This window comes from Callospermophilus lateralis, chromosome 13, assembly GCF_048772815.1.
Source record: "Callospermophilus lateralis isolate mCalLat2 chromosome 13, mCalLat2.hap1, whole genome shotgun sequence".
NCBI classification, from domain to species: Eukaryota; Metazoa; Chordata; class Mammalia; order Rodentia; family Sciuridae; genus Callospermophilus; species Callospermophilus lateralis.
In genome coordinates, this window is record NC_135317.1 from 76,415,267 (window position 1) to 76,481,019 (window position 65,753).

At 45.7% G+C, this 65,753-nt stretch overlaps 2 protein-coding genes across 3 annotated transcripts; one reads left to right on the forward strand and one right to left on the reverse strand.

Moving 5' to 3' along the window:
* Positions 1 to 3,854: 3,854 nt before the first annotated feature.
* Elk4 (ETS transcription factor ELK4) lies at positions 3,855 to 26,128 on the forward strand. 2 transcript variants are annotated; one of them, XM_076872782.1, is made up of 5 exons: positions 3,855 to 4,073; positions 10,976 to 11,191; positions 12,493 to 13,368; positions 14,125 to 14,241; positions 17,631 to 26,128. In XM_076872782.1, exons 2-5 carry the CDS (start codon positions 10,985 to 10,987, stop codon positions 17,727 to 17,729), a joined length of 1,299 nt encoding a protein of 432 aa, XP_076728897.1. In that variant the 5' UTR covers positions 3,855 to 4,073; positions 10,976 to 10,984; the 3' UTR covers positions 17,730 to 26,128. The 2 variants fall into 2 exon arrangements, with proteins under 2 accessions (XP_076728897.1, XP_076728898.1); XM_076872783.1 differs by lacking the exon at positions 3,855 to 4,073 and adding an exon at positions 10,730 to 10,811.
* A 3,103-nt stretch (positions 26,129 to 29,231) lies between these two features.
* On the reverse strand, positions 29,232 to 59,404 carry Slc60a1 (solute carrier family 60 member 1). Its single transcript, XM_076873077.1, has 10 exons — positions 59,108 to 59,404; positions 48,327 to 48,525; positions 47,353 to 47,613; positions 44,717 to 44,885; positions 44,188 to 44,303; positions 42,809 to 42,982; positions 38,290 to 38,437; positions 33,827 to 33,897; positions 32,469 to 32,589; positions 29,232 to 31,248 (listed from the first exon to the last, which is right to left on the reverse strand). Exons 1-10 carry the CDS (start codon positions 59,335 to 59,337, stop codon positions 31,193 to 31,195), a joined length of 1,545 nt encoding a protein of 514 aa, XP_076729192.1. The 5' UTR covers positions 59,338 to 59,404; the 3' UTR covers positions 29,232 to 31,192.
* Between the last annotated feature and the right edge of the window lie 6,349 nt (positions 59,405 to 65,753).

Here is a 65,753-nt window from a genome sequence, read left to right on the forward strand (position 1 = left end):
CCAAGAATGATAGTTTTGGTGAATGATACTTATAAAACATCATTCTATTGGCTGTATTTGGCAAATTTTAGGGTCTTGGTTGATAATAGAGTTTGCAAATGCAACCAGATTCAATATACATCTAGTAATGTTTTATTTCCAAAGATGACTTTTCCTCTAGCTAAGATTTCAGGCCACACAAATACAATACCTATAGGCCCGCTTAACAACTCAAAAAGCGATCAATCACCTTTAAAAAAAAAAAATTCTACTCATTACAGACAAGAAGTGAAAAGTGAATCTCTTTTGAGAAATGTTGAATGTGAGGTCCAGAAAGCATATCATAAGGATTTTCTTAGGGGAAACAAACTTTGATTTCAGAGAGATCTAGAGACCAGAACTCGGAAACCCCTGATCTTTTTTTTTGTTTTTTTGTGTTTTTTTTTTAAGAGAGAGAGAGAGAATTTTAATATTTATTTTTTAGATCTGGGCGGACACAACATCTTTGTTTGTATGTGGTGCTGAGGATCAAACCTGGGCCGCACGCATGCCAGGCGAGCGTGCTACCGCTTGAGCCACATCCCCAGCCCCCTGATCTTTTTTAAAATATATATTTAGTTGTACATGGATACAATACCTTTATTTATTTCTTTTTATGTGGTGCTGACAATGGAACCCAGTGCGTCACACATTCCAGGCAAGTGCTCTACCACTGAGCCACAACCCCAGCCCCTCCCCAATCTTTATTCAGTCATGGTGTAATCTGCTTCACATCTGTCTGTCCCTGTCTGGGGTTGGTGCTCTCTCACTTAAAGAATCTCTTTTTATGTCATGCGCTGTAAGATACTGCCTGAAAGACATTAACAGGCAACTGGATGGCTCCATGCTTGCTTGGGCAGAATTCATGAGATATTTCTTTAGGAAAAGGGAATTCTAACTGTGGGTAATCAAGAGGCAGACAGTGAAACAGAAGAGAGGAAAGGGGAAGTTGCCATGTGAAAAAATGATCATAATTAGTGTTGCTAAGATAAGAAATTTAATTAAATTAGGGGGATATGGGTGGCAGGGCTGGGATAATTGTAATAGTTAAGGAACAGTCTAGGGAATATTAGGTAGAAAACATATATTTAAACATTTTAATAAAGCCTACAAATTTTATCTGGGATAGTCTTGAGTAGCTTGGGCAAAGATTGAGCACCCATTTACTGCATGGGCAAGATAACAAAAAAAAAAACAGTCATTTTGGTTGACCAACGTAATCACCATGGGGTTTGCAAAAACAGAACCATCTGTTGTATGAGGAACCATGGAGAGATTCTGTATTTATAGATTGCTGAGTGGGAAAACCAGGCACATTAATGAACTCCCCCAACCCTCAGTTCTCTAATTTGAAATCCACTTTTCTTCTAGTTTCTCAGCTGTCAACATGTACTGCATTGAGAGAGAGAGAGAGAGAGAGAGAGAGAGAGAGAGAAAGGGAGGGAGGAGAATATAAAAGCAGACCGACTTTCTATGACTACTTAAGAACTCCCAAAGCAGGCTCTTTTCCAAAAATACATAGCAATTGACAATACTGTAAGCTCAGTCTGAAGGGGATATAACACAATTCTTATCCCAAGGCTGAATCAGATATTTACTGCCAGTTTGGGCACAGCAGAGAAATCTGTAATCTCCACAACCCTTCAGTGTTCTTGTGTGGAGTTTTAAAATTAAACATTTCATAATGAATGTTTCCAATGAGTATATCTTTAACAGTCTACCTTAATAATTCCTTTTTTTTTCTTTTGGTTTCTAAGATGGAAGTTGGTTGTAGGGAAAAATTTGTATTAGGGTCAAGATTGCTAGTGCTTTTCAGATACTGCATATTCCTTTTATTTTATGTACTGGAGATTAAACCAAGGGACACTTTACTATTGTGCTACATCCCCAGCATTTTTTTATTTATTTTGACACAGGATCTTGCTAAGTTGCAGAGGCTGGCTTTAAACTTGTGTTCCCCCTGCCTCCTAAATAGCTGGGATTGCAGGCGTATGCCATGACACCTGGCTAAAACACATATTTCTTAATGAAAATGTTTATATCCTTTGGTAAAATTATTTTTGAAAAGCTTACATCTTTTTTTGGTAATTGCTTTTGCAGGAATAGCTACCTCTGTGCATTATAACTAGTCTCTTAGGGAGAAGGTTGGATGGCAGGCAAAGGAAGTAAAGGAAGTAATGAGTCTCTTCCAAAAAACTAGAGATTCCTTGGGATGTAGCTCAGTGACAGAGCTCTTGTCTAGCATTTTTTTTTATTTTAATATTTATTTATTTTTTTAGTTTTCTGTGGACACAACATCATTGTTTGTATGTGGTGCTGAGGATTGAACCCGGCCACACGCATGCTAGGCAAGCGCGCTACCGCTTGAGCCACATCCCCAGCCCCTCTTGCCTAGCATTTGAAGTCCTAGATTCTATCCTCAGCACTGGAAGGGGACGGAGGAAGAGCCTATAAAGGGATGATAGGATCACAGTTCATTCAATGACTTCAGTTAATTTTTACCATGAATTCAATTATGGGGGTGAGGGGACTGGCCAAGATAAAGTGATATCATCATTTACTGGGTAACTACTATGTGCCAGCTAATGTATTAAAAAAACACTTTGTCTTTTGTTTCATTTAATTCTCTCAGCAAACCCTAAACACTGTCATTTCTATTTTACAAGAACTAAATTTCAGAAAAGTTAAAACTCACTCCAGGTCACACAGCTAGCAAACTGCCAGGAACAATCAGTAATTCAGAGAGTGACTTGTCTTTAGTTTACCTGATAAATATGCTATTTTTTGAGAATTTTGTTCAGAAATCCAGATTTTAATGACTCTCCATTCCTTTTGCTAAGTAGTTCAAGTAGCTGCTTGTACCAAGTGTGACCTTGCTCCTTAATAATTTTAATAATGAGAACCCACGAATTTGAAACTCAGGCCATTTATTCGCCTTATCTCCTTCAACCATTACAGCTACTTTAGGAGGTTGGGTTCTCTCATTCCATTTTATAGATGATGAACTTAATGTTTTGGAGAGGTTAAGAAAATAGCTCATAGCCCCCGAATTAATGAAAGGTATTGCTACTACAGTACTCCAGGTCTTTACCTCCAAAACCAGAAGAAGCTTTACACACACCACCTGTGCTTGGAAACATTTTTTGGGTCTTAGCTACTGTCACTACTGTCATTGTCAAAGCACTGGCGAGAGCGCACGGTGCAGATATAGTATTTATCAAGTGTTGGTAGTGTCCTGGGATCTGATACTTTGATGAGAAAGCTGTCGCTCCATCAACTTCTGGACCCACGAAGGGATGGGTAAGTTGGACAGGCGACAGAGAGCCCCCCCCCCCCCCAACTTAAGCTCAGTTAGCAACTAGAAGCAGCCCCAACGACAAGGGCTAGGAGACCGCCCCCTTGCCTCGGACCGGGGAGAAAGCAAGGGCCCGGGCTACCCCGGGGAGGCCTCGCTTTTGGTTCTCCGAGTTCCTACAGGAGCCTCAGGGAACTGGAATCGACCGGACCAACAACAGAGGACAGTGACAACAGAAGAACTCCAGGGGGTGCCCCTCGCACGCCAGGTCCGCGGGCCCCAACAAGTCCGGGCTCTGGGGCTGCTGTGCCTAGCGGATCCCCTTGGGCTCGCGGCCCCGCCCTCCCTGCCCCCGGAAGTGACGCGCGGCGGCGTCTGGGAGGGGCCCTAGCGCAACCGGGGGGTTCAAGAGTGGCGGCGGCCGTGGAGCGCCTAGCAGGCCCGGCCGAGGCGAGGAACGCCCCGAGCGCGCGCCCGGCGGGTAGCGGCCTGACGACCCACGCCGCCGACACTGCCGCCACGTGCGGGGGCGGGAGGGCGGGACGCGAGGAGTCGCGGCGGCTTTGCGGCGGCGGGAGATGCGGGAGGCTGCGGACACCCGGCGGGCTCGGCTCGGCGGCCGCCGCTGCCTTCTCCGGCTCCGCCGCGGGGGTCGCAGCGGCTGCCGCGCCATCCTCAAGTTCCCAGCGTGAGGAGTTGGCCGCGGAGGGGAGCTTTGCATTCGAGACCGTGAGCGAAAGGGAGCCCCGCGCGTGGCCTGGTGAGCGGCTCGCCCGCCCCACATCAGGTCCAGCTGCGGCCCCTCGGACTGGGGGCGGGCGCGTGGGCCGAGGGGCTCGCAGCACAACAGGAAGTGCGGGCGCGGGGCGGGGCTGCGGCGCGCTCCCATGGGGACCCGCCCCCGGCCGCTGGTGCCCGCGTCCCCTGCTCCGCAGCGCGCAGGTGGACTCCGGATCGCGGTGCTCCACTCCTCACTCCCTAGTTGGGTTCCGCGAGGTCCTTTAGGCCAAAGGTGGCAGCGGGTTTTGTTGCATGGGTGGGGAGAAGGGGAGCAATTCTGACTTTCAGTAGTGTCAGGAAGTTGGAAAATGAAAGTACAGTAATTGAGTGGTTACGAAGACCCGTGAGGTTGTGCCTCTTCCTCGGACTTTGATCTTCTCTGGGGCGCACGGTCCCAGAGGTGTTTCTTCCTTTCCCCTCGCTCGCTATTCATCCGGTGTCAAGTTTCATTTCTTTTTCTACCTCTCTCCAGCACCCATCTCCCGCCTTTACTTTCTGCTTACTGTACAGCTGCAGCAAGGCTGGGCGCTTCTTCATTCTAGTAAGATAAATTGTAAACATCTTTTGGGGCATTGGTAGAAATAAGGGGTATTCTTGATTGAAGTGATCAAGAGATATACAGTTGGCTTTTCCCCAAACTATTAATGTTTGAAGTTTAGGACATTTAAATAAAGATTCCCAAATCTGTCCCTTTGGTTGCTGGATCAGATCCTCCCTCCCGTCCCACTCCGCGTGGAAAACTTGGTGCTTTGGTATTTAGGACTGACATTTTCGTTAAAATGTAGTATGCTTCAGTTTTTTTCCCCCTAAGGAATTCTCTCTTTGATTTTAATTTAAGTATTAAAACTTTTGTTAATGGAGTCTGTTACATCCTGAGGGAAATATTGTCTTCTAAGGTTTTTTTTTTTTTTTTTTTTTTTTGGTAATTTAACAGTATACATTTGGAACTGGGAATGTAGCTCTGAGAGTTTGTGCAAGACCCTGGATTTCATTCCCAGCGCGCGCAGACACACACACATACACACACACACACACACACACGAAGGAAGAAATATACATTTAATATTCTCTATTCTCTTTGTAGAAGATTCTGTGCAGTAGCTTAGCTATATCCGGTTACTTTTTGACAAGGATTATTTTGATTCAAAACTAATCTTAATACATTTAAGATTTTTCGTTTTTTAGGTAGCCATTGAAGAATTTGGAAACTTATTTTTTGGTCTTACCTACTGTCACTGAAAAATAGTTGGGTTATGGGTGGCCACAGCAACAGGATTATGTGTATTATAAACATGTTGAGGGTGGTAGCATTTCACTTCATAGAATCTTCTTTAATAAGCCATTTCAACATGGATACTTCTTTCTTTCTCATTCTTCTTTCTTCCTTAAGGCTGGGGCTGGAACACAGGGCCTGAAGCATGCTAGGCAGAGGTACCATACCCACTGAGCTACACCTCCAGCTGCCTCTTTTAAATTAGCACAGGGATTAGTCTTTCTTTGAAGTGTTGATAGCATCAATTGTTTTCAGTGTTTAATCCTTCAAAAATCAGACTCCTACCCTGATGAATGTGGTATGCCAGTTATCCTTGCTCCTGAGGAGGCTGAGGCAGGAGGATCCCAAATTTGAAACCAACTTGGACAATTTAGTGAAATCCTGTCTCAAAAAATAAAAAGGTCTGGGGGTGTAACTCAATAGTAGAGCACTGGTCTGTCATACTCAAGACCCTGGATATAATCACTAGTACCAGAAGGAAAAAAAAATCAGATTCCTTAAAATGGAGCAGGAAAATACAAGATTTTTTTTTTTAATTTTTAAAAAATTTATCATCATACAAAAGTCAGAATTTTTTGGTGGGGGAGGATACCAAGGATTGAACTTTGGGGCACTGGACCGCTGAACCACATCCCCAGCCCTGTTTTGTATTTTATTTAGAGACAGTGTCTTGCCGAATTGCTTAGTGCCTTGCTTTTTTCTGAGGCAGGCTTTGAGCTCATTTCTCCTGTCTCAGCCTCCCAAGCCATGTGCACTACCACACTGGGCAAAAGTTGAAAAAAAATTTTTTTTTCTTTTTTTTTGGTACTGGGGGGTGAATCCAGCCTTCTGAGCACATCCCCAGCCCTTTTTTCATATTTTATTTAGAGACAGGGTCTCACTGAGTTACTTAAGACCTCATTAAATTGCTGAGGCTGGCTTTGAATTCATGATCCTTTTGCCTCAGCCTCCTGAGATGCTGGGATTACAGGCATGCACTACCATGCCCATGTTGAAAAATTGGGATTTTGTGAAAAGGAAAATCAAGTATTTTCTCTCCTCCTTGGCTGTTTGTAACAAGAGAAAAAGGATTTATATTTTTAACTCTTAACCTTTGTAATTTTTAATTATTTTTTTTCCTCCTTTAGTTTTCCTTTATGACTGGAAATCATTGAAGTTCATAATTAATACCACACTTTTAAAAACTAAAGTGAAAAGAGTTTTATGGATATCCTCAGGAGTTTGCCAGTTTTTCAATTGAAAGAATAACCTGATATTAAAATTAGGGACTTTGAATTGGAGAGCTGGGCACAGTAGCACATGCCTGTAATCTCTGTGACTCAGAAAGCTAAGGCAGGAGCATCGCAAGTTCCATACCAGCTTCAGCAACTAAGGGAGGCCCTAAGCAACTTAGCCAAACTCTGACTCAGAAAAGGGCTGGGGATGTGGATCGGGGTAAAGCTCCAGTATCAAAAAAAATTTTTTTTTAAATTAAAAAAAAATTGAATTAGTGGCTGAGGGTGTAGCTCAGGAATAGAATGCTTATTTAATGTACGTGAGGCCCTGGGTTTGATTCCCAGCACCACACACACAAAAAGCATTCTTTTAAAAGTATCCATTGCAGTTGTCCATTTTATAACTCTTAGTTTTTCTCAAAAGAAAATTCATTTCTACTTTTCCCGTCCAAAACCATGATGCCCTTTTTCTTTTCCTCCTAATATAGCCTTCTAGCCTAGACATCTAATAATGTGCTAAAGAGGCATCAGCATTTCCTGTAGCAGGTAGGTTCTATACTGAAGTATCCAATAGCTTGTCACACTTGACTCCATGGATACTGAACCACTAGTAACCAAAGGGAAAGTGGACACAAACCTTCACCACCTTTGGGCACCTATCTTTGGGAACCTTCTCTTTGCTCAGGACAGTAATTGTATGCTCATTGTGAATATTTTAGTGACTGTTTCTGTTTTTCTAGCTGTGTAGCTTAGTTACTATAAGCATGTAGGGCTCAAATGTGATCTACATGATAGGTGTTAAGACTCCATGATTTGGGTTTTAGAATTTTTCCCAAAATAAGTGGGATTATAAGCAGCACTTTTATAGTAAAATAGAACTTCCTGTTCTCTGTCTTCCTTTCTTCTATTATTGTCTCTTTCGTGCATACATTTCTGCCTTTACCCGAAGCATTCTTGACACAAAGGTGGGGTTTGGAAATGTGGAAATAGATTTCTTTGTCTAAACTCATATTTACAAGGGAATAGTTTTTACAGGCTTACGCTAACAAATAATTGCTTAAGAAAACTGTGTAGTAAAAAAAAAGTAAATTTATCATGAACAAGCATCATGAGAAGAAAATGGCTATTTGGCAAACTCAGAAAAGTGACAAAGAACTTCCCTGTGCCCCACCATACTTAATGAACATGATAACCACTGTTTTAACTCAGGTCAAGACTGGGGAGCTGATTTCTAGAGGGCACAGTTGTTTAACATTAAGGAAGTTCTTCATTTGAGGATTATTATCTCTTAGTACCTAAATACAATGCTTCTTTACATTGAACTAGTGATATGAATGTTTTCACCGTCTAGAGAAGAGGATTCCCTAATGAATAGATGAGGATGTTGCTGTGGCGAAGGGAAGTTGGACCCAAGGTATCAGCTTCTTGACTGTGGCATCTCCCCTTTCTATTCTTTGTTATTTTCCCATCTTTATTTGCAGATGACAGTGTCTCTGTATGACCAGTTTCAAAGTGGTAAACGTGAGGATTACTGGAGAACATTTCAAGTGCCTCAGAAAAGTTTAAAAAAACCAAATATTTTTCACTACAGTTTCTTACTTTACCTCTTTTTTGCAGTGGAAGTAGTTGACCCTTAAGGATCTCATCTCTGTGAGCTATATGTTGTTAGAATTAGTCTCTTTAGGCCTAACTCTTGTAACATTTGTTTTGTTAGGTTTGTTTGTTTTAAACATCTTTATTGAGAAGTAGTTTATACCCAAGAATTCACTTACCTCTAGTGTACAGTTCAGTGGTTTTTAGTATATTCACAGAACTGTGCAACTACTACCACAATCTAAGTTTAGAATATGTTTAGCAGCCCAAAAAGAAACCCTCTACTCATTAGCTGTCATTTCTCTCCCTACTCTTCCTCTACCCCCAGCAACTGCTGATCTACTTTCTTTGGCTATAGATTGGCCTGTTCTGGACTTCTGATGTCAATGGAACCATGGACTGTGTCATCTTTTGTGGCTGACTTGTTTCCTTTGCATAGTAGTGTCTTCAAGGTTAATGCATGTTGTGACAGTAATTCATTTTTTTATGTTTGAATGATATTCCATTACCACATTTTATTTATCTGTTCATCAGTTAATGGATGTTTGAGTTGTTTCCACTTTTTAGCTATTATGAATAATTCTGCTCTGAACATTCTGACAAAAGTTTTTGTATGGACATACATTTTCATTTTTCCTGGGTATGTAGGAGTGGTTTATGTAGTAAACTTGTCTGAAGTGGCCATGAGATTTCCACTAGCAATGTCTGAGAGTTTCAATTTCTCCCTACTTGGTATTGTCCATCTTTTTGATTATAGCCATCTTTGTAGGTCTGACGTGGTTTCTTATGTGGTTTGGATTTTCATTTCCCTTATAACTAATAATGTTGAACATATTTTATGTTCTTATCGGCTATTTGCATGTCTTCTTTGGAGAAACGTGTTTTTTAATTGTTACTTTTTTGGTTTTGTTTTGTGATACTACGAATTGAACCTTGGGTTGTTGTGTCACTGAGCTATGTTGCTAACCCTTTGCAAAGGCTGATGATGAACTTGGAATCCTCCTGCCTCAGCCTTCCTAGTTGCTGGGATTTACAGACATGCAAATCCTTTGCTTTGTCTTAATTTTGTCCTTTTAAAGTTACTTTATAGATACTTTAGATACTAATTGTTTTTGAAATATGATTTGAAAATATTTTCTCCCATTTTCAGAATTGTCTTCTCATTTGATGGTATTGTTTGCAGCACAACATTTAAAAAAATTTTTTTATAGTTGTAGATGGACAGAAAGCCTTTATTTTATTTGTTTTTTTAATGTGATGCTAAGGATCGAACCAAGTGCCCCATGCTTGCTAGGCAAGTGCTCTACCGCTGAGCTACAGCCCCAGCCCCAGTTTTAAATTTTGATGTAGTCCAGTTTACCTATTTTTGTAATATTTTAATGGAATTGATTTAATTTATTTCAATCCTATTCTGCCCCACTGAGTTCTCATTCCTACAGAAAGGAAGGTTTCTTTGTTTTATGTGTGAATATGTTCAGTTACAGGTTTCTTAGGATGAGTTTATATATGTCTGGCCAGAGTTTTTGCCCTAAAGAATTCTTTCTCATGGACCACATATTTTAAAATTCTATGAGGAAGATGTCTTTGTGAGTGTATTTCCATTTTGCCCTGTTGCCCAAGCCAGCGATTATCAACCAGGATAATTTTGACCTCTCCTAGCAGAATATTGACTGTTTCTAGAGACTTTTTTTTTTTTTAATTTTGTTTTAGATGAACACAGTACCTTTATTTTGTTTATTTTTGTATGTGGTGCTGAGAATTGAACCCAGTGCCTCACATGTGCTAAGCAAGAGCTCTCTACCACTGAACTTCAACTCCAGCCCTGGAAATACTTTTAATGGTCTCAGTGGAACAGGGGATGCTATTGGCATTTAGTGGATAGAGACAAGAGATGCAGCTAAAATCTAGCACATGAGACAATACCCCAAAACAAAGAATGATCTGGCCCCAAATATCGGTAATGCTAAAATTGAGAAACTGGCCTCAAAACAGGTATTGGGGGATTTTTTTCTTTCAATTTGTCTTGTTAATTAAATAAAGGTTGCTAATCAAATAAAAGGATAATCTATGCAGATGGAATCTCTATAGATAGATAGAACTGTAACAGAACTTGTAAATTAGGGAACATTTTATTGAATTCTCAGTGCTGCCAATTATATGTAAATTACATTTATGATAATGGGTACTATTTGGAGGAGAAGTATCAGTTGGAGCAAAAGTAGATTATTACCTCTACCTCAACTCCCTGCCTGCCCTGGACACACAACTTGGTAAATAATCAAACTAGATAGAGGTTGAGATAGATGGTGGTCCTCTGAGAGACCAGGATAGTGAAACTGTAGGGAAAACTCTTTTTTTTTTTTTTTTTAATGGTGCTGGGGATTTGATCCCAGGGCCTTGTGCATATGAGGCAAGCACTCTACCAACTGAGCTATATCCCTAGCCCCAAATTCTTAATAACATATACTCTTATGGCTGGCAATCTTCAGTATGCTCCCAAAATTTACAGAACTAGCTTTATTCTCCTTACAAGTTGCTTCCGAAGCTGTATGGCATACTTTGGACTCTGGATTCAGATCATCTGGGCTTAAATCTCAACTTTGCCATTTGCTTTGTGACCTTGGACAGACTGGACAAGGTATTTAACCCTCTATTGATTCATTTTTCCATGTGTAAAATGAGAGTGCAGCCATATCTATCTAATAGGAATATTGTGGGTATGAAATGAGCTAGTACACTTAGAGCACTTAAAACAGGCCTGATATACAGTGTTAATTCTATCACATATCTGTATTCTTTCAGCCCACTGCTATGGACAGTGCCATTACCCTGTGGCAGTTCCTTCTTCAGCTCCTGCAGGAGCCTCAGAATGAGCACATGATCTGCTGGACCTCTAACAATGGGGAGTTCAAGCTTTTGCAGGCAGAAGAGGTTGCTCGTCTCTGGGGAATTCGCAAGAACAAGCCTAACATGAATTATGACAAACTCAGCCGAGCCCTCAGATACTATTATGTAAAGGTAACACACATCCTGATCTTGATGCTATACAGAGAACCTCAAGCCAAGAATTATTTCTTCTCTTGTTGAGGTTATAGGTACTAATGTCTTGTTTTATTTTAATACAATTTATTTTATAGCCTTAGCATTTAGAATTAGGACACAAGATATAAATGTTCTGGGTGTATTTCTGTAAACTCCCAGTAACCTACTCTCATTACATGTATTTTGTTCCCAACTACAGCTGTCTTTAAAAGAAAAAGTTCAGATTGGAATACAAAAAAGGAATTCTGAGATTCTTGAGGATAAATATTCTCTTGTGTGTCATAATTTACTTTAAAAATTGTCATGTATACTTTTTTTATAGCTTTACTTTTTTTTTTTTTTTCTTGGTATGAGGACTCCCAGAGGCTCTTTACCACTGAGCTTCATCCCAGTTCTTTTTATTTTCTAAGTTGCTTTGGTCTTACTAAGTTTTGAGGCTGACCTGGAACCTGCATCCTCCTGCCTCAGCTGGGATTATAGGTGTGTACCACCATGCCCACCTGCTTTGCTTAATTTTGTTTTCATTTCACTCAGGAAGTATAAGTTAATACCTTAAAGAATAGCTATTAATATAGTTGATTTCCTAGGTAAAATTGTTTGTTTAATTTCTTACTATTTTGAATACGTTCTTGGGCACTGAGGAAAAATAAATGGTCCAGAGACTTAGAATCTAAAAAACCAACTGTAACCCCAGCCCCCTGGGGGGGCTAAGGCAGGAATATGTTCCAGGCCAGCCTGGGCAACTTAGAGATGAGCTCTTACTTTCACCTTTAAGGAATTGATCTTTTCAGCTTTCCTGTACACAGATAAGAGGCAAGGATCAACTGGAATTTCTGAAGGAAGTAGGAACCTGCAATGTTCTGTATTCCTTTTTGCTTACTCAGGATGCCTATGGCTTATTCCTTTGGAATTATTTGAGATTGCAATTCAGTTAAGTTCTGACTTCATACAAATACTTGGTTGATAGAGGTAAACAATTGAAATCATTCAGGTTTTGTGTAACATACTAGTTCAGTTGTGATAAAACATTTGAGTGTTGTTGCCTTAACTTCTCCATCATAGTAGAAGCTGTGTTTGGTATAGCTAGATGAATGTATATGATTTTGAGGCTTCTGAGTAAACTGTGCCCACTTCTTATCATTAAGCTACCTTACTCATAAGCTGTGGGACATAAGTTTATAGGAAAGTGTAAGAATGCTTATCTTCTTTTTTGTAGTACTGGGGATGGAACTCGGGGCTTTGCACATGCTAACAATGCTTATTTTCTTTACCTACAGAATATCATCAAAAAAGTGAATGGTCAGAAGTTTGTGTACAAGTTTGTCTCTTACCCAGAGATTTTGAAAATGGATCCAATGACAGTGGGTAGGATTGAGGGAGACTATGAAACTTTAAACTCCAGTGAAGTCAGCAACAATTCCAAAGATGTGGAGAATGGAGGGAAAGAGAAACCACCTCAGCCTGGTGCCAAGACCTCTAGTCGCAATGATTACATACACTCTGGCTTGTATTCTTCATTTACTCTCAACTCTTTGAACACCTCCAATAAGAAGCTTTTCAAGTCAATAAAGATGGAGAATCCTGCTGAGAAACTGGCAGAGAAAAAATCTCCTCAGGAGCCAACACCATCTGTCATCAAATTTGTGACAACACCTTCTAAGAAGCCTCCCATTGAACCTGTTGCTGTCACCATTTCAACTGACTCAAGTATTTCCCCATCTTCTGATGAAACTATCCAAGCATTGGAGACATTGGTTTCCCCTAAACTGCCTTCCCTGGAATCCCCAACTTCTGCATCCAGCGTAGCTACCATTTTTACCCCTACACCTCCTGTTCCGTCCATTCCCCCTTCTTTGAAGGAGCTTCCTAGGACACTTTCTCCACCGCTGGGCTCCAACCCAGACATCGACACAGACATTGATTCAGTGGCTTCTCAGCCAATGGAACTTCCAGAGAACTTGTCACTGGATCCTAAAAATGAAGATTCAGCTTTGCCAGAAAAGGACAAAACAAATAATTCATCAAGATCCAAGAAACCCAAAGGGTTAGAACTGGCTCCTACCCTTGTGATTACAGGCAGTGACCCAAGCCCCCTGGGGATATTAAGCCCATCTCTCCCTACAGCTTCTCTTACACCAGCACTTTTTTCACAGGTAACTCTCTGTATTTTTAATGCCATTGTTTGTATTTACTCACTTCTTAAAACAAATCTAGAATTTCCACCTGCAAGTTTGTTTTCTGTTCTTATTCGTCTTAGAAAGGTTATGTGTAAGCCTGTGGAAGCAACCTAATTTTTCACTTCAATCAGTTTTGCCAAAATAAAAGGTTTAGAGTATTTTTGGTGAAAATATATTGTTGTGTAAGTAAATATATATATATATTTTTACTTCCTCCTAAAGAGAGTAAATGTTCATATTTCTCTCTGTTTGGGTCTCGTGAAACTGTTACAATAGTAAAAATCATGAGAACCTTGAGAAAAAGGACTGATGTGATGTTGAATAACAAGTTTGTTTAGTTACGGTAGGTATTTATTAACTTGCTCATCTCATAGAACATTTTAATAGATAACTTCCAGACCATCTCATTATTAGAAGGAAAATGATGATTCATTTACCCACTATTCTTCTGCATTTGAATTCAGGTTTGTTTTTCTATTTGGGAAAGACCCTGTGTAAATTTGTTAAAAATTAGTTACTTTGACCTTATCTTTCTTAGGTTAGAAAAATGATCTCTTGAGATTTTCATCATAATAAAATTTTTAGATTTAGGGATATTTGGAGTAGAAAATAATATTATATTTGGGTTCAGTTAGTATATTAATTTATTTATAGTTTGGCTACTTGTATACTATGGCAAGGATAAAGCATAATCCTGGTAAGTCCTTTAGTGGATATTTTTGTGTATTGCAGACACCCATCTTGTTGACTCCAAGCCCCTTGCTCTCCAGTATCCACTTTTGGAGTACTCTCAGCCCTGTGGCTCCCCTGAGTCCAGCCAGACTGCAAGGTGCTAACACGCTTTTCCAGGTAAAAGGCTATCTCTTGTAATGTTAAATGAAGAGGTATGCAAAAAGGCACTGTCTCACTGTTCAGTTTAGTCATTATATAATTTCTATTTGATAAATATTCTTTGTTTTATTTTTTAATTTCTACATTGATTTTCTAGCTAGCGAGCAGCTTATATTAATATTCATAGCAGTTTCCTTTTCATTATTTACTATTAATATTCATTTGATTTAGACCAAAAATTATTTGATACTGAGATTTTGGACTCATCTTTTTTTTTTTTTTTTTTTGTCATTTAAAATACTAGAACTCTTCTATCAAAAATGTATTTATACACACACACACACACACACACACAGAGCTGGGTATAGTAGTACATGCCTATAGTCCCAGCTGCTCAGGAAGCTGAAAGAGGAGGAGGATTGCTAGAACCTAGAAGTTTGAGACTAGCCTGCACAAAATAATGAGACCCTCTTTCATTAAAAACAAATCTGTGTATCTGTAAATAGATATGTCTATACATAGATGCGGGTCTGAACTTACAGTGGGTTTAAACCCTGATGACCCCATTATTGTAAGTCAAAAATACCATCAGCTGAAAATACTTTTAGGCCAGGCACTGTGGTGCATGCCTGTAATCCCAGCTGCTCAGGAAGCAGAAGGCTCCAAGTTTAAGGACAGCCTGAGCAACTTGGTGAGACCCTGTCTCAAAATAAAAAGAAATGGGGATGTAGCTCAGGGCAGAGTGCTTGCTCTGAGGGTTGGTGCAATGCCCAGGGTTCAGGGGATTTAACAAAAAAGAAAAAGAAAAAGCATTTGATACACCTCACCATCTGAACATTATCACCCAGCAGCACAGCAGTGGCACACCGTGGATCATCAGTTGCTTCCCTGTGATCCAGTGGTTGACTGGGAGGTGTGGTCCTCTGTTGCTACTCAGCATGGCAAAGGGGTGTATACTGCATGTTACTGGCCTGGGAGAAGATTAAAATTCAAATTATGGTTTCTACTGGATGTATATGGCTCTTGCACTGTCTTAAACCGTAATATGTCAGGGACTGCCTTTGTAGATACATATACATATATACAGATATGTACACAGCCTCACGTTGGTGTCACAGGAATACATTCTTAGAAAGATGACATTAGGTGACTGTGTACCATACAAACTTCAGTGGTGTAGCCTGCTACACACCTGAGGGGGAGAGAGATACCAAGCCTAGGAGAAAATGATGCAATCCAGAGACAAGGTAAGCAGGAGGTGTGTGAGGCTGCTACAGGGAGAACATGGCATCTTTTTTACAGTGAATTTTGTAAGTGGAACTTTGTAAGTGGAAAACTTTGTAAGTGATGAAACGTCTAGTGTGGTGTAGTAGAGACATAAACCAGCAGTAGTCATTGATTATCAAACATTAGGTATTGTACATAACTGTATGTGCTATACTTTTTTTGAAATTTTTTTTAGTTGTCGATGGACCTTTAATTAATTAGTTAATTAATTAATTTGTAATAATGCTGAGGATCAAACCCAGTGCTTCACACATGATAGGCAAGAGCTCTATCACTGAGCCCCAGCCCATGTGCTCTACCTTATGGGACTGGCAATGCAGTAGGTTTGTTTACATGTTGCACTGCAGCATTAGGACAGCTCTAGCATCATTAGGGGATGGGAATTTTTCAGCTCCATTTTAATCTTAGGGAACCACTATTGTGTATATGGTCCCTCGTTGACCAGATAGTCGTCATGTGGCACATGATTGTATATAGGAGAGCTCTATGTATAGGTTCTCTCTTTTTAAAATTTGACTTTGTATTGTGTGTGTGTGTGTGTGTGTGTGTGTGTGTTTGTATGTTTAGGTTCCCTCTTGGTTTTGGGGGGTATCAGGGACTGAACTCAGGGGCATCCAACCACAGAGCCCTATCCCCAGCCCTATTTTGTATCTTATTTAGAGATAGGGTGTCACTGAGTTGCTTTTTGCTAAGGCTGGCTTTGAACTCAAGATCCTCCTGTCTCAGCCTCCTGAGCTGCTGGATTACAGGTGTGCACCACTGCACCCAGCTAGGTTCCCTCTTTTAATTTAGAATTTTGTATTTTTTAAATAGAGGAAAGCCTTGAGAATAGTCTATCAAATATTCTCATTTCCTCCTCACTCAGAATTGATATTTATCAGAAAATGAATATAATCTCTTCACCAATATGTTAGGGAAAAGTCTTGCTATTTTTAATGGTTTTAACCATATTTGGCCCAAACATTTAGACTTTATAAATTGTAAACTTTCTCGTGGTCAGTTTATTTACTTTTTAGAGGTGACTATTCCTTGGATATTTCCTTATATTTTATAGTTATAATTTTTCTTTTGTTCTTATGAAAGTGAATGGGTAAGGAAAAGAAGACAAAATTTAGGAATTTGGCATGTAGCATTGTGGTAGAACGCATGCTTAGCATGTGCAGGGCCATGGGTTCCATCCTCTGTACCTAAAAAAAAAAAAAAAGAAAAAAGAAAAGAAAAAACCCCAACTTCTGCTTCTGTTTGTTTATTTACTTATTTATTTAGATTTTTCAATGCTAGGGATAAACCCCAGGATCTCAGAAATGCTAACTTGTATCCCCCTCCTTTTTAAAAACAAACAGGCTGTAGGGCATACCTATAGTCCCAGCAGCTGGGGGGCTGAGGCAGGAGGATCACTAGTTCAAAGCCAATCTCAGTAACTTAGCATGACCCTGTGTCAAAAAAAATAAAAAGCTTTGGGGATATGGCTTAGTGGTTTAGCCCCCCTGGATTCAATCCCCATACTACCCCCACCTTGTTCCCTACCCACAAAAAAAAAAAATTCCTGAATTATTAAATGGGAAAAGTGTTGAGAATCTTCCATATTTTATTTTTAAATTTTTCTTTGCTTCTCCTGAGCACATAATTTGGGCGAAGTGGTAGTGCTTCTGTAGCTTTAGCCTAGAATCTTCCTAAGTGGGTGATCTCAGAATATGTGATGGGAAAGGAACGCCTTTCTAAATGAGTACCCTATCTTTCTGGACTTCTTTTTGAGGGTTCATGTTTTATTTTATAACTGAATAACACTCTAAGGTGCATATTGTCATTTAGTTAACTTTCTAAAACTTTCATTTGAGGTTAAATGTAAACCTATGTTATCTTGATATAATGAAATGTAAAGGTTTGTTCTTTATTTCCATTCTGTTGAGTTGTATGGAGAGAGTTAATACTTAAAATGTTAGGACAAACACTTAAGGTTTTATTATGATATCATATACTTATTGATGAAGTTACTGCTTTTATCCTGTGAGCCACTGCAAAATCTGTTTTCTGTGTTCTGCCTTAGGGAATATAGTAGAAACAAAGTGAAAGTTGGACTGAGTAGTAAGATGATAAAGTGTTTTTGTTTTCTTTCTCAGTTTCCTTCTGTACTGAACAGTCATGGGCCATTCACTCTTTCTGGCCTGGATGGACCTTCTACTCCTGGCCCATTTTCCCCAGACCTGCAGAAGACATAACCTACGCACTTGTGAAGTGAGAGAATCAAGGAACAAAGAAATAGACACTCAACATGATTGCATTTGAAGTGAGAGATCCATAGTTCTACAATGCTGATAATATACAATTGTGATTTTTGTCATTTCCCACTGAAATACCTTTTTAGGATTCCCTCCCAATAGGACTCAATTTGGATTATATGTAAAAATGCCTTAATTGGAGTCAAACCTCCCTCTCTCTTCTTTTTTTCTTTTATATTTTGAGCTTTGTGTTAAAGTAATTTTGGTGGGGTTTAGCAGCAATGCTTTGCAAGAGTGGTTAAGAATAGAGTTAACTCCTGGCCATTGGGACCCATTGACCAGGGGAAAAAATTAAAGAAATGTTAGTTAAATGAAATTGGCCATATCTTTAGGACTAAGTGTGCTCTGTTGAATGAGTAAATGTGAGTTTTTAAAAGCAGTGGGAGAAAAAGAACCATTCCTCTTCATACACAGTAAGATTGGTGCAGTACTACTGAGGAGATTTTGTTTTGTGCGAACTGCAACATGTATAAGCAACTCCAAAGAAAGGCATCTTATTTCCATTTATTCTGGGTGGGTCTTTTAGCTACATGCATGATCTTCTCTGGACCTGTCAACAGGGCTTAGAGCTAGTCTATTTCAACATAAGATATTCAACTTAGGGTATAAGATGGTTTTTAGAACATTCAGTGAGACTGTGGGGACCCCGCCCCATACACACAGACATCTAGCACAGTAACATCTTCTTTCTAAACAGTGATTCCATACCCATAGAACACAGCATGGCACATGATGACTTCTAGGAGGGTGGACTTGGGTTTTGAAAATTGGAAGCATCTCTAAATTAAAGGTTTGATTACCTTGAAGCAACACATGGCCAAAGAGAAAGAATGTTGCTCCTTCCTATCTGGTTTATCCCATTTCCTGCTGTATATTTAGCATCTTTCCTTTTAAATCAGAGGTTATTAGGGGTTGTGACAGTGTTTGGATGTAATTAGGAAGGTAGACTGCAAAGAGAAGCCTTCTAATCAGTAGTGAGACAAAGATGTGCTTGTTTTTTTCAGTTTCTCTCTCTCTCTCTCTTTAGGGAAGAACAGATTTCATTTGGCAATGCTCAGACATAGTGATTGCATTGTTAGACCTTCATCTCTATATTATAAGATTTATAAAATATTACCTTAGGTAAGTCAATGCCAGGTGTGGACAGATAGCTTGATTCCCAGACTGAGTTATACCAGTATCACAGTGGAATCTTTTGAGAAGTTTGGCTTTAAAGTCCAGGACTAAATTAACATGCTTCCACCACCACTGTGCCCATTAAACTAGTCTCTTAACCTTGTAGTTGAATCATGGGAACCAAGTGGAATGAGGGAGTAAGTCTTGAGGGCTCAACATGGCACTGTTACAAGCCAGCATCTTCTAGATGCACATTATTTGCTTTAAGTTTTATTTACATACCGTGTAGAAAAGCTTTTGTGTAACATACTGTGCTATCTTATCTCATTAGCAGTGGAAGGAAAGTCCTCGATGAGCTGCTTCTGAAGGTGTGTGTTGGGGACCTGTTACTACTTTGTTGGTAGTTACCAGCTGAACGTTCTGTTCCTGAGATGTGCAATAGTAGTGTTGAAAGGTAGTGGTCAGTAGTGATGGGAACAGACATTGGACTTTCTTCCCATATTGAATTATTTAGTTTTCATACCTGTTTTAAATTAGATCCCTGAGCAGCTCTTTGGAATAGTTTTATTAGGCTAACATTTTGTATAGTAATTAAATATTGATGGTTGATTTAAATTTAAATAGATGTTTTAAATTCTGAAAGCACAAAAGTATTTTTTTTATCTTTGAGTTAAAGGAGAAAAGCCATTGGTTTATTTTCACAGATGATATATTTGATAATTTTCTGTCTCAGCACAAAGGTACCTTGGCACCATTAAAACTCAAGGCATTTCCCTAGGAAGCTGTTTTAACATCAGGTCTCCTTTGCTTAAGTCTGTCGCCGAAGCCTCTGAGAGGCGTGAGGCCTTAGGAGATAGATGGTGCTCTGCTTTCTCTTTGAGATCAACTAAGTTGGGGAAGCGCTTGCGTGCATGAGTGTGTGTGTGTCTGTGTCCATGTCTGTGTGTCCTTTTTTAAGTCAAGGTTTACAACCTTAGCAAGTGAGTGAGGCTCTGAGACAGCCTCCCTCCTAGAAAAGTCTAAGAACAATTCTTAGCATCAAAAACATACCACATGGGGCGGGGGTTGTGGCTCAGAGGTAGAGTGCTTGCCCAGCATGTGTGAGGCACTAGGTTTAATCCTCAACACCACATAAAAATAAATAAATTAAATAAAGGTAATGTGTCCATCTGCAACTAAAACAAATATCAAAAAACAAAACAAAAAAACATATGACTTAAGATGAGTATTCACTGGGGAGATGTGTTTCGTGGCTGCAGCTGGTATCTCAGTAGTCACTTTGTTAGGGTAATTGCTGGTGGGCAACGGTAGCCTAAGTCAAAGGAGAGGAGCAGGCTGCCAGGGCCTTGGGATGTCCTCTGTGATCACTTCTTCTGCTCTAGTTATCTGCTGGAAAATGTTTAGCAGCCAGAATCTCTGAGGTGGCCAGGGGAACCCCTGAATTTATGGAATTTATCAATTTTCTTGATGTATATTACTCCACTGGGGCTGATTTTAAGCCACTGCCATGGAGTTGAGAAGGGATATTCATAGTTGACTCAGAGTCAGTGCCAACAAACCACTGCATTTATTCCACCTCTGGGTGGATTTTCACGTTTAAAATAATTTTTAATTATATGCTAATTTGTAAAATTACCAAATTAAAATCTCATGTCTTGACTTCAGTAACTTTTTTCCTCTGACACTACCAATTGAACCCAAAGGCCTTCTACCTCTGAGCTGTATCCCCAGCCCTTTTTATTTTGAGACAAGGTCTTGTTAAGTTGCCCAGGCTGCCCTCAAACTTGACGTCCTCCTGCTCAGCTTCCCCAGTCACTGGGATAACAAGTGTGCACCACTGTTTAAATCTTTTTTTTTCCCTCTCACAGTTCATCACAGTGCTTTTGTGATGTTATCTTTCTCATGGCATACTTTGTATGTTTGAACAAAGGGAAAACGTTCTTTAAAAAAAAAAAAAGTTTATACATAATTGAAGAATCTAAAAGATTCTCCAAAGGTCAATCATAAGCTCTTATCTTTAAAATCTAGGTTATTTCCCCCCCCCCACATTTTGGCAATTAAAATCTAGGTATAATTTTTTTTTCAAATTTTGGTGTGGAGCCAGGTATGATGGCACACACTGTAATCCCAGCAGATGGGGAGGTTGAGACAAGAGGATCAAGAGTTCAGAGCCAGTCTCAGCAGTTTAGCAAGGCCCTAAGCAACTTGGCGAGATTCTGTCTCTAAATAAAATATGAAAAAGGGGGATGTTGCTCAGTGGTTAGGTGCCCCTGGGTTCAATCCCCGGTATCAAAAAAAAATTTTTTTTTTTTTTTGGTGGGGAAGGTAAGCCATGAGGCTACTGAATTCCTTCCTTCCTTCCTTTTTTTTAAATAATGGGGGAAATTCCTTGAAGATTTATTTGCATGCTATGTTAGAGATCAAAAAAGGCATTGACTGGCTGTTAAATCTGAGACTTGGAATTCTGGAGCTGTAACTCCAGGCTGTTTATGGTATCACCGCAGTCCTGTTCCCACCAACATTGGGCAATGTCTACTCTGGTAGCATTGTTTCATTCTGATTTTAGAATTTGTATTATAATTCCAAAGTTCTAAAAGGTAACTTTATGTTTCTATCAATTTAAGACACTCAGTGGTATTTCAGAAAAGTGTTCTCTACCACTGAACTACATCCTCAGTCCTTTTTAAATTTTAAAACAGGGTCTCACTAAGTTGCTGAGGCTGGCCTTAAATTTATGATCTTCCTGCCTCAACCTCCCAACTACACACAGGGATTACATATATGTGCCACCATGCCCCAGCAGTCTCTAATCATTTTTAACATACCCCTCATCAGTAAATTTTTGAAAACAGAAACTTTTCCTATGAAAAACTCTCATGTGTTTCTGTTGTTATATATCACTACACTAAAGTAACATGTATGCTATAAAATATACGTAAAACTAGAGAATTTTAGACTTGCAACTTTTCAGGAGAACTTGTCATAAGCTTTTGAAATTTCACATTAATTTTTTTCACAGTTGCCAAATAACATCGATTACCAAATGTTTTCCAGAGCGTCATGCATATTATTTCTGACAGCTTGTTATCTCTTTCATCTTTGTATCAAGTGTGCTTAAAAACTTCTTTTGTTCTTGTGTTATATTTTACTAACATTCAGATTTCTTTATGCTAAGATATATAACAATTTCCACTTTCTTGCTGTATTAATAAATGTGTGTGTGTGTGTGTGTGTGAGAGAGAGAGAGAGAGAGAGAGAAAGAGAGAAAGAGAGAGGAGAGAGAGAGCGCCCATGAGGGAGAAAGAAAGATATAGCATCTGAAGGAATTCTTTTCTTGATGGGTCTGTTCTGCTTATTGCTTTATTTACTATATATGTTTTATTTACCCCCAGAAATCTAGAATTGTGCTGAAGTGCCCTTCTAAGGTGTAGAAACAATTGTGGAGATAATGCAGGTTGCTGGGTAGAAACTTGGGGCTCTGAATGAACCACCAAACCCAATTGGAAAGTTAGAAAGATGTACCTATTATCTGAGGATGTGATAGAATATAATATTTCTAAACTGGAATCAGGCTGTTAAATGTCCAGGCCACAGTAGTTTGAATGAAGTGAAGGTCAACCATAATTGTCTTTCTTCAGCAGGTGCTCTGACCAGAGAAGCATTCTGTGGAAAGTATTTTAATTATTTTTTTTTTTGGTCTGGGATCAACAAATAAATGTTTTGTTTTTGTTATCAATGCTGGCATTGCCTGAAACAGATGCCCTGTTTTAACATGAGAATCATCCTCACTGAAGGAAAAAGTTTTAATCTTGAAGTCTAGAATTCTTTGCGGAGTGGTGGTGGTGGTGGTACTGTATTAAGCAAGAACAGGAGGTGCTTGATTTCACTTCTCATTTTTGGTAGAACCTGCCACTATCAAAGTTGTGTTTTGACTATAATAAACACAGCAGATCTGAGAGGTGAATTGGTGGTGGTGGTGGTGGTGGTGGTGGTGGTGGTGGTGGTGGTGTAAGTGGCTTACCAATGATCCATCTGAAGCTTCCAGGGTCTTCGAGCTGCTTTTCTGAACAGAGAGATACCTGGATAGCCTGCCAAAGAGCAGCCATTTTGAGAATGCTGCCTTTCATACTTAGCCATTGTGAAAGATGGAAACCTGGAGGTTTGTGCGAGAGGGGAAATGTTGACTTTAAACTTCCTACAGAAGCCAGGAAATTCAAGCTGTTGTTGTCATTATTTTATTTTATATTGCAGTGCTGGGGATCACGTAGGCCTTGTACCACAGAACTAGATTCCCAGCCCCACATAATTTTAAATGAAACCTCTTACTAGGACATTCACGAAGGATACAAACATAGAAGTCTCTTGAATGCTAAATTTTTGTGTGTAATACACATCAGGGAGTTTTATGAGATTTAAAACTTTACTTTGAAATATTTAATTGGGAGACTAGAATATTCTTTCTAAATCATTCTGATTTATTGGCCAAGTACATGTATGTATATGTATATACTGATGTATGGACTGAGAGAGTGTGTGTATAAATCTGTTTTTCACAGGGATCATATATTATCCTCTAAACTAGGATGGCTCCTAGTTTATTTTATACTAAAACTTAAAAAAAAAAAAACAAACTTGCTGCACTTTGCAGTTGCTACTTTTTAAAGATTAATGTCTTGCACATTTCAGTTTTTAAATACACAGAATCATGGGCCTTAAAGACTAATTGCTTGCTAACATTTTAGAAATACCACACTGAAATATGTTGTACTCGAAACAAGGTCATCTTAAACTCTTCCCTTATGTTCATATATTATTGAGCTAATAAGGATGTCTTTTCTTAAAATTTCTACATTTCTGTTTGCTTTTGTGAAAATTTTTATTTGACTGGGTTGTTAAGTTTCTCAGAAAGGAGATTTATATTAGAAGTACTGTGTCTACCATACAGAGAATTCGACCATGGATTGGTATAAAAAGTGGAGGAATTCTAGCTTTGTGCTTAATTTACCCCATTTAAACTGTACACAAACAGCATTAACAGAACTGCAAAGGAGGGCTTCTGGGTTGAATGGTCTCAGCTTTTCCTCATTCCCATCTCATAAAGGCCCGCTCTGGTTCTCTCTCTTCCAAGGATTATGAGCCATGCTCAGACAGGCCTGGGATCTCCTGGATGGGGTAGGGTTGGAGTGGAATGCCCTGTGGCTGGCCCAGAGTTCTAGCCAATAGAACCATTCAGATCTGCCTGGCATTCATGGTGGGAATATACTATATTAAATCACTTTGCACTTTCTTGGGCACCATTATTAGCACTGTTTTTGTTTTTAATAACTGGAAGCACTTAAAGATTATTTTGTTTAATTTCAGCTTAGTATATTAGGGGTCATGGGAGTAAGGTTTCTGTCTCATTTACTTTGTGGGGGGAACTTAGGAGTGTTTGGGGAAGGGATAAAAGACTACCTAGTGAGCCATTCTTCTAGGTTCTGTAAGGTAGGCTCTTTGGGTTAGGATGTTTTAAAGTAATTTGCAAGCTTTTAATGTACTCTATGATTTTTAAAAGATGTGCAGTTGCTAGATTATACTTAAATATGAAAAAAATCCAACTATAAGTTTTTTGTTTTGTTTTGTTCATGTTCAGTCGTTTTCTTGTCTGTCATGTAGAGGACATAGTCCCTTCTAAGACATTTCTTTTTTTGTTTGTATTTTGGGGCAGTATTACCAGTGGCCTTTGTGTGTACATTCATTGCTTGCATTCATTGTTTATATGATAGAGAAACATATTTTATAAACTTCCCTGTTCAGTATTAGTGAAATTAACTAAGATGCATCTATGTATAAAGATAAAAAAGAAATTAATACAATTAACTCTGATCATTGGGGGCCTATTTATTCTGTTTGGCTCCTACTCTTTTCTAGTCATAGTCATGTATTTCTTCACTTTGCCTTCTAACAGTTTCATTTATCTTTGTGGAGTAGGGAAGATTTAAATATAAATTTCAGTTCATTTTGCTACTGGATAGCTTTGTTTAGAGGCAAATAAAATTTTGATCAAAAGTAATTTCTTAGAATTATGCCCTTTATTCACCAGATAATCAGATTGGCTTAAGAAAAGAAGAAGTATGTATAACTTTGCTTTTCTTTTGTGCCTGGGTCTGGTATGTTGCCCAGGCCGGCTTTGAACTCCTAGACTCAAGCAGTCCTGCCTCAGCCCTGTTGAGTAGCTGGAACTACAGGTATTACACCTGACTTAACTTTGCGTTTTGAAGAACAAACTAATAATTTTCCATGGGCCCTACTGGATCTTAAAAAGCAAAAGATATCTGAGAGACAACTAAGGATCAATGGGAGTTAACTGTAGGTTAGATTCTTTCAAATTTCATACTCTGGGTGGTTTAGAGTTGAAACTGGTTTGTGGACTATAAAATATGGCCAGCATTTAAAAATTAAATGAAATTAAATAACAAACTCTATTAGACATAGTACAAGTGCACAACTACCCAGAATGAGTAATTTAAGGTATTGTTAATTAATAACTTATGTTAATTAATTTCAGTTTAACTTACATTAGGGAGACGTTCAGAGTATTAAAATCACCTTTTTCCTTCTTCCTTAAAAGGCAGTTAAAGTGGTAACTGCTAATGGTTATGAAAATTCACATTAATTGTTGGTAAAGCTGATAGAAACTGCCTTGTCATCTAGCCAGCAGCAGGGTTTACCTGGTGAACAAAGGCATGTTGTTCAGGGTTGATTAGGGTGATTGTATCTCGAGTCTGGAATTCAGTCTCTGTGCACAAAGAAACTTTATGCAGAGTTTAGGTGGGTAAAGAAAGGGATATGCAAGCACTTTGAGGGCTTTATAATATGCTGCTTTTAAAAGATAAAAAAAAAAAAAAATTGATACTCGGTGCATCTCCACACATTGTAAGGGTTGCTCTGAGTAACCAACCAGGTGGTCATTTTTTCTATCACCTCCCATGTTTTATGCAAAAATTTTGTTAAATTGTATAATGGTGGTATGTATCTTTTAAGAAAGATGATACATTTTTAAACTATTTTGTGTAAGAACTGACAGAGGAATTTGCTTTGTATAATGCAAGCTGGCTTTAAAAGAAAGCACTGTAGCAAATTTACTACAAGTCCAAAATTATACAGATATATTAGTAGATATATGTGCAACTAGATATGGACAACAGTTGTATTTTTTTAAATAAATATTTTTAACAAAATAATTTTCTGGATTGGTTATTCATTTCCCTTCTTTCACATTTGTTGAGATAGTCTCTGTGCGTTGTATTGTATTTTCATCCATGCTAACAAGGGGTAAGGAAGGAATTTAATTTTCCCAGTGCTTTTTGGTTAAACCTGATCTTCAACTACTTGATATGTATCTACATTAAAATATTTAAAGCCTAGGTTGGGACAGGCAGTGAAAAGGGGAGACTGCAAATGATTGTTGGCATAAAGTGAATTAAAAGAGAACTGACCAGCAAGAAAAAATTATTAACTATGTGAAATCTCTATTTTACTTTATTGACATTTTAAAGGTTTTATAAAAACATTTTTAATAAGATGCCTTTATTGTAGCCTTTGAAAAGAGCAACTTTTGCTTATTTCTGTTTAGCACGTTTCTTTATATGGTTTTTGAACTACAAAAGCGGAGATTTAAGTTCATTTAACAAATGAAATGAGGCCTTTCAGAACTGGTTTGAAATAACACATATAGGGGAAAGTGGGATTAATAGATGGAAAAATCATATCAGAAAGCTATTTCATATCTCTAGATGAGAATTGCTGGTGAGGCAATTCACCTACCCTTGTGAGATGTCACTTCAGATGACGATATGCTCATTGGCTGATATTCTCTTGTGGGAACTGATAAACTCTCCTAAAGTACCATTCTTAAAACACATTACCTAGAACAGTAATGCCATGAGCTCATAAAAGAGTCTTTAGTACTTGGAGATTCAGGTGCATTTTAGAATATCAGATGCTTCAAGTCCTTCATTTATTTTCTAACCTCTATTGAGAGGCATGCTTAATTGGCAAGCACTTAGTGTTTTACAGATGGATTGGATGACACACCAATACACTAACACTTTGTTTCAGAGCTGGCATTGTCAGTTGGGAGATAATCATTAACAGTTGTAAGATTTCATATTGATGTGGCTATAAAACCCAGCACTGATGGCAGTACACCCTGTGCCTGAAGGAGTTGATAAAAGTGACTTCAGAGGGAATAACTCTAAAGTAGTAACCCAGCAGTGGATAATATTGAAGGTGAAATGGAGGTAAAGATCTCTAACAGCTGTGCGGGTCAAGTGACGAGCTCTGGTGTTCAGGAAGTTGCTGGAGTGCCAGAGTCCACTCCGTGATTTGTATTTGTTTTGAATGCATAGCCTCTCTGTGATCAAGGTCACCATCTGTGTTGCCAGGTTCAGCAGTTGATATTCATTCCTTGGTTTGCCTCTTGACAGCACTGATTCCTTCTTGAGATACTCTTCACGTAACTTCTAAGAAACCACATTTTCTCTTGAACTTCCTCTTACCTCTGGCTTCTCTCATTTGCTGTGCTGGATCGAATCTTGTTAAACCTCGGGGTGTTGAAGAACCCTGATCTTTAGATCTTTGAATCTCTACATTCACTCCCTAGCTGGTCTCATTCAGTCCCATGGATTTGAACCCTCTATATGTATGTGATCACAAAATTTACATCTTCAGCCTTGACTTGTAGGCTCTAGACGTCTTTATCTAGCTATCTTCTTGACACCCAAGTTAGTACTGTGAAGCGAGCTTGTGTAAAACAAGATTCCTAAGTGGTCCCAATGCTTTCTAGTATTAAGTGGCCTTCTTTTTTTTTTTAACCTTTATTTATTTGTTGTTGTTTATTTGTTTTTATGTGGTGCTAAGGATAGAACACAGGGCCTCACCTGTCCTAGGCAAGTGCTCTGCCACTGAGCCACAACCCTAGCCCTTAAGTGACCTTCTCATATACTCAGTTCCTCAAGTCAAATGCCCAGGCATCATCCTCAATTCCCATCTTTGCCTCACACCCTGTACTCAATCCATCAGCAAATTCTGCCAGTTTGGCCTTCCAAATACAGCTTTGATCCAATCACTTCCACCAATTCCACTGCTACTGACATGTTCCAGTATCACATCAAGCTGGTCTTTCACACTCCATGCTTGCCCCATAGTCTCATCTCCGCATAACATCCAGAATGGTACTTTAAAACCTCTAAGTCAAACCGTGTCACTACACTGCTTGCAACTCTCCTAATAGTCTCACATCACATACAGAAATTTCCACATTCCTTGCCTGGCTTGTTGGTCTGGCCCCCAGCCAGCACTCGGCCTACTTCCTGCCACTGTCTTCCTTTCTCACTTAAGCCACACTAGTCCATTTGCTGTTCCTCAAATTTTATAAAGCACATTCCAGTCTAAGACCATTGGACTCGCCATGTCCCCTGTCTAAAAAGATCTTTGCCAGGTACTTGGATGGCTTTTCTTCTTAGGTTCTGCACAAATGGTACCTCCTTAGTAAAGTCTTCGGAGCATCTGTGTGCATTCCCTGTTCCCACCCACCCCCTTCCCTGCTTTCTATTTCTCTGTGGTACTCCACTACCTCTCACCTTTCTGTGTGTTATCTGAAACAGTGATGTCTGTGCCTGTTTCTTCAATTGCAGTGTAGTCCCTGTGAGGCAGAGACTTCTCACTGCTGAAACTGCACCTGGATCAGACTCTTTCAAATGAATAAATGCATTGTCTATATCAGGCCTCTGTGTCTACATCACCGTATCTTCCTTTGGTGACTCAAGTGTGCTGATGGGTTAGATTCCCATATCCATGTAATAGGGAATCTGGGAACAGGGTGACTTCATGGTACTCTGAGATGCCAAAACTTGAAGATCAGGAAGGAAGCCCTGCTTACTTTGTAACTCACTTTGTGGTGTGAAAGCCTATTGCCTTCTCCTTCTTCAATGACATGTCAGAGGGAATAGGGGCCCTCAGCCCTTAGTTTCCTTCTGAAATATCAGCCATGAGAGCGGGGGTGTAGGTCAGTGACAGAGCTCTTGCCTAGGATGTATGACATCCTGGGTTCCACCTCCAGAGTCTTTACTCCCCCCAAATATATAAATAATGTAAATAATATCAGCCGTAGGAACCTATAGATGAGCAAGACCTCTTTCCAGATCATTTGTCTCTGAGCTTATATAAAAGGGTCAATTGTCCTTCAAAATGGAGAACACACTTACTAAGTTTAAAATATTTTATTTTAGGAAAGTTACTTAGATTTGTTTTAATCTTATTTTCTTTATTAACAAATTAATCATGATCAACTTAGATATAGTTAATGATTCTGCCTTCTAAATCTCTATAAAAAGGATTTTTTTTCCCCCCAAAAAACCACAAGAAAATACAATTGCTTTCTTTTTGCCAGGTCAGTCATTACAATCAGAGTGCACATTTGAATTTGGCTAATCTTAAAAGTATTTACAAACATAGTTAAAACTATACCGCGAGACTGGTAGCTTTCCAAAGAAGTTGGGTCTTTCTGACTTAACAATAAATATGTACCAAACATGAACAATTTCTAAAATGCTTAGGAGGAGGCTTTGAAAATAAAAATTCCTATATCAAGCAAGTTATGCCAGGCATAGCAAGTGCTTTATACAAATTCCCTTAATTTTTTCAGAATTCCTGTGAGGTAGGGTACTTTTAGAAATTCCACTTTACTGGTTAAAAAAAAGTGAGGTTGGAACAGCCTCTGTGATCCACCCAGGGTCACACAGCTGGAAGGGAGGCCAGTGCTCGGCCCAGATCTCTCTCCAGCCACAATCTCATGGCTGTGCGGTTGGTAGTAGTCAGAGCTGGCTAACTTGTCAACACCTGCAGATCAGGAAAAACGTTTCAGTGTCAGGCTTGTGAACTACAGCCCTTGGGATTTTTATATTTATACATGTACATTTGTATATACATCAAGAAAATACAGGCAAACCAGTTATTGTAACAGCTATTTTATACTTCTAGAAGCCACAGTACTCTTAGCCCTGTCTGAGTTGAAGAGTTCATATTCTCCCTTTATGTTACCGCCTCTCCCCTTCCTAGGACGCCTAATTCCTTGATAAGACACTGCTTTCTGCATACTGTGAGGCTAGAATTTTTCAGCAGTCCCAGCTTATTGTTAGAGAAAAGACCTAGACATAGTATAAAAGGTTTTTTCCTCTACAAAAAAAAAAAAAAAATGTAAAATTTAAGTGAAATATTTTTGGAAATTCTTAGTGCTGTTTTTACACCTTTTTACATGCTTGTCATCCCAGTAAAGAAAAACAGAAAAGAAAAACAGGCCATCTCTTTCTCCCAGGGGATTTCTGGACCAATTAGCATTGCTTACTAGCAGTGGTATATTGGTAAATATTTAACTACTGGCTCCCCAGGGTGGGGGAAAGCTCTAATTTGTAACTTTTGCCAGTTGCTAGTGGTCTACATACTCCCACCATAATTGATCACAAGCTGCCAACATGGTGGAGTTGGGAAGAGATGCCCAACAGCACTTTATCACCTGGTAACCTCTCCACCCCTATAATACAGACAGAATGATCTCAAGAGCCTCCATAGAATAAAATTAGAAAGTGGTAAGTTTTGATTATTTATTACCTGATCAGCTTTTCTAAGCTGGTGTGAGCAAGCCCAGCATACCACTGAATTAGTGTCCCAAAGAGAACACAATTCAACTTCTCCTTCTGATGTCTTAGAATACACATGAACCATTGATCTCTGCGGCAGGAATGGGAGGAACTTGGGACCATGAGTAAGTAAAAAGCACATCAGTCCTTTTTGAACATGCCAGGGAATAACAGGGTTGGTTTTGATCCATTGAAAACATCCACAAAGAGCAACGATCAACACGCTTTACAGTGTCAACCTAATTTTTCAAACTTCATCCAAGAGTGACCTCAAACCCAGGGTATGGTCTATGCACAAAGTGACAAAGTGACGTGCACAGCTGTCTTCTGCCTTCCTGTCTCAGTATCCTGGACAGCCCTACCCGAGTCTGAACTGGGGAAGAGAAGGTAACCGGAATCACCAGGAAAATCCAATGATTTGCCAAGAGGAGGACCCCAGGCAAATTTAATGGGGACTCAATTTATTCTGCCCAACCGAGTCCAAGTGGAAAAGATTAGAGCAAAGGCTTTGAGAAGAGGCCACTCCACTGCAACCCTCGGCTGCCTTCCACAGTCCAGGTGCATTGGTGCTCAGGAGGCTGGAGCCTCGCCTGCCTCCGGCCTCCGGTTTCACCTCTGGTAGTAATCAGAGTTCTCCATTCCAAGTGGTCGGTCTGGGGTAGAAGCTACAATAAATAAATAAATTAATTAATTAATTAGGTAGCATGTCTCAGCTGCTCAGACTCCTTGCAGCAATTACTGATTCTGAGCATTGACCTGAGCTTTTTGTCTCTACTGATCCATGGCCCATTTGGGAGCCCAGTAAGAAGTCAGTCCCAGGCAGTTTGCTGAGGCTAATGTCTGGAGCTCCAGGAATGTGCATTTATTTTTGCCTCCCATGGAAAAGGAACAGGAAAGGTGTTACTCATTAGATATTCAGATTTTTTTTTTTCTTGTAGTGCTGGGGATTGAACCCAGGGCCTCATGTGTGTTAGGCAAGCATTCCACCGCTAAGCCACATCCCCAGCCTGATATTCAGCAAATATTAACTGAATGTTTGTCTTGCACTCTGTGCTGAGTGCTGAGCTAGCCAATGATTGGCACTTGCCATCTCAGAAGCAAGTCTGTGGTTAGAGCTGTTCTAGGTGGAGAGATCCTCCTGTACTTCTGGGCCTTTGCTCTGAGTGTTCACGGGTGACAGAGAGGACAGTGCATACCTGTTTTCAGTCTTTTTATGATTATTCTGTTTTCTATGGAGTGGACCAGGACTGTCTGGGCACCTTCTCTTAAGAACTAGCCATGCACACAGCTGTAGTTGCTGGGCACTTTGAGAGCTCTGGGCAGGCACAGGTTGAGGGCTCAGGGTTATGAAAATAGCTTGGGACTCCCCCTGCCTGGGGTCTCCAGGAGGGACACTATTCTTAGGAGGTGTCTCTGCCCCGATGGAGTTGTTTGCCATTTGGCTTAAAGAACTTCTTTTGGACAAGAGATCTGGACCAGAATCAAAATCCTGAACTGCAAAGAGTTGGCCAATGAGGCCGCTGGGCCAAGTTCCAGCCAGGGAGGCAGGCTGTGCCTCTCGGTGCCCTCACAAGCTGGAAAGAGGTATTTGGCCGTGGTGCCACAGCATGGTGGAATGCAGGAAGCCCAGTTCACAATCCGGGTCCCTCTGCTAATGGAGAAACCATGAGTCAGCCTGTCCCACTCCCACCGGCTTTAAGAGTTCAGCGCGGACAATCGCAGGGAAAGCAGGAAGAGGGGGAAAGGAAGCTGTAGAAAAATAAACATTTCCTTGCATTTTACTTGGAACAGAGCTGCACTTGTGGCCTGCTAAGATCCCAGCCTCTCCCCCTCCCTCCCCCGCGCCGTTTTCCTCCTCTTGTGTAGAAGCGGATCTTTTCCTCACCTGATGAGAGTTCAGGGTGCATCCTGTGGAAAAACAGGAGCAAGACATAGAAGGTAAAAGCCAAGCAGCCAAAGATCACGCCGCAGACCAGGAAACTATAGCTGCCCTGGGCCTGGAATATCTGCCAAAGGGGAAAACACAGAGATTCAGGCATTGAAACATCAAGTGGAAAGTGCCTCCGCGGAAGCGCCGTCTCGGACCCTTGGCAGGCTTCTCTTGTCAGGCTGAGGCCATCGCACCGATGCACAGGAATACGTGGAGGACAGAAGTCTTGGTCTTTTCACAGGTTTATGTCTGGGGGAGGCAGAAATCCTGCCCTAAGGCTGGGGTCAGACCTGGTGACCCCCTGTAGTCTTTCAGCTCCGGGTTCTGGAACTTTCTGAAAATCTCCATATCATCGTTGAAACTCCAATCACACAAGGTGTTTCTATCCTCATAGACCCTGGAAATTTTCAGAAGATGTATATTTTCTTCAACATTTTATTATGAAAATTTAAAACATGTCAAAGTAGCATATGGAACTCTCATAGATGTATCTCCCAACTTTAGCACTGATTTTATCTGTGACCTTCCACTTCTTTCCTGCACTGGATTACACTGAAATAAATCCCAGACATGGCGTCATTATAGGGCCAAGGGCATCATGAGATGGGGCTCTTCTCCTCCATGCAGCAGGGCAAAAGGAAAGGAAAGAAGAGTGGCGTGGTAATGAGGGGGACTTTGGAGACCAAAATACCTAGGATCCATGTCACTGTTGTTAGTTACCAGAAGTGTGACTGACCTCAGGCCAGTTGCTAAATTTATCTAAGTTTCAGTGTTCCCTGTTTTAAAAAGGGGAATATCTATATTGTAGTATTCAAGAAAAAGCAGATATTAGCTTTTTATTTTGTTTCGTTTTGTTTTCTTGACGATGTTCTTAATGGAACACAGGCATGTTTGGGGAGAGCCAGGAGAGCCAGTGCTTGGTCAGGGCAGGAGGCTGGGCCATGTGCAGCGTGGCCACAGGCAGAGAGAGGTGGTCAAGGGAGCAGGGATGGAAGAACTCTAACTGCAGCTCACACAGTCTCAGGATCTGAGAGTCAAACAGCATTCCCACGGGTCACCCCTGGCCCCACTCCCAGACGTGGCCTGTGTTTGCTTTGGATTAGTCCACACGTCTGTTCATGTCCCCAGATCCCACATTTGCAGGCCCAGCTTTTGAGGTTGGCTGGGAAAAACAGGTTAACCCTGGCAGGGTGGGACCCACAGGCTCTGAGGAGCTCTGGAGGTAGACAGCTCAGGCCAGAAGGTGCTGGCTGCATCTTCTCACCTGTCTGGACAGGTGTTCCCCCAACCACCCCTCAGAGGACCCCACATACCAAACCAACCAGCATCTGCAGGACCATCTCGCCAATCCCTGCCCCTGTCACCAGCACTGTGGTCGCACATCCTGACAGAGAGAGATGGGTTAGGGTTAGAGCAAGGTGAGGAGGAATCAGAAGTCAGCTGTGATTGAGGACTCCTTTGGATTCCTAAAGCTTCTCAGACTTTACCCTGTAACTTTGCTTCGAGAATGCCTATAGCTTACTGTCCTTGCCTTTTATTGCTCACAGTGCCTTCAGGGGGAATCCCATGATGCTTAGCTGGGCACCTGGGACTTATCCCAATCTGACCACCACCTCCCATCCCAGAAAAGTTTTCTAATAACCTCCAGTGCATCAGAGAGCAGACCAGGATCTTTACTCTCCTGGCACCGTGACAGACCAGCCACATGCTCTGCTGCATCGGGTGGCCCCTGCAGACCTGCAGAGCCCAAGCTTCAGCATCAGACTTGGGTTCCCAGGCTAGCTTGATCACTAGCTATGTGCCTCAGGTAACTTCTCTAAATTCTGTAGGCCTCACTTTCCTTTTATGTAAGATGGCATTGGGATGCCTCCCTCACGGGGCCACCGTGTGGGTAACTCTGCTGTAGAACGTGTGAGGAGCCCTGCAGAGCACTGGCCCACAGCGAATGCTCAGAACCAGGCGGGCTTTCTGCTTCAACCCTCTGCTCACCTTCAGGCCAAAGTCCGCACGGGCACATGATCTGTAGGGCCCAGCTCTCACTGCCTGCTCCCACTCCCCTCCAGCCAGGATGAACTCTCCTGGGTTCCCTGACCCTGCATACTCTCTCACTGCCAGTCCCGACATGCCTGCACGCCCTCCTCAACATTCCTCCTCCTCCTCCTCCTCTTTGGCAAACTCCTATGCTCTTTTTTTTTTTTTTTTTTTTTTTTTTTTGAGATGGTGATGGGGGTCTCACTGTGTTGTTGCCCAGGTTGGCCTTGAACTTCTAGATTGAAGGAGAGATCTTCCAGCCCCAGCTGCCCAAGTGCTGGGCCCACAGGTGTGCACCACCACGTTCCTGTTTTTCTTTGAGTTCTTTGTTTAGATTTTCTTCAGAAGCCTGGATCCACAGCTTCTCCTGTGGGCCCTGACAGCCCCCTGCACCCTGTTCCTACCTCCCTGGCTGTGGACCTGCCAGCCTTCCCCTCTAGGCTGAAGGCCAGGAAGATGACTGTGCCCTGACTCGGTTCCCTGGCGCACACCAGCACTTACAACTGCACGTTGGCCAGCCAGGGAAGGCAGCGTTAGCAGCGCATCATCCCCTCCCAGGGCAGCGTGCTCCTTCCCGCTCTTTCAGTCCCCCTCACCGCCATCCTGTCCCAGCTGCTCTCACACTGCTCACTGCTCCAGTGCCGCTCCTCCATGGAGTTCCTTTCTTTCCTTTTCTCTCTCTGCCTTTATAAATCCTGAGCCACTCACACCCCACTAGCTCCATGACCTATCTAAATTCACTGCTCACTCCCTTCTCTGAATTCCAAGGGCATCCAACTGTCTCACATATTCATTCAGCACACTGGGAGGGCCTTCCGGGCATCAGGTACTGTGTTGAACACTGAGGACAACAGATGAAAAATAAGGGCAAGGAAATACCCAGCACCTGCCAGTCAGCAAAGATGCTCAAGCCTAGGGCTTTACATTTTCTCCATGCACAAAACAATCCTAACAGGTTTGTCTTTGTATCCCCACTTTGCAGATGAGGAAACTGGGGCCAGGGAAGGGAAGGAAATGGGTTGCACGAGGTCATAAGCAGCAAGCATGGAACAGGACTGACAGGTCTGCTGATGACTTCAAAGCCCACGCTGTTTGCCCCCCTGTCGCCAGCCTGCAGCATGCTGTCGAGGAGAGGCGGGCGGAGCGCATGGGTATGAAAGCCTTGGGATGGGCCACGAAGCAGGGGCAGGAGTAGATCAGTGGAACACAAAGGAAGGGACCCACTTTTCTAGGGAAATCAGAGAAGCTTCCTGGAAGGATGGAAGAGGGCCGAGCAGGCAAAGGGGAGGATGGAACAGAGCACACAGTCCAGGCAGAGGCAGCCACGGGCCAAAGCATGGAGGTCCAGAGCAGCTTCCGCACCATCAAGAAACACCAAGGAGTTGGCTGGAAGGCAGGCTCCGAGCTGCAGCAAGGACAGGGAAGGCCATGAAGAAAGGGAGGGGGTCCATAGGAGGATCCCAGGGTCCACAGCTGTGTCTTAAAGCGCTCCCTCTGCAGCAGCATGGAGGGCGGCTTACGGGGTCCTCAGACCCAGCTACACCTTAGAACCACCCAGCAGCTGCAGTCCATAACATCACCAGGGGAGGCCCGGTCACTGGTCTTGCTCCAGGAGCCCCAGATGGTTCACCGTGAGACTGAGCCAGCTGGCAAGACTAAAGACAAGGCTTCTCAAGGCAGGGAGAGGTGACCAGAAACTGGGAAAGCCAGCCACTGCTCAATATCCCAAGCAGGTAAGTGATGATGAGGCCCCAAGTTAAGCAGAGATAGTGAGAAAAGAAGATGGGTGTGGGTGATCATTCTCAGGCCCAATGAGTATGACTCTTGAGCTAACACGTGTTGGTCACTTGAAACTCTGGGGGATATACTGTGCGGCATGTGATGACATTCTTTCGTTACTTCATTTGGAACCTGAGCACTCAGGGCCTGACCCCGGGGAGCTGGTGGAGCCACAGGCTGCTGTTTTATGGCTGTATTGGTACTATGCTGGGATGGATGAGCTGGGGGAAGAGACTGTCTCCCTGGGCATGTCCCCTGCACTTTGTTTTCCCAGTGGCACAGACATGGCGAGGGACGGCCAGATGATGACTGATGGCTGCTGTATCTGAGCTGGGGGAAGAGACTGTCTCCCTGGGCATGTCCCCTGCACTTTGTTTTCCCAGTGGCACAGACATGGCGAGGGACGGCCAGATGATGACTGATGGCTGCTGTATCTCAGTCCTCAGTTACAGGGAGGCCAGGACCTCTTAAGTCACGGTTCACTGGAATATAACAGGCGTGTGCTGCTTGGGGGCATTTCTCAGGTCATGGATAGTAGCCCACTTGGAGGAGCCAGAAGCCCAGAACCTCAAATATGTTTGATTCTTTGATTCATCCTCTCACATGAACTGTTTTTCTTCTAAATGACAAATATGAAATAGTGTAGGTACAGTCTCATTTGCACTTAAATATACTCACACAAATATATAATACATGCTTGAAAGGGAACTGGGAGGAAAAACTGCCGAGAAGTTATTTTGGGTGACTTTCATTTACTACTTTAAAACATGCTTTTATTGTTTGAGGTTTTCCCAGTGAGTATTTACTACTTTCATAATAACAAGTTCCATTTGGAAAACAAAATATGTGTAAGCTTATCATAGAAAATATTTTATTCTTTCTTAACAACCAGTGATGACATTGTAAGCTAAAAGTATTTGAGTTTTCCTTGGATTTCAAAAATCCAGACTCTCCCTGTCTCTCATGACTGTGGGAAATCAAGGTGGGTACAATGCTAATTTCTCCCATCTTAATGCTGATTTTCCAACCTCCAGCCAGGGCATCTAGTTACTTCTAAGGGTGATGTTCAATGTTCAAAATACAACTATTTTTAACTAATTTAAAAAAATCAGTACCGTATGTACTTAGAGGGGTTAAGGGAAGGGAAAGGAGGTTAGTTGAGAGAATCAGGTTTCTGACATCAAAGCTGTGTCAACCTCAAGCCAGGTGTGAAATTTGCTTTCAACAACATCCCACAACAAAGCAAGGAGGCGCTGTTACTGATCATTAAATTATGAAATGCCAGGTGCACGCCTGTGATCCCAGTGACCCAGAAGGCTGAGGAGGATGATCACAAGTTCAAGGCCAGCTTCAGCAACTTACTTGGCAAGTCCCTAAGCAACTTTGGGAGACCCCATCTCAAAAAGTAAAAAGGACTGGTCAGTGGTTAAGCACCTCTGGGTTCAATCCCTGGTTTAAAAGAAGAAGGAGAAGAGAAGGGGAAGGAGGAGGAGGAGGGGTAGAGGAGGGAGGAAGGAAGGAAGGCCTCTCCTGGTCTAGGTGTGTAGCTCCAGGGTACTGTGCTTGCAGGCTACGCAGGAGCCTGGAATTCAATCCCCAGCACTGCTAAACCCATTATAAAATGCCTTCCCCGGGTTCTAAATTTTCCATGAAACATTGTTTTTCTTTCAATTTGGAACTTCCAGCGCACAGGGTCCATACAACGTCAGCTGTAGGTCCACAGACATTACCATACTGGAAAGAAGCCGTACTGCTTCTCTGCGGCCTGAAGGCATAGGGATTCAGGTCTAAGGTTGAGCCCCAAAACCTTCCAGCACGAACCCGTCTCCACCCATCAGGAGGAGCGGCAGCGATCTCCCTCTGAAGTATGTGGCTGGCCTAGAGGACCGCAGGAAGATGGGGCGCGGGAGAGGAGGGGGCGTCCCGCCCAAGAGTGGGTGCGTCTTTGCTCCCAGCCCGCACTCACCTTGGTACTGGAGGATGTCCTCGGTGTAGGCCAGCATGCTCGGGAAGGTGCTGCTGAGGAACAGGCCCAGACTCGCTGTCCCCACGAACAGGAAGATGACGTTGGAGGAGAAAATAAGCAGCACGAGGAAAGTCACCACCACGCCTATCTGTTGCAGCAGAGGTGGAGGTGATCAGAGATTGGGCAAAGCCGGGCATCCACCGAGAAGGGAAAAAATCCAGAGTCCAGAGTCCCCAGACTGAGCTGCCTCTCGGGCCCCCTGTGCAGCGCCGTGTGATCAGTGCGCCACTCAGTGGACGGTTTGGGAACTGCAACATTTCTAGTCTGGGATCCAGGGAGGAAGCCCTGAGAGGACCTCAGAGGGCACAGGGAAGCGGCCTACCTGGACATCTAGGCAAATGCCCCACCATGCATGCCGAATAAACAGTGCTGGGGATCAAACCCAGGGCCTTTTGCATGCTAACTAAGTGCTTTGCCAATTAACTACACCTCCAGCCCTATGTGTGTGATTTTCTTAATTTCCCAGGAAATAAAGATCTTCTATAGGAGCTGGCAGCTTTGAGAAAAAAATGCCCTGGGGTGTGGTCTGGAGTGTAACTCAGTGGTAGAGCACTGGCCCAGCATGTGCAAGGCCCTGGCTTCCATCTCCAGCAGGGCAACACCAACCAAAATATCCTGGGCAAGGACATCTGTTTCCAGGAAAAACTAAGAATACAGACCCAGAAAGCAGGCAAGAAATCACATGTAGGATAACGCCCACTCTGTGCAGCTCACCGATGAGGAGCTGGGCAGGCAGAAAGGAAGAGCCCTTTCAAGAGTAATAGTAGACATGGTGTGTGTGGGGGTTTACACCAGCCCAAGGAGCAAAGCCACTAACCCCAACCCCTGAGCCTCTGGCTCTCCTCCCAGCCCCTCCAGCTCTGCCTCATGACCTCTTAGGTGTGACGTGTTCTGTGAGTTGTGTATCAGTCTCAGACTTCCTGCCCTGGAGAGGAATTCAGCACAAAAGCGTTTCCGAAGAGAAACGATGTATTCCCTCACCATGGAGAAGCAACACCAAAGACTTCTTCCATGCAGCGAAAATATGAAAGCAACCAGACAAATCCATGCTTCCAAACACAATATGTTCTTCGGTGCCATGGCTCCCTTTGTTCTCTTTCCCTCCTCTGCTCAGTCTCTAAATGTCACAGGGGCCTAGGATTCCTCTCTGGTTCTTCTCTATCCACATTCCCCCTTCACGCAGCTCCAAGGTTTTGAATGTCTCCATGGCAGGGTATCTTACAGTTATGCCCCCAGCTGTGAGCTGCATCCAGAACTTCAGTCTTGCATATAAAACTGCCCTTTGATATGGTCAATCACTGGATGACTAGCAATGTCCCCCAAACCGAACTTTTGAATTCCTTTACTCGTTTACTCCTCCCCATGGCAATTAATACCATCCTCTGCTTTTTTTTCTTGCTGCCAACATGCTATGAGGAGGCCAAGGCTCCAGTGTAGCTCCAGGAGCTGGGGGTGTAGCTTAGTGGTAGATTATGTGCTTTGCATGGGCAAGGACCTGGGTGGGTTCCATGTTTAGTGAGCGCACACACACACACACACACACACACAGATTTGGCTTCGTCTATAACCTATGGCCATGGCTGAGAGAGGCATAGTGCTAGAGTGTGATGGACGTGGACACTGCTTTACAAGAGGTGACGGCCTAGCACGTGGAGATCTGCGAAGCTGCCAAAGCCTTCGGGGAGGACCAAGCCCATCTTTGTATGCTTGCATCCTGTGAGGAGTCTATGAATGTCAAGGTGGAGGACACCCTTTGTGCTGAGCACCACATCAAATATTTGAGGTTGAGGAAAATGAGAAGCTAGGGGAATGGGCGGGCCTCTGTAAACGGACAGGGAGGGGAAGCCTATTAAGGGACCGGTTGTGAAGTGGTTAAGGACTACATGGAGAATCTCAGGGAAAGGTGTCATGGAAGAGTACTTCAAATGCAAGGCATGAGCAAATAAAAAACTTGGCTCTCAAGAATGGGGGAAAAACAAGCGTCCCTGCTCTGGTGGAGATCTTGAAAGGCCCGTGTGTTAGACTTGGTCCACAGGGTGGCGCTGTGGGGAGGTGGTGGAACCTTCAGGAGGTGAGGCCTTATGGGAGGTCCTTAGGTCATCTGGGAGTGACCTTGAAGGGGATTGTGGGATCTTGGCCTCTTCCTCTCTCCTTTTGCTTCCTGGCTCATGAGGTGAGCAATATGCTCAACCAAGCTCCTGGCCACTGCCATCTGACACATCTATCAGAGGCCCAAAGCAATGGGTCCACCTGATCATGAACAGCAACCTCCAAAGCATGAGCCAAGATAAATCTTTTCTCTTTATAATTACCTCCGGCGCTTCATCACGGTGACAGAAAGCTGAGCAGCACAATCCTCACTGATGCAGTTGCTCAAACTCTGCCCCTAGATGGCCCCTGATTTCTCCTTCCCTTACCTCCTGCTTCAGGTCATGGCAAGTCCTGTCAACCCTACCTCAAAAAATGTTCTAGGATCTTTCTCTCTCTCCAGATTCATCCTGACCACGCTCATCTTGCCTGGACTATAGTAACAGATTCTCCTGTCACTCCTGGCCCCTACAGTCTGACCTTCCACAGAGCAACTAGAGGGCACTTTCAAAATGCAATGCAGATCAAATCCATTCCCTGTTTGAAACCTCCCAATGGTTTCCTGCTCACTTAGAATAAAATCCAAACCTGGTGTACACCACCCTACAGGAAGCAGCCCTGCTCTACTCCCCAGACCCATCTCTTTCTGCTCCCACGGGGCACCCCTAGTTCCCACAGGACTTCACACAAGCACACGCACGCAGTCGGAAGTGGTCCATGACTCCAGGAGAACACTGAGAACAGGGGACTATTTACCGTGGGAGGCTGTCTTGGAAGTGGTCACAAGAAATATAATGTTGTGACATCACAGCTGTGCGTGGAAAGGTTTGCTCAAGGCTGGGTAGCCGCAGTTCCCAGACAGGATGGCCGGCAAGGGCCCCTGCAAAACCTGCAGAACCACTCAGAGGCCCAGAGGACTCGCCACGCCACCTGCAGTGGCAGCTCTGCGTGGGGACTGAGGGATCTGTGTTTTCTAAGAGAACCTCCACTGAGTCTGAGCTGTTTGGAATCACTCTCTCCAGGACAGTGTTTACCCAGCCTTGGGGATTCGAACCCCCCCAGGGTGTTTGTTAAATTAATAGATCATTAAGCCCCTGACATTCTGATTGACTCAGGTGCGGTGGGCCCAGGAAATCACCATTCTCTCAAACCTGATTCCCACCCACTTTCCCCTCCACCCTGGAGGAGGAAGCTGAGGCAGGCCACCATGAGCACCGTCCCCATCCTCCACGTCACCTTGCAGCCCGCTGGGATCTCTCCTCCCCGCTCCTTCCTCCTTTACTGAGCTCAATGCTTTCTTCATCCCCTGTTCTTCACCCCATTTCCCTTCCCCAGACCCTTCCTCAGCATCACGACTCCTCTCCTCGCTGGCTTCCTCCCTTTCTCCTCCGCCTGCGAGCAGGTCCCCACACCCCAGCTCCCTTCAACACAGACATATGTGCCAAGTGAAATGGGCGCTCACTCCTCTACTTCCCATCTCAGCCTTGGAAGTTTAGCTCCTACCCCCCTCACTCCCATCGATGTGGAACTGAGATCTCTTTCTAGAAGATTATTGATGAGCACAAGGCCAAGTCCAAGGGCCTCTCTTGGGGCTCACGATCTTTGTCTCTATAGCCCCAACATATGTCCACACCTCCTGTGTGCTGGAAATTCAACAGAAGTACCTTCTTACCATGGATTGGGTTTCCTGGAAAAACAGTGCACTCCCAGTCACGGGAGAACACTTGGAAGGCATGTCAGAGGCGATTCACGCCTTGGTGGAAGGCTGGACTAAATGGCTCCATTAGGATCTGTAATCTGGACACCTCTGTCATCCTTGGTCATGTGGATGCAATGAGGACAAGTCTTAACCCATCACTGGGCTCAGCCCTGCTGCCTCCTAGGCACAACAGTCCCTTAAAGGTCATCCTCAATGCCAGGCCTGGCCTACGGGACAGGAGAGCTACAAAATGCAAGTTCCCAGGTGTAGCCTGGCAAATGATTACAAAGGCTGGGGGATCTCTGGCCACCACTGACCAGCTGGCACCATAATAAACAGGTGTGCCAAGGCCAACACACCCCTCCCTTGTGCCCTTGGCAGTCAGTAGGGTCTGTTCTACACACCGCCTCCAAAAGCCTATTCTGTGAATGCTTTTAAGGGTGTAAAATCAGAGGCCCACAGAGAAGGGATTTTTCCAAAGTAGCACAGATGAGCGCTCTGCTCAGATCCCATCCATCCGCCCCAGCATCTCTCACTTTCTCTCCTCCCTCTACTTTTGCATTTGTTGGCAGAGTGCAATCCCGAGCAAATGTTCTGGGGCAGCGGGAGGGCCAGGAGTAGACAAGTTCTTCTGAGTCACTAAGAAGGGAAGGAGGCCACTTAGCCACTTACCACATTGGTGAAAACCATGGTGACTGGCCTCATTCTTGACGAGATGGGAATGGAGATGAGCCGGCCCAGGGTGATGAAGCCCCAGAAGAGGCTGGGGAGGTAACCTGCCACCTTGTGTCCCACAGACAGCGGCTTCTCCACTGCATAGCTATACACGAAGGCTGAGTATGCCCCCTGTGGAGAGAGCAGGCTCTGTTGAGCACACACTGTCCAGGCCCTGGCGGACTTGGGAGCGCGGGGGAGGACTGACTGGCCCTGTCCCAGAGGCTCTGCAGGGGAAGGCCCTGGAGCCAAGACCACAGAGCACACTTAGGCCCGAGCTAAGGACAGAACCTGGGTGTCTTGGCTTGGAGCCACATCTGCAGAGACTCAGAGGTTCCCAAGAGATGTCTCTGGATCTCCATGGGGTGTCCCCATGGGGCTTAGGCAGACGGGCACTGCTCCTTAGCTAAAAACAAGGTATGCATAAGTTCCTCATTTTATAGATGAGAGTCGCAAAAGTGACTTGTCCGAGGTCACTCTGAGAGTTGGCAGTCAACCAGGTTGTCAGGAGTACTTTCCACCAGGCCATTAAATGTTTTAGGGCCCTCTCTCTGGAGGGTTCTCCCTATTGCAACCAGTCTATGGGTCAGCCATTCAAGAGTGTCCTAATCTAGTCCTAAAAGATTTTGTGGAAAAAGGAACTAAATAGCATAGCAGAGGTCACGCTAATGGGATGAACAGCTGGGCCTAAGCCCTCCCTGTGGCTTGTTTACAGCACTGGCTTGAGAAGGTGGGTTTGCAACACAGCCAAGAAGCCAAGCACCCCAGAGCTCATGTGGCATGACCTCTATTAGGGGAACAGGGATCTGCCTCTTAAAAAAAAAAAAAAAGAAAAAAAGAAAAAAAGTGGCTCACATAATAAGTGAAAAATCATATAGGCCCCTATGTAGAGTTGACAAAAATAAATACAATCAGCCAGGACAGAAGCCCATGGTACCAATGCTATGAGTGACCATGGGGACCATGTCTCCAAGGACTTTAAAAGTTTAAATGTTGGGGCCTGGCACAGTGGCACATGCCTGTAATCCCAGTGACTCAGGAGGCTGAGGTAGGAGGATCACAAGTTCAAAGCCAGCCCCAGCAAAAGCAAGGTGCTGAGCAACTCAGTGAGACCCTGTCTCTAAATAAAATGCAAAATAGGGCTGGGCATGTGGCTCAGTGGTCGAGTGGCCCTGAGTTCAATCCCTGGTACCCAAAACAAAATTTAAATTTTTGGATCAATTGTACTGCAAGGGAGGTCTCTAGGAATCTTGATGGGCCTCTCTGGTGCCATTCCCAGACAGGGGGTGTCAGGGTGGAGGCCTCCTAAGGACAGAGAGCCTCAGAGGCAGGCTCACCGTCATCCCATCCGTCATGAACAGGACCAGGGCTGCTGTGATGTGGATGGCAAAGAAAGAATAAGGGGCTCCTCGGCAGTTCTTCCGTTGGCAGCAGCTGAACAGGTCCTCGTGCCCTGGAGGAGGCAGAGGAAGAGCAGGGCTGAGGCTCAGCTTCTGCCCCCCTCCCTTTGCATGCCCAGAGGATGTGGCTGGCAGTCAGAAGAGCCCTGGCAGGAGGGGGCTCCTTACTGCTTCCACCTGTCCCAGCTTTCAGCCAGCTGTTAGGAGCATCCCCCGTCCTTCTCCGAGTCCTGGTAGAACCAAGGGTCAGAGAGGTCAAGTAACTTGCCCAAGGTAACACAGGTAGGGTTGAGTAGAATGAACATTAGAGCCCAGAGTCTGTCTTCCCTGTTCTCTTGGCCAGGTTGCTCCATCTCCTGCCTCAAAGTTTCTGGAGTCACAAGTTTTTTTTTTTCCTAACCATGTGATCTGGGTTCATCTCTGGGGAAGGGGTTACCAGGGAAGCCTCAGAGGTTGTGAGCCTCACCTGAGTGTGGCTGAAACTTCGGGGGTAGTGAGGAGGCATCTTCCTTCTCCGGAGGCCGAGTCTCCAGGGCGAGCTCGTCTGCAGGAAGGAGCAAGGGCTTCCTCTGAGAGAAGCAGGTCAGCAGCCGCTCCTTGGACAGCAGAAACAGCACTGCCATGGGCACTGGAAGCTGGGGGGCGGGAGAGGTCAGCACAGCCCCGCAGCAGAGGCTCCCCCTCCCACGCTGGCCTGCTGCTACCCCTCCGGGCGGTACCCTGCACATGCTCTTCTGCTCAGTCCTGGGAGAACACAGCTCCTTTCCAAGGGACCCACCTCACAGAGGAGGCGCGGTAGCTAAGGAACCAGGTGGCTGACTGGGTTTCCAGGTGGGGCAACTGAGGACCAAAGTTATCCCTTCCTTAGGACTGGAAGGGACCTTGGAAATAAACTAGAGGCCCAGAGAGGGTAGTCATGGTCACACAGCTGGCTTGGGCAGAGCTATACCAGAACCTGGTCTCAGGATTCTGCTCGGCACCATATCCACCTGAGGCTGCCCGGGTGAGGTGATGTCCTAGCAGGGTACCCAGCTCTGCTCAGGAGCCTGTTGTTTAAACTGGAAGACAGACATGATCTCGTTCTGACAAGTCCGTGTTTGTGAGCTCAGTGTTCAGAGCTCTGTTCTTTACACTAAGCCGCTCAGGACCTAGCTGAGATTCCCCAGGGTGACGGGAAAGGTCTCCTCCTTCTGATGTTGCCTGGAGAAGCCACCACAGCCTCCCTCGGGTGCCCTTGCCTGGGTCTAGCCACCCTCCCTGCCAGGAAGTGCTCTAGCAAGTCTGCAGATGCCTTCCTGATTTACTTTGGAAGAAGAGGAAGGAGCTACAGGCTCCCAGAAGCTGGGGAGCACAGCTAGCCACAGCTTCGGGGGAGCCCCTCTCTCTCCCCCAGGCAGACTGGCTCATGCCAGCCTGAAAGAAAAAAATCCACCCCACACTCTACTGACACCTCCCTATGTGACCTTGGGAGACCTTCTGCATATTCAAAAGCAAGTCAAGGTCAGACAGTCCCTGGCAGCTGTAAAGTAGCAAATGGGGCCTGGGTGGGAAGAGACACAGCCCCGCCCTCAGGGAGTCCCAGGCCTGATGGGGGAGACATGGCCCTTCCTGCAGTCTGCTGGGGGAAACAGGAAACCCACACAGAGGCCTGCAGTGGCAGAATGCCTGGGTGAAGGCCAAGGGGAAACAGCCGGCGAGAGGCGTGATCGCTCAGGTGGGGCCTTCCAGGGAGGTGGGTGCTGGGAGGATCGCACCCGATTTTCAGAAGAATCCCATTCAGGGAAGGCAGCACCACCCTGAAAGCCGGCTAATGCCTGCTAGTGCCAGGTGGGGTGTGCCTCCGTGTGAGGGAGGGCGTCCCCAGTGCAAGCACTGCCAAGTTCTCTTCTCTGGTGGGCTGGTTCCGACATAAACCAATGGGAAAAGTCCCCAAATCCTGCAGCAACCTAACTGCCTCCAGTCTGCACCTCACGGGGCAAGAAAGAACAGGCCCTGTGCTTGGGCAGGGCCTTTGGGCTCCCCTGTCCCTGTCCTTGATCCTTCCCGTCACAGGGACCCCTTGGAAGACACAGGTCTAAATCTGCATTGTTCCAAAACAGTGGATAGCATGAACAGGAAAGGGAGTGGAGGGCGAGGGGTGTGCTGCTGAGACCCCCGAGAAGATCCCAGCCAGGGGAAGGAGGTCCAAGGCCACGGTGACCAGGGGGGTGGGCAGTAGGTCTCTGCTGGGAGGTGGGAGCAGGGGCTTCCAGCTCCACCTGGCCTCTTACTGTCCCCTGCTCAGGGCCTTGAGCCAGTTAGGGTGGGACACCTGCGGTGGTGCCGCGCTCAGTGCTCAGGGCCACTTCCAGTGCTACGTGTATTGTGTCACTGAGGCTCTGGAGCAGCAGCTGTTTCTCAAGAGCCAACCCTGCTTAGTTCAGAGAGAGGCTCTACATTAGGGTGACAAACCACTCAGGGTCCTTGTCCCATAAGCAGGCCAATGACCACCTGGAACACTCCCCACCCCAGGCTCCATGCTAGGCCTGAGCCAGGAGGTCAGGCAGCTCTGGTGTTTCTGGATTGTCTTTCCCAAGACTGGGGTGGGGGTGGGGACCTGCTCTCTGCTCCACGGGGATTGCTAAGGGGATCCTCCTGGGTTGCAGAGGACCAGAGGAGGCTTCCAGATGAAGACCTGAGGAACGGCTGGTTTGTCTGGGGCTGCAGTGGAAATTGGGTATCTGACGCGGCAAGAGGGGTGGTCTCTCTGCTCTGCCCACACCATAGGCAGTGCCCCTTGGAAGTCATCTTGTCCCTCCCACAGCCGTCAGAGGAGACCCTAACAGCGGGGCACAGGAGATTCCCCCCATGATGAACAACCCCAGAGAGGAACCCAGCATTGGCATGGTCTCTTCCAGGTCTGCTTCACTGGCTCACTGCCCACCTTCCTTGAGAACTGCAATCCAGAGGCCAATCCAGGGGGCTCAGCTCTCCCACCCTCTGTCTCCCGGCTGCACCCCTCCGCCCCAGCATGTTTCTCAGAATCTGCAGTGGAAGCTGAATGGACCAGGAGGTGTGGACTGTCCACTAGCTCCCCACCCAGCCTGTCCCAGTGACACTCACATTGATAAGGGCCATGATCCAGAAGGCGTAGGACACTCGAACCTCAGTCCCGCCCTTTGGGGGCAGCCCAGGGACGGTCTGGTTGGACCCAGGTTGGGCTTTTGCATGGTGCAGGCCCAGGATCTGGGAGGCGTGGAACAGGTGGCTTCTGGTGGTGGTGTTTGCTGTGCTATTGGCAGGAAAGCAGTTGGCCTCAGACAGGAAGGGGTCTGCGATCAGGGGGCTCAGCAGAGCACCAAAGCCCACAAAGAAATGGAGCACCTGTGGGTGGGTCAGGGCGTGGCTCAGTCCTCTGGCCCAGGAAGCCGTGGCCTGGGCTTCTACCTCCCCCTCTGACGGCACCTGGTGCCATTGCCCAGCCCCAGAGTCGGGAGGAAGAATGACTGGGAAGCAGGAAAGGTGAAAGAGGGCGGGGTGGAGCCTGGCTCTCACCACCCCTGGGCGACCTGGGTTACAGAGGCCAATCCCCTCCCTCCCTCTTTCTTCCTTCCCCAATCAACCCCCAGCTGGGGCTGTTGAATCCACCAGCCAACATCCTACAGGGAAGAGGACACAGAGGCAGCTCTGGATGGGATCCTGGTGTCTGGGAGGAGAAAGAAGAAAATGGGAGGAGCGAGGGAAGGCAGACGGAGGGAAGGCAGAGAAGGCAGGGAAGGGGTCCAGAGAGCAAACGGCCGGCCCTCCATCACCCTTTTCCAATTCACAAAGAACTTTCTCTCGTTAGCTCTGGGTTCCCGTGACAACCTTGCGTGGCAGATAGAGATCATGACCCACTTCACAGATGAGGAAACCCAAGCCCAGAGGATTGAGTGACTGCAGGTGTGGCCCACTGGTAAGTGGTCACGCTGGCTGAGTCACCACCCTTGCCCGGAGGGAAAGCTTCTTAGGACACGGGGCTGGCAGAGAGGGACCAGGCACAGGGAGCTCTTGTGCTCCACCCATCACCCAACCCCATACCTGCTGGCTGGGCTCACCTGGAGGAAGACAGCCGAGTCCTTCTGGTATATCCTCACCAGCTGCATGTTGGCCACCGTGTCGATGCAGCCCATGGCCAAGCCCGCCAGCGCCATGACCGAGGCCAGTACCTTCACATCTCGGCAGAAGGGGATGACGACAAACACCAGAGAGATGGCCAGAGTAGAGGTGAAGAGGGCCCATAAGGACTGGGCCAGGCTGGGGCAAGGGAGGGGCGGAGTCAACGGAGGGACCCAGAGCCTTCAATGGGCTACCTGTGTCCTTGTCCTCCACTGGCTGGGTGGCCTTGAGAAGCCCTGGCACTTCCCTATCTACTTGGTAGCAAGGGAAGGAAGCTGAGGAAGCTCTGGCCCACCACCTGTGCGTGTGGGCAAGCTGTTGAGCGTGCCTGTCTCCTCAGGGTGCTGTGAGGACTCAAGAGACTGTAGAAAAAGACTAACTGCTGTCATTGTACTCAGAAACAATTTCAAGTTGCTTAAATTGCTTACTATTTTCCCTCCCTCTCAGGCAAGCTGCTTTGAGTATGGTGAGGAAAGGGTGCCGCCATATGCCTGTAGCCCAAGGTGGGCCTCCGATCTGATCCTGGAAGTTCCTGAGCTGAGCCTCCTCTTGCCCAGGGGAGAGGTGTGCACTCCTCCCAGAAATGGGCAGGGGGGCCTTTCCTTCCTGGCGCTGACCTGAGCCGCCAGAACCAAAGCCCACAACCTGGTGTTTAGGCCACTTGGTGACTCCTCAGGTGGCACAGGTCATGAGCCCTGTGCCTGGCTACTGTCTGGAAGGGAGGAAGGAAGGACCTGAGGTTATCCCTACTGAAACTGGTCTGAGTGGTACCTGGGTGATCTTCCCTGTCTTCAGATAACAGAAGAGCCCATGGCAGGTGTGCTGGGGACCTGTTCCATCAGCAAAGAATGAATAAATGGGGCCTCTAAGGCTCTGTCAAGGTCTTTGGGGGACAATTCTATCCAATAACCAGACTCTCAGAATATTTTCAGGGACCAGCCTGAGAGGCTAACATGTGTGGGAGAAGCCTGGCCAGCAAGAAGTTTCTAAAAGGTTGTGGAGAAACTTTCTCAGATAATGAAAAACTGGAGGGATGGGGGTGCAAGAAGACCCCTCTGGGTGTCCAGCAGGCTGAAGAGACTGGGGAGGCCCCCAGCAACCCTGCAGCCTTGCCAGAGCTTCCCTCTGATCCTGGTAGCTCTCGGTCCTCTCATCTGGCCCCATATCTGATTAAATCCTTTATCAGAAGAGCTCTGCTGATAGCAGCAGTTCCTTATTTTGTTATTTTCTCATTTCTTGTTTCCAGGCTGATCTGCTGGGGAGATTACTGTTCTTGACCCCAGAGTGTTCCCAGCTCAGAATTCAGGGAGGGCGTGGGGGTGGGGTGGGGATGCCACTTCTAGGCCCGTGTTAGGAGGAAATGGACGGAAGGCAGGCTGTGAGGTGGGAGGCCTGTGCAGGTCCCTCCTAACTCCTCTGGCTCTCCCTGGGGCGCCTGCTCAGGCAGTCGCCAGCCCTGGCAGCCTGGCCAGGCTGCCCCTGCCACCTCCCTGTGATGCTCACCATGCTTCCGTGTGCTTCTGCTTCCTGCACTGCTGCTGCCACATCTCATTTGCCTACTCTTGGCACCCAGTTCAGAGGGGTTACCAAGGCACTCTGTGGGTTGATAACAATGGCGGACCTCTCCTAACGACTCTCTCTCTTTTCCCCCTTCCTTTGCCTGAACAGAATAGACTAGGCAAACTCCCGGATGGCGACTTCAGAGAGAGCAAGAGAATCTCCTATGTGCACCTCGAGCTTCCCTCCATGGACCCCAGTACTCAGCCCAAGATCCCCCCTCACACACTTGGTGGTAAAGCAGAGTTGTTCCAAGTCAAGTGCAAATACTCTCTTTGAAGAGTTAACACATTCTCAGCTGGGTGTGCTGTGTAATCCCAGGAGCTGGGGAGGCTGAGCAGAAGGATCGTGATTTCAAAGCCAACCTTAGCAACTCAGTGAGACCCTGTTTCTAAATAAAATATTAAAAAGGGTTGGGGATGTGGCTCAGTGGTTTAAAGCCCCTGGGTTCAATCCCCAGTACAAAAAATAAAAAAAAAAAAAGAATTAACACGTTCTCATTACTGCTTTAATAATCTTGAGTGAGGACTGGGGTGCAGCCCAGGGGTAGAACATGTGCTTAGCATGCCTGAGTTTCCACCTCCAGCATCACAAGACCGAAAACCAACCACGAAAGGGTTAAGTGCCACAACTGGTCCTGTAGTAAAGTCTTGAGGATATGGGACCTGGGATCAGTAAACTGAGATGGGAGGAAACTGCGGGAGGTGTAAAAAAAAAAAATAATGGATAATAACTAGTTACCATTTATGAGAGAGCCACTAAAGTCTGTTTACATTATCCAGGATATTCAGTGGACAAAAGATGCTATGAGACTGACTTTGTGATGCTGCCCATTTGACCCATGAGTGAACCTAGCTAAACAAGTAGCTGACAGAGCCAGACTCCAACCCTGGTCTTTTGGCTTTAAGTTCCCCCTGGCAGGCTGTTTTTTCCAGCCTGTATGTGTGCGGGTGCGTGTAAGGGGCAGGTATTGGGCCACGGACCCAGCCATGCTAGAGGGGCTGTGGGCCAGCTGAAAGCAGAAGCTAGATTCTTCAGAGACTTGAACGGCAGGGTTAGGAAGCAAGCAACAGGGAGCAGCTGTAGCCTCTAGAACATGCGCCTGCTGGTGTCTTCGCAGCTCTAAATGCCTAAGACTGCAATGGCTGCCCACCCTACCCCCAGCAAGCTTCCTGTCACAGCCTGGCACCACGCGCGGCACTGAGAAGGTGCTCTATCCAGGCTCCTGGGTGGTGCTACTTGGAATGGGAACAGTGCCCGAGGGCTTTCCTCCCACTCTGCGTGGGATGACCTGGGGAAAAAGAACTGTCTGGAGGCTAAAGGAGGATTTTTATTAGATTATTTGATGGGGATGATGGTGACAGAAAGATAAAGAATAATGTCGGGATGGACTGCCAGGAAGGTCCTGAGTAGAACAGTGGAAGATCCTTCCCTCCTTCCTTCCTTCCTTCCTTCCCTCCCTCCCTCCCTCCTTCCTTCCTTCCCTCCCTCCCTCCCTCCTTCCTTCCTTCCTTCCTTTCTTCCTTCCTTCCTTCCTTCCTTCCCTCCCTCCCTCCCTCCCTCCCTCCCTCCTTCCTTCCTTCCTTCCCTCCCTCCCTCCCTCCCTCCTTCCCTCCCTCCTTCCTTCCCTCCCTCCCTCCTTCCCTCCTTCCTTCTCTCCTTCCCAATATTTCAGATTGAACCCAGGGTCTCTTACACCCCGGGCACGCACTCCACCACTGTGCTACAACCTTATCCTTTTTCATTTTGAGACAGGGTCTCACTAAGTTGCTCAGGCAGACCTGATTTTTCTGTCTCGGCCTCCCAAGGCACTGGGATGTCAGGTGAGCATTACCAGATCCAGCTCAGCTTGTCATTTTTTGGGTGTGTGTACTGACAAATGCTCACTTTGTCATTTTTTTTTTTTAATTTTCCTTTTGTACCAAAGATTGAATCCAGAGGTGCTTAATCACTGAACCACATCCCCAACCCTTTTTATTTTATTTTTTTATTTTGAGATAGGGTCTCACTAAGTTGCTCAGGCTGGTCTTTAATTTGCAACCCTCCTGCCTCAACCTCCCTGGAATTATAGGAATTACAGGTGTGAGCTATCAGGTCTGGCCCACTTTGTCATTCTTAAGAAGAACATGAAATGTCCACAGGGTTTTTTTTTTTTTTTTTGGTCCCCAGGGCCAGTGACAGAAGGAGCAGGCTTTGGAAATGCCCTCACTGTGCTTCCTGACAGGAGTCAGGCTGTGATTTGAGTCTGACACCTACAACTGGGGCTGGGAGGGATGAGCCTATATGGGGCCTGGGTTCTTGGGGGGTGGAGACCTGTTCTAAACAAATGGGGACGTATGTATCACAGAAAATCTTGTTTTTTGATCCCAGACTGCCCACCCTTCACAGTTGCTTCAGCAGGGCTGTGCCTGAGCATTCCAAAAATCAGTCTGAACAAATTTCTTTAAAATGCTATATTGTTGCCAAGAAAAAAAGAAGTCCCAGATCCAGACTGAAAGACATTTATTGCCTTTTTAAATGACTTGGTCCATGCCCCTTCCAGGAATGTGGGTAATTGGAAATTATGGAATAAGAATGTGAAAAGGGTTTTGGCATTAAGGATGTAGTGGAATTTATAATCAGAATACTAGCTTCTAGGCCCACCTCTGTCTTTCCTGGAGTATGGTTTGGGGCACGTCACTTATACTTAGCCCTCTGAGCCTCAGTTTCCCTCTGCTATACCCACGTAGCTTCCTCCAAGGCTGCTGGGCAGTGCTCATCACCCCACTCCTGGGCTTGCTAAAGGTCAAGGCTGGGCACAGACCCCTGGGTCTCCCCCCAAGGCTACCTCTGCACCTGGACCTGTGGCGACTCTGAGATCATGGTCCAGGATCTGTGAGAGAGACACGAAACTGTCCCTTGTTCCCTACTCACCTCTACACAACATCCCAACTACAGGGGCAGCAAGGACCTAAGAGTTCTACCCATGTGGCAAATCAGGAAACTGAGGTCCAGGCAGGGCAAGAGCATGCAGTAGAAGAGAGCTGGGACGTGGGACCCAATCCAGGCAAAGCCCAACAGAGTGTCATTGACCTTCCTTTCCCTGGCCCTGGGTTCAGAGGTTAACTCAGGCCTATTAGAGGAGAACGTTTATTCCCCCACGAGACCAGTGTTTCTAGGGAAGCCCAGAAACAGCCCGGATGGTCTTGGAAACCTATGTCTGGGCGATGACCAAGGTGCTTACTAATGTCTTCACACAGAAGGTGCAAATGTGGGGGAGCCAGGGTCCTCTCTCTCCCAGTCTAGTTGTGGCTCTGCTGGAAGTGCCTGCCTGGCTGTGTCTGCTGTGTGACCTCTAGGACAGTGCTGACCCCTCTCAGTCCAGGTGTTCTGCCTTCCCCAGATAGACACATGGCCACCTTGACCTGGCCCTGCTTGGGGCACCTGCTTTGCTCACCTGGTTCTGTGCAAAGAGGAGGGACTGAATGGCTCCAAATAGGAAGAGGTCTGGGCAGTGAGGTGCCAGTCCCCCATTCTTGCCCTCTACCCCAGAGTGAGGAAGACTGCTGCTGAGGCCCAGCCCCAAGCCATCTGAGCAGCCCCAGGGTCTGGAGGCACTGACATTCACCTACACTTTTGCTCAGGGGCTCCCACTAGACAGCAAGGGTGCTCGACATCTTCCTTCCTCCTTCCCTGCTCAGTTGGACAGTTTCTTCTTTGAAGGACCAGGGGAGAAGGATAGCAGAACTGTAGAGCAATCAGAAGTGGTGTCCCCAGTCCCTATCCATGCCCAAAGGGGCAGACAGCTCCTGGATGAGATGGCATGGGATTCATGGACAAGAAACCAGGAGGCAGGGATCCCCAAGGAGCTAGGACATCTTAATGATTCTATCTCAAGCCAGAATGATGGCGAAGAAGAGCGGAGGCTCCCCTCCCAACTCAGTCACCCCAGACTCCATACTGACATCTCACCTTTCTCAGGGGCTAGGATTAAAGCTGGGGGGAGTCAGGAGAGGGGCACACAAGCCTGACCGCTCTGTTAGACCCAGGCTAGGGCTGCACCCTGTGCATGACAATGTTCCTGTGCAGGGCAGACTGGGGTACTGGGCCAAAGGGATGTGCACCTTAGACCTTCTTGAACTTGCATCTGTCTGCCAGGCCACCGCCACCCAACCCCATTCTTTGCACGCCTGGCTATCTCTGTTCATTCAGGTATCAGCTTTAATGTCACCTGCTCAGAGAGGCTTTCTCTGAGCACTGAGCTAAAATAGGCTCCTTCTCTGCACTCTTCCTCCCTGTCCTGCTTCATTTCCTTTATCTCACCACCTAAAATTGCCCTTCAGAACATAAGCTCCATGAAAGCAGGGGCCTTGTCTGGCATGTTCACCTCTGAAACAGGGTCTGGCTCCAGAGAGAGATGTTCAATGAGTAAATTAATAGACAGAATGAGTTTTGAGATTTTTTAAATGAAAAAATTGATATATAATTTATATACTATAAAATTCAAATTGTGTGTGTGTGTGTGTGGTACTGGGATTTGAACCCAAAGCCTACTACATGCTAGGCAAGTGTCCTACCATTGACCTACATCCAACCCTTTCCTTAAAGTTTTATTTTGAGACAGCATCTTGCTAATTTACCCAGGCTGGCTTTGAACTTGTGATCCTCCTGCCTCGTCTCCTGAGTTCCTGGGATTACACGTGTGTGTAATCTATCACACCCAGCTTAAAATTGTACACTTAAGGATACAATTCCATGGTTTTGATCATGTTCTGAGTTGTGAAACCATCACCACTTGGGTCATCTCAGAAGGAAAAACCCATATCCGTTAGCAGTCACCCCCCCCCCACCCCTCTCCACACCACCTCCTGCCCTGGGCAACTACTAACCAATGCTCTGTAACGACTTATTCCCCCATTCTGGGCATTTCACATAAGTGGAATCATATACTCTGTGGTCTTTTGTGACCGGTCTCTCATTTAGCATAATGGCTGAATGGTATCCCGTTGCCACATATTATTTATCCACCCATCTACTCTTGGGTATTTGATTGATTTCACTTATTGACTATTATGAATAATGCTGCTATGAACATTCATATGCAAATTTTTGTGTGGACACATGCTTTCATTTCTCTTGAGTATATACCTACACGTGGAGCTGCTGGGTCCTATGGTGACTATGTTGAGGTAGGTTTTTAAAACAACCACCATATCTGGTGCTGGCTCCCAGGAGGCTCTGGCATGGATCTAGGGCAGGCTGAAAGGCAGAGAAGCCCTGAAGGGACAGGCAAAAGGTTTCTGGATGGGAGTCAACCAAAGCCCAGCTCAGAGGGGAACTGGATTGGGTTGTGTTCTGGGCACAGCAGGGAGCCAGAAATTTGTGGGGCAGGTCTCAGAATTGCTTAAATGGGGTGTGAAGAATGGGTTTGTTACAAGGGGCAGGAGGACAGACAGAGCTGGGTTTGGGGCAGGCAGTACTTGCAGACTAGAAGGAATTGGAGAGAGAGAGAGAGAGAGAGAGAGAGAGAGAGAGAGAGAGAGAGAGAGAGAGAGAAGTGGTGGGGGAGGTGGCTGAGGCAAGAGTGAATAAGGCAAAGAGAAGACTTTGACAAGCCTTCAATTCAGATGGTATTGACAGGGGAGAGGCCAGAGGAGGCTGGGAAAAGGCTGGGGAAGCTATGAAAGTCACTTATCTGCTCCAATAACTCCGAGATAAGAGAAGTTCTCAGCTGCCCAGAGTGGTTGGACAGGTCCACAAGAAACCCGGGAAAACCTGTGCCTTCCGTCTAAGTGCCCTTTCCCTATCCTGTGTGATAAAGCACAGGCCTCTTCACCTGTCAACAGGTAGCTTTTCTTTCTCTCCTCTGAAAGGTTTCCTTCTTGTGCTAAGCAAGATTTTTCCTAAGGACGGGCTAGTTCAGGTTCTTCTGGCTGTAACTGCACCCTTCTTCCTCCCTCCAGGTCTGCATGTGGTGACCTCTTTCAAGGTCTCTGTCTAGGCTAGCAGCCTCAGAGACAGAGAGACAGAGACAGAGAAAGGTTGGTGCTACCTTGAGCAGAGAGGGGCTCAAGTCCTCCTGGGCATCCCAGCTCTGCAGGCGCTGCCCCTCCACTGCCTGCCCTGGGAGGCATCCAGAAGCCCCCTCCAGTCCAGGGTCCTCATTTTGGGCTAAGTGGTAGGCAAGCCCTGTGCAGAGCCCAGAGAAGGAGGTGATGCCTGACTCTCTGATGTGTCATTCGTCACTTTCCTCTGCGCCCTCGCAACAGCTGGCCCTTGAAGATTTGTTAAACGAATCCCCCACTCCTGAGTGCCAGCCTGGCACACTGGCTGGTAATCACTTAAGCTGAAAAGCAGTTGCGGGGGTATTAGCATTTCAACTGAGGCAAGGCTGTGGCAGCAATGTTAGAGACTGGTGCAGGGCTGACGGAGGCACTGTTTATTTGGGGGTGGGGGGCTACCTTGAGAACTACCCCAAGGGAGCTAGGTGCTTGACTAGACTTAGGGTTGCATCCCCCCATTTCGACCGGAAGTCTGCTTTTTTGCTTTTCACTGAAGGAAAGAGTTCTTTGTGACATTTTATGTTTGGAGTAGGAGGACTGAAGTTCAGAATTTAAACTTGAACCACTGATAGGACCTATCTCATTCTCAGAGATCCCAGCAAGAAGCCCCAGAGGCCCACCATTGGCTTCCCAGAGCTGCCAGAGTCCAGAAATGCTCAATCTACCAAGATTCACAGGGATACTCATCTCATGCCTGTGTCTCCTCCATAGAATTGATGTTGACTGCTTCATCAAGCCACTGCCAAAGTATTAGTTCTAAAGTCAAATACCGAAGTACAAATCCTAGCTACGTCTCTTCTTAATAACTGTGTGATGTGGTGCAAGTTTCTTAACCTCTCTGTGCTTCAGCTTCCAATACATAACATGGAGAAAAAATACTTATTTTGCAGAGTTGTGGTGAAAATTAAATAGACTGATACAAGTAAAGTACTAATAGTGCCTGGCATGGAGTAAAGTTCAATATTATTGTTACCATTATTGAGTTTCTTTTCTGTGAGTCTATTTTCTCAGCAGGACCCTCTCTGTTGCCTGTCCAGAGCCCCAATTGAGTAAGAGCCACTGCACAAAACTAGCCAGGAAGAGATGACCCAGTTGGGTGTACATCTCTGCTCATGTCACAAAAGCAGGCCTGCCAACCTGTCACTTAGAATATGTCCTTTCGCCTTCCTGTCCTTCGAACTATACATATTCCTAAAACATTCCAGGTAAGAAAGTGCTTAAGTCAGAATACTGAAAACACAACACAACACAACACCTCTCAGATTCAGAGATACTCTCTCTTCATTTCTGATTAAATTTCTAGGTAGAATGGATCTTGAGCTTTTTCTTGAAGTTTTCTGAATCTCCTGTACATCTAATTTTATTCAAAACCAGTGAAAACTCATGGTGTACCTAAGGAGACTTATTATTTATTTATTTATTTGGTACTGGGGATTGAACCCAAGGCTACTCTACCACTGGGCTCCACTCCAAGCTCCCTTTTTATTTTTAATTTCAAGACAGGATCTAAATTGCCCAGGCTGACCTTGAACTTGCAATCCTCCTGCCTCAACCTCCCAAGTAGCTGGGATTACAGGCAGGCACTACCACACCTGGCTGAGATTTGTTGTTTTTTTTTTTTTTTTCCTTTTTGTTGTAGATGAACACTATACCTTTATTTTATTTATTTATTGTGATGTGGTGCTGCTGAGGATCAAACCCATTACCTCACACATGCTAGGCAAGCACTCTACCACTGAGCCACAACCCCAGCCCAAGATTTGGTTCTTAAAAGAAGAATTCTTCGGTTTAAAGAGGGTTTGGGGGAAAACGGGGCTAATCACTCCCTCATTGCTAATGATGGGTAAGTGTGGGTGGCTTAAACTAGGGTCCCCCTACACTGACACGTATAATTCTTCTCTCCATCAACTCTGGAAGTGAGGTGCAGAGGAAAACTCACCCTTCTGCACACTCCTAGGAGTGAGCCAGAGGGCAAGAGCTCTTGGCTCAGAAGGGCCCCTCCAGAGGTTTCTCAGGGATAGCCCAACTGTGGTTCTGTTCCCAGGCCAGCTGCCTGCTGGAGTCCCTGCAATCCAGGAAACCACTCAGTCAGGAGGGGGGACTAGGGAAATCGGACAGCAGTGTCTGGTGTGAAGTCACCTATTCCCTGGCTCTGGGTCTGTTTTCCCACTTGTAGGCAGTCATTCCTGCTGTCCTTCCAGAAAGGCCTGGTACAGGTGGTCCTGTCCAATGAGCCAGGAGAAGGAGTCTCTACAATGGCATTCAAAGGGGCATCACTGGGCACTAGGCCAGGGAAAGTCCAGAGCTCTGTACCTCTGCAGAGGTCAGGGAGGAGTATCATGGGAGTAGGAATGGAGGGGACCTTGGCACCAGCGAGGAGGATCACTTTACCAAGTTATGGATGAAGCTCTGGGCCTTTCTACCTGGCCTCACCAATGCTGTCAGTGTGTGTTCTCAGGGACAGAAGGGCTCGGACTTCAGGGGCCAAGCAGTAACCATGTCCTGGCTCCCTCAGGGGCCAAACTACATAGAACCAACCCACCAGTCCCATAGCCACCTGGGTAGATAGCCGTCAACCGATGTGGACCTGACTGTAAGTGTAGTCACCCCTGGGCACCTGGTCAAACCACAGGCCAGCCCTGGCAACCAGCACTGCCCCTGAGCTGGCAGTCCCTCTGTTTTTCCACCTCACTGCCAACTGCACCCCCTTTCCTGCTCCTGGGCAGCTGGGGCCACCGACGAACCTCAGACAAGCTGCGCAAGAGGGGTCCCTCCCCACCTCTGCAAACTCCATCACTCCTCTGCCCACGGGCTGGGTTGGGGGGAGCGGGTGAGGGCTGGTTTTACCCTCTTACAGGGGTAAGCAAAGACAAATAAATAATCCAGAAGTCACCTTCAGTCCCTAGAGTTTTCCGGGGGAGAGCTGGGGTGGGGGAGGAAGGCAGCTGTTGGGCGAGGGCGGGCACAGCTGGCAGAGCTGGGTAAGGTGGTCGCCGCCCGCCAGAAGGTGGGAGCGACTGGCAGCCTGCGGCTGCAGGGGCAGCGATGAGGCGGGGGGCAGGGAAGGGAGGTCGCGGACAGACCTGGGGCCACTAGTTGGGGCGCGCGGGCGAGGCACTCACGTCCTCTTGAAGACGCCCCCGAGGGCGCTGCCCAGCAGGAGGCAGAGCTGCTGCGAGAAGAAGACCCAGGAGATCTGGGGCAGGGAGCTGTGCGTCTGGCAGCGCAGGTCCAGCAGCGTGGGCCCCAGGAAGGCGATGCACAGGCCGAAGCTGAAGAAGACGCTCCAGTAGGTGAGCGTGGGCTGCAGGTTGCGGCGGAGCAGCTCCGACACGCGGCCGTCGCAGCCCATGGCCTCGGCTGCCGGGCGGGCTCGCGGCTGTGGCTCGGAGCGAGCCGGGTGCTCGAGTGCCGCGCGCCCGCGGGAGGCCGGCGGGGCCCGGAGGCCGCCGGCCGGGAGGGAGGGGCGGGGAGGGGCCGCCCGGCCAGGCCCGCCCTCGGTCCGCAGCGCGGGGACGCCTCTGCCGCCCTGCCCCGCGTCGGCTCCGAGCCTCCCTCGCGCGGTGCCGGGCGCCCGCCTCCCGCTGCTCGCCGAGCTCCAGCGCTCGCCCGCCCCCGCGGCGGGGACCAACCCGCGCTCCCCGCGCTCCCCGCCCCCACTCCCAGCCGGCAGCCGGCCACCGCCGCTACACGGCCTCCAGGGGCCCCGCGCGCCCACTGCACAGCCTGGCAGACTGAGCGCCCGAGGTGTCCTGGTGCTCCCAGCGAGAGGCTGGAGAGCGCGACCCGCCTGCGCTCTACCCGGCGGGAGAGCCCCGAGGCCTCCCCGGCACACCCGCGGCTTTGTCCGGGGAGGAGACGCAGCGGAGCCTCAAGCCTGAAGCCCAGGGGCTCCGCAGATGCACTTCGAGGGCCTGTCAGTGCCTGTCTAGTCTTGCAATATGGAAAGCAAAATGTCATATATGCATTTTATCTTAGGAGAGTATTCGCGGCTTCCATATAGTCTCAGAAGCTTAAGTTCATTGTCTTTTAGAATGAAACCCCCAGGATCTTCCCCACACCAAGCTCCCAGGAAGGGCTGAGCGTCTGTCCTCACCAGCCATCTCATCTACTCCCTGGAAGGGTGCGGGAAAGGGGATGATGTTCTTATTCTGATCAGACTCCAGCTCGGTCCTTCCCAGTGTGGGGAGGGGCTGGAGGAAGGAGAGCAGTGACCTGGAGTAATCCCAGGGGTAAATCTGAAAGAATTCTTAGAAGGAGGCCGCGGGAAAGAGTTTTGGGACAGTTCTTTTTTTTTCGTTAGAAAAGGACTTGGTAGGGCATAGGGGGTTATTTGGACTTCCAGGCTGGGTGTTCTCCCAGGACCCTGCTGGGGACCCAGACTGTCCCTCTCCCAGGCGGCCACGGTGGGTTCATATTTGGCCATGGTTCCTGTACTGGCCCCTAGAGGCAGAGCAGTAAGCCCCTACTGTGTATCCTCTGCCCAGGTGTTCTAGTAGTGGCAAGAGCCATGACATCATGCCCATTTACCTGCCAGGGGACCAAAACTGAAAGGATCAAGGAGGTGTTTGGGTGGGTGATCCCAAGAGGATTTGGCATGAGGTGGGGACAGCCAACTTCTCTTGCAGATGAAGGACCATCGCACAGTGACACCCCAACCTCTGCTCCATCCCTCTCAAGACGTTGAGTCCCAGAAGAGATGTCCAGGGTCCCTTGGGCTCAGTTGCTCTGTAGGTGATGATTAGTATTTACCGAATGATGATAATGGCGGGCCTGCACAGTACTTGTAATAAAATGAACAGTTATCCTCTGAAATAAGGACAAATCATAATGACAAGTTTTTGAGTCCTCTCTGCCACTATGGCAGAATTCCAGAACCATAGAATTAGGAGGCACAACCTCCAATGAAGTCCTTATCCCCACCATAGCCTCTGTTAAGTGCTTGTCAGTTCTGTTCTTGTCTGACACCTGTATGGATGGGGGCCTTCTTGTCATTCCCTGGGGATCTGCTTCTAAGGTGGGTCAGCTCTGGTGGTAGGAAGGGTCTTGTGCTAAACTGAAATGTTCCCTATAACTGCTCCCCAGAGCCCCACAGAGCTGCTCTGCGCATGTTAATTCTTCACGTACAAAGGCTTTGCCTAGTGTTTTTGTTTTTCCAGCTGAACATCTGAAATTATTTCATAATTTCCCTAGCTGGTGCTCTCCGCTGTATTGCCCTGCTAGCCCAGCTCCTCTGCCACAATGACAATGACTCTGCCACAGTGAAGCAGCCCACAGTATATGGATTGCTAGGAGCAATCTGTAGCTTGATCTGGGGTGGTGGTTACTGTCAGGACTCAAAGAATAATATCCTCTCCCAATTTTGCATTTTTTGGGCATGCTAAGCAATTTAACCTAAAGAAAATTTAAAAACCTGAAAAGAAGGCTCAGAATCCACATCACTATAGTTGGGTGTGTGTGTGTGTGGTTTGTGTGTGTGTGGATGTGTGTATGCTGGATATTGAACCCAGGGCCTCACATGTTAAGCATATGCTCTACCACTGAGCTACATCACCAGCTCCTCCTGCAACCTGTCTTGTTTCTCTTCCCTCCAGTGCACAGAGAGGGGCTGTGGAATTCCCTTATCAGCTTTAAGACCATACTGCAGAAGGGAACCCAGTTACTTTCTGTCTTCACCCTGAAATCCTGTCATCTGGCTCAGAAAAGAAAACTGAGAAATGTAACATACCTGGATGGACTTTCATGACAAGCTAATGTCTGTTCTTTGGGTTCTTTCAGATTCCAAGAGAGTGTCTCCATTCATTCCCCTAAAAATTCTTTAAAAGTCCTCAGAATTCACCTACATTGCTTGTATTTCCCATTCATTCTAAGGGAAAAGGGGGTATGTAAGTTCCTGAATAATATTAAGCATGTGGCATGCTATGGTTTCCCACTTATGCAGGTTAGTAAATTTGTACACTTTTTCTCCCATTTAAAAAAAATTTTAAAAACATTTTTTTGGTTGTCAATGGACTTTTATTTTATTTATTTATATGTGGTGCTGAGAATTGAACCCAGGGCCTCACACACGCTATCAAGCGCTCAGTCATTGAGCCGCAACCCCAGGCACCTTTTCTCCCACTTAATCTTTGTCAATTTATTCCCACAAACTTCCAGGGGACAGAGGGAAGTCTCCCTTCATCCCTACATTACAGAGGTATCAATGTATGTGAAAATTCACTGGACTGCACAGTTAAGATTTTTGCACTCAGTTGTTTGTAAGTTATGCTGCAATAAAATAGTAAAAAATAAAAATAACAAGTAAAAATGAAGTGAGGCACTCCACTGTGAATACAAGACTCTGTCCCTTTAGAGGCAAAAGACCTGTTTGGTGCTGGCACTGAAGGAGACCTTGGGTTGAGACAAGCAGGTAAGGAATCCATGTAGCAATGGGGTTTTGTATGAGGGATGGTTTGAGAGCCAGGAGAGGAAGTGTCTGATTCCACCTGAAAGCTCCATGGAAGAGGTGACTTGGGACTTGGGTCAGGAAGATGTGCATGGGGAAAGACTTTGCTTATTCACTCTCTTTCTTTATCTCTTCTTTTTTCCAGTATCACACAGTATTGACCTCCTGTTGCTCAATTTAAACTCAGAAACCATGGAAGCAAAAGAACTGGATTTGGGGTCTGAGAACTGCAGTTCCAGAAAGCACAGAATCAGACAGCTCTGAATGAGTGCTCCACAGAAACTCAGATTAGCCAGGACTTTAAAAGGGAAGGAGAAACTGAGGACCAAGGTAATTCTACAAGGTACATGGAAAGAAAGGTGTTGAATATAGCAATGCTTTCCTTTTAGACTGTACATCATTGGGCCACTCATGACGGATTGCTGGACTCTCAAGGTGTATAGTTCATTTGTCATTTGTGAGGCCCGTTACAGCTGCAGCCTCCAATAAAAGGTGTTAATGGCTTCACAGCCTTGGCCCTGTTCAAAGGTTCTCATTCCTGTGTCATTTTCATGGCCAGTTTGAGAATGTCCTTTCCCAGGCAGCAGCCTAATAACATGCATAGGCCTGACCTCTAAGGCCTCTGGATTCCATTTTAAAATGTCCTTCAAAGGTCAGTTTTTATCCCAGTTTTCTTTTGGATTTCACATTCCTCTTGGAACCTTCCTCAAATAAATTCTATCTAAACCCCATTTCTAACAAGGGCCTCATCTGCCTCTCTTTACCCCTACATGGTCCTCACAGAGTCAGCTCTTCTAATCCATTAATTGCTCCTTCCCTACCTCCCCGACTGAAGCCATTTACACCTTGAGTTCTTGATGTGGGGTTGGTGTTTATCTACGTCTTAACTCATAATGCCTCGCTGAGAGCAGGTCCTGGATAAGTAGCTGGTGACTGGATTATTTGCACAACACCTTTACAATGACTTTTAGTTTTACATTTATATGGTTTATCTCCCAATTAAAACAAGTTCTTCAAGGGTGCTGGCTAATCTATTTTTCCCTTGTGTTATGTATTCAAAAGTGTCTCTCTCTCTCTCTCTCTCTCTCTCTCTCTCTCTCTCTCTCACACACACACACACACACACACACACTCGGATTTAACCCAGGAACACTTAACCACCAAGCCACATCTCCAGCCCTTTTTATTTTTTATTTTGAGACAGGGTCTCACTAAGTTGCAGAGGTTGGCCTTGAACTTGCAATCCTTCTGCTTTAGCCTCTAAAGTCACTGTGATTATAGGTGTGTGCCACCATATACTGCTCAAATGTTTATTCTTAAGGCTGGAAGAAAGCTCAGTGGTAAAGCCCTTGCCTGGCAAGCCCATGACTCTAGATTCATCCAAGCACCCCACTAACACCAAATCTCTTCTTGGTTGGACATCTTGTAGTCATTTTTAAAAAATGTACTGTCGATGATTTATTTAAAATTTCTCTTGTGTAATAAAACAAATTTTATTTTTAAATAGTCTATATCATTTTTTTTGGGGGGGGGGTACTGGGGATTGAACTCAGGGTCACTTTACCACTGAACTACATCCCCAGTCCTTTTCATTTTTTATTTTGGGATGGGGTCTCACTGAATTGCTTAGGGCCTCCTTAAGTTGCTGGGCTGGCCTGGAACTTGCTATTCTCCTGCCTCAGCGCTGGGTTTACAGACATGTACCAATGCCACCACGTCCAACAATGTGGTCATTCTTACATTTGAAAAGCAAAATCTTGGTTTGGGGGCTGGGGATATAGCTCAGTGGTTGAGTGTTTGCCTAGCATGCTGTGTAGGCTCTGGGATCTCCAACACCTCGAAAACAAATAAAACAAAAACCCTTAACTACCTTCTGATGTCCCTTCTTATAAATTGAAAGGGAATTGTCCCCATCTCTCAAAAGCTCTGGAAAGCAATCTGAGACCCCGAAATGTGGAACAACTGAATCCATCAGAAAGAAAGAGTCTGCAGAAGTGAAGATCTGTAGCTCAGGAGACCAGTCAATTCATTGCTGTGAGGGCCAGCTCTCTCCGGAAGTGTATTTTGACCTTCCTAGGTTCTCTCTTTGGGGGCTCCCAACCTATCCCAGAGATAATTATCTGTTTACTTCTGCTCTTCCAATGCACAAACCTCACTATTGGGTTTATTCGTTGCTGGGTGCCCAGATTTTCAACTTCCTGATATACTGAAGTCCTGTGATTACATGTGGAAGTTGATAAGCAAAAACTCCATCACAGAGCTTGGCCTATCCTTAGGTAATCTATGTCCTGGGAATAACACAGGAGAAGGTAAACAAGATACTAGAGCATAGAGGAAATAAAAGCCAGATGCCCTTACCCACCGAGATTCCTTAGGATTCAAACCCATTTTGTTTTTGTTAGTTTCTATTATAATTGAAAACCTTAAATATATTTTTTCAAATGAACAAGGAGCTGTATCACCAGCCTAGAGGGGACTCACTGAGGCTTGGACTGATTATCATGCTTGGCAGGATCTTTGAAGTGACCACAGGCCTGTCCTTGGTCCCCAGGGCCCTTTGTGATTTCTGCTTCCCAGACTGGCAGGAGCAGGAGATTGAAGCCTCCAGTTTAAGGTCATTAAGCACATCCTGCAGTGTCTCTGGCCATTCTGGGGCATAAGGCCATCCCTCCCCCCACTTCCGGAGTTTATCATCTCAGCTGCCACATCACTGCCCTGCTGGCCAGTTTGGAGAGTGGATTGGCAGACTCTGCCTGGAGTTGGTATGGGTGGCGGATAGCTTGTGCCAGGGACCACACCTGGGTAGCCAGGTGACCTACCACTACATGAACAGAAACAGCAGACGTGGGTGTGTGCATGAGGTGCCTCCTTTAACAAATATCCTGATAGGGCTGGGGTAGTCGCTCAGTAATAGAGCTGTTAGGTTGCCCAGCACGTGTGAGGCACTGGTTTCAATCCTCAGCACCACATAAAAATAAATAAATAAATAAAGTTCTTGTGTCCATCTACAATTAAAATATTTTTAAAAAATATCCTGATAAATTCTTTAGTGTTCAGTCTGCCTGGAAGGTGAAGGAAGTGGTCACTGCAGGTGTCAATGAGGATAGGAAGGAGAGGAGGAGGTAAAATGACTCAGAAGCATCTTAGAGTTAGACCAGTGGCCACAAACATCCTGCTGAGATGGTGCATAATATGTACTAGTGCTTAAAATTACCAGCAGAGTCAGGTGAAGCGGTACATGACTATCCCAACGACTCAGGAGGCTGAGGCAGGAGGATTCAAGTTCAAAGCCAGCCTCAGAGACATAGCAAGGCCCTCTTCAT

Excerpts from the sequence above, each read along its gene's own strand:
- Slc60a1 (XM_076873077.1), bottom strand. The coding sequence starts at position 59,337 with ATGGGCTGCGACGGCCGCGTGTCGGAGCTGCTCCGCCGCAACCTGCAG. Across the intron at positions 44,886-47,352 it reads GGATCATGGCCCTTATCAAT|CTTCCAGTGCCCATGGCAGT; the intron begins GTGAGTGTCACT and ends CCCGCCCCCCAG. Across the intron at positions 38,438-42,808 it reads CCATGGTTTTCACCAATGTG|ATAGGCGTGGTGGTGACTTT; the intron begins GTAAGTGGCTAA and ends CTGCTGCAACAG.
- Elk4 (XM_076872782.1), top strand. The coding sequence starts at position 10,985 with ATGGACAGTGCCATTACCCTGTGGCAGTTCCTTCTTCAGCTCCTGCAG. Across the intron at positions 11,192-12,492 it reads TCAGATACTATTATGTAAAG|AATATCATCAAAAAAGTGAA; the intron begins GTAACACACATC and ends CTTTACCTACAG. Across the intron at positions 13,369-14,124 it reads CACCAGCACTTTTTTCACAG|ACACCCATCTTGTTGACTCC; the intron begins GTAACTCTCTGT and ends TGTGTATTGCAG.